Below are 72,089 nucleotides of genomic sequence, written 5' to 3'. Positions count from 1 at the left end.
TTCCTTTGTAGTAATTGTGAATGGGAGTTCACTCATAATTTGGATCTCTGTTTGTCTATTATTGGTGTATAGGAATGCTTGTGATGGTTGCACATTGATTTTGTATCCTGAGACTTTGCTGAAGTTGCTTATCAGCTTAAGGAGATTTTGGGCTGAGACCAAGGGGTTTTCTAAATATACAATCAAGTCATCTGCAAACAGAGACAATTTGACTTCCTTTCTTCCTATTGGAATACCGTTTATTTCTTTCACTTGCCTGATTGCCATGCCCAGAACTTCCAATACTACGTTGAATAGGAGTGGAGAGAGAGGGCAGCCTTATCTTGTGCCCGTTTTCAAAGGGAATGCTTCCAGTTTTTGCCCATTCAGTATGATATTGGCTCTGGGTTTGTCATAAATAGCTGACATGATTTTGAGAAACATTCCATCAATACCTAGTTTATTGAGAGTTTTTAGCATGAAAGGGTGTTGAATTTTATGGAAGGCCTTTTTCAGCATCTATTGAGATAATCGTGTGGTTTTTGTCATTGATTCTGTTTATGTGATGGATTACGTTTATTGATTTGCATATGTTGATCCAGACTTGCATCCCAGGGATGAAGCCAATTTGATCGTGGTAGATAAGCTTTCTTGATCTGCTGCTGCATTCGGTTTGCCAGAATTTTATTGGGGATTTTTGTATCGATGTTTATGAGGGATTTGGGCCTGAAATTTTTGTTTTGTTGTGTCTCTGCCAGATTTTTTTTAATCAGGATCATGCTGGCCTCATAAAATGAGTTAGGGAGGAGTCCTTCCTTTTCAATTGTTTGGAATTGTTTCAGAAGTCATGTTAGCAGCTCCTCTTTGTACCTCTGGTGGAATTCATCTGTGAATTCTTCTGGTCCTGGGCTTTTTGTGGTTTGTAGGCTATTAATTACTGCCTCAATTTCAGAACTTGTTATTGGTCTATTCAGGAATTTGACTTCTTCCTGGTTTAGTCTTAGGAGGGTGCATGTGTCCAGGAATTAATCCATTTTTTCTAAATTTTCTGGTTTATTTGCATAGAGGTGTTTATAGTATTCTCTGATGGTAGTTTGTATGTCTGTGGGATCAGTGATGATATCTCCTTTATCATTTTTTATTGTGTCTATTTGATTCTTCTCTCTTTTCTTCTTTATCAGTCTGGATAGTGGTATACCTATTTGTTAATCTTTTCAAAAAACCAGCTCCTGGATTAATTGAATTTTTGAAGTATTTTTCATGTCTCTATCTCCTTCAGTTCTGCTCTGATCTTAGTTATTTCTTGTCTTCTGCTAGCTTTTGAATTTGTTTGCTTTTGCTTCTCTAGTTTTTTTAATTATGATGTTAGTGTATCAATTTTAGATCTTTCCCACTTTCTCCTGTGGTCATTTAGTGATATAAATTTCCCTCAAAACACTGCTTTAGCTGTGTCCCAGAGATTCTGGTACATTGTGTCTTTGTTCTCATTAGTTTCAATGAACTTATTTTTTTCTGCGCTAATTTTGTAATTTACTCAATAATCATTCAGGAGCAGGTTGTTCAGTTTCCATGTAGTTGTGCAGTTTTGAGTTAGTTTCTTAATCCTGAGTTCTAATTTGATTGCACTGTGGTCAAAAAACTTATGATTTCTGTTCTTTTGCATTTGCTGAGAAGTGTTTTACTTCCAATTGTGTGGTCAGTTTTAGAAAAAGTGTGACGTGGTGCTGAGAAGAATGTATATTCTGTTTATTTGAGGTGAAGAGTTCTGTAGATGTCTATTTGTTGCACTTGGTCCAGAGCTGAGTTCAAGTCCCGAATATCCTTGTTAATTTTCTGTCTCGTTGATCTGTCTAATATTGACAGTGGGGTGTTATAGCCTCCCACTATTATAGTGTGGGGGTCTAAGGCTCCTTGTAGGTCTCTAAGAACTTGCTTTATGAATCTGGGTGCTCCTGTACTGAGTGCATATATATTTAGGATAGTTAGATTTTCTTGTTTCATTGATCCTGTTACCATTATGTAATGCCCTTCTTTGTTGTTTATATATGTATGTGTTGGTTTAAAGTCTGTTTTATCAGAGACTAGTTTTGAAACCATGCTTTTTTTATGCTTTCCATTTGCTTGGTAAATCTTCCTCCATCCCTTTATTTTGAGCCTATATGTGTCTTTGCACGTGAGATGGGTCTTCTGAATACAGCACACTGATGAGTCATTTAAGATTAATCTTGCTATGTGTGAATTTGATCCTGTCATTATGGTGCTAGCTGGTTATTTTGCCCATTAGTTGATGCAGTTTCTTCATAGTGTCGATGGTCTTTACAATTTGGTATGTTTTTGCATTGTCTGTTACTGGTTTTTCCTTTCCATATTTAGTGCTTCTTTCAGGAGCTCTTGTAAGGCAGGAATGGTTTTGACAAAATATTTCATCATTTGATTGTCTGTAAAGGATTTTATTTCTCCTTTGCCTATGAAGCTTAGTTTGGCTGGATCTAAAATTCTGGGTTGAAAATTATTTTCTTTAAGAATGTTGAATATTGGCTTTCACTCTCTTCTGGCTTTTAGGGGTTCTGCAGAGAGTTCCACTGCTAGTCTGATGGGCTTCCCTTTGTGGGTAACCCTACCTTTCTCTCTGGCTGCCCTTAACACTTTTTTCTACCTTTCAACCTTGGTGAATCTGACAATTACGTGTCTTGAGGTTGCTCTTCTTGATGCGTATCTTTATGGTTTCTCTGTGTTTCCTGAATTTGAATGTCGGCCTGTCTTGCTAGTTTGGGGAAATTCTCCTGGATAATATCCTGAAGGGTGTTTTCCATCTTGGTTCCATTCTTCCCATCAATTTCATGTACACCAGTCAAATGTAGGTTTTGTCTTTTCACATAGTCCCATATTTCTTGGAGGCTTTGTTTGTTCCTTTTTATTGTTTTATTCCTACTCTTGTCTTCACACTTTATTTCACTAAATTGATCTTCATCTCTGATATCCTTTTTCCGCTTGACATATTCTGCTGTTGATATTTTTGTATGCTTTACGAAATTCTCGTGCTGTGTTTTTCAGCTCCATCAGGTCACTTATGTTTTTCTCTGGGAATGTCTATTTCCTCTTCATGTTTGAAGGATATTATTGCTGGATATATTATTTTAGGGTAAAAGTGTTTTTTTAGTTTGATTTTTTTTCCTCCTCCAGCAGTTTAAATATATCATGCCACTCTCTTCTGGTCTGTAAGGTTGTCACTGAAAAGTCTGTTGTCAGGTGTATTAAAGCTTCCTTGTACAGTATTCGTTTCTTTTATCTTGCTACTTTTAGGATGCTTTCTTTACCCTTGGTCTTTGGGCATTTGATTATTAAACACCTTGAGGTAGTCTTCCTTGAGTTAAATTTGTTTGGTGTCTTATGACCTTCTTGTACTTGGATATTGATATCATTCTCTAAATTTATGAAGTTCTCTGTTATTATCTCTTTGAATAAACTTTCTACCCCTATGTCTTTCTCTATGTCCTCTTTAAGGCCAATTACTCTTAGTTTTGCTCCTTTGAGTCTGTTTTCTAGATCCTGTATGCATGCTTTATTGTTTCTTTTTTTGGTGTTTTCTGACTTTGTATGTTCAAATAGCCTGTCTTCAAGCTCATTAATTATTTCTTCTGATGATTGATTCTGTTATTGAAAGGCTGATGCATTCTTCAGTATGCTAATAGCATTTTTCAGCTCCAGAATTTGTTTGATTCTTTTAAATTATTTGAATAACTTTGTTAATTTTATCTGACAGAATTCTGAATTCTTTCTTTGATTTTATCTTGAATTCATTTGAATTTTCTTTTCTACAAGACAGTTATTTCCAATTCTCTCCTGGAAAGGTCACATATCTCTGTTTCTGCAGGATTAGTTCCTGCTGGTTTATTTAGTTCATTTGGTGACATCATCTACGTCTGGACATTGAAGAATTAGGTATTTATTGTAGACTTCAGTCTGGGCTTGTTTTTACTCATCCTTTTTGGGAAGGCTTCCCAGATACCCATAAGGACTCGGATATTGTGATCTGAGCTGTATCTGCTTTACAGGGCATGCCAAGCCCAGTAGCGCTGTGGTTCCTGCAGGCTCATAGAGTTACTACCTTGATAGTCTTGGACAATATCTGAGAGACTTCTCTGGATTAACAGGTGAAAACATTTGTTTTTGTCCCTTAATTTCTCCCAAACACTCTCTGCTATGAGCCACCTGAAGTTGGACTGGAGTGACACAAGGAGCCCTGTGGCCACTAGGGCTGTGCTCGGTCAGACCTGTAGCTAGCACAGTACTGTATTTTATTTATGGTCTGCTGTAATCACTCCCTGTCCAATGAGTATATTCAATCAAAGCCATGAGGCTCTACAATCAATAGGTGGCAATGCAAGCCAGGCCTGTTTTCCCTTCAGGGTGGTGAGATCCCCCAGTCCCTGAGCAGTCCAGAGGTGCTGCCTCAGAGTCAGTGACTAGATTCAATAATCTTAGAAGCCTACCTCGTATTCTGTTGTACTGCAGATGAGCTGGGACTCAAACCACTAGATACAGTCTTTCTTACTCTTTCCTCCCCATTTCAAAGGCAGAGGAACCTCACTCTACGGCCACTACCACCACAGGTACATGTAGAGTACTTCCAGGCTACAGTTAATGTCCCCTTAAGACCCAAGAGCTCTTAAGTCAGCTTTTGGTGAATGCTGCCTGACCTGGGACTTATATTCTTCAGTGCAGTGGGCTCTCCTTTGGCCCAGGGCAGGTCCACAAATGCCATCCAAGAGCCACGTCCTGAAATCAGGAACCCCAAGAGCCCACTTAGTGGTGCTTTATTTCTCTGTGGCTATGCTGGTACCTAAGGCTTGACAAAGTCCTCTTTACTTTTTCCTCTGATTTCTCAAGCAAAATGAGTCTCGTCCCACAGCCACTACAGGTGGGAATGTGCTGAATCTCACTTAAGGCCAGCAAGCCTCAGACTCTCACCCAAAGCCATCAATATATTACCTGAGTATTTCTGTTGGTTAGTCAGGGCCCAAGAACTCTTCACTTAGCAGATGATGAATACTGTTAGAACTGGGTATTTCCCTTCAAGTCTAAGGGAATGGGAGCAGTATAATATTACAGTTTTTGTACACATTTAGAGTTAAATTTGTGCAAATTAAAAAATAAATTGTTAAGACTCTACAATGTTAAGTACAATCTCCATGGTAACTTCTAAGGAAATATCAATAAAATATATACAAAAAAAAGAAGAGAATCAAAACATGGTACTTAATTTAGAAACTGCTAAAAACAAAGGAAGGCAATAATGGAATTAGTGAGAATCAGGAAAAAATAACAAAATGGCAAGTATAAGTTCTTCTTTATTAGCAATTTATTTAAATATAAATGGATTACCTTTTCTAATCAAAAGGCATATATTAGATAAATGTGAAAATAAACACCATCCAACTATATGCTGTTTATAAGAGACTCACTTTAGATCTAAGAATTTATTATAGGTTGATTAAAAAATGATGAATTTAAATTTCTCTAATGAACAGTGATGATGAACTTTTTTTATATGTTTTTTGGCCACATAAATGTCTTCTTTTGAGAAGTGTCTGTTCATATCCTTTGCCCACTTTTTGATGGGGTTGTTTGTTTATTTCTCGTGAGTTTTTTAAGTTCCTTGTAGACTCTGGATGCTGGACCTTTGTTGGATGGGTATATTGCAAAAATTTTCTCCCATTCTGTAGGCTGCCAGTTCACTCTGATGCTAGTTTTTTTGCTGTGCAGAAGCTCTTTAGTTTAATTAGTTCCCATTTGTCAATTTTAGCTTTTGTTGCAATCTCTTTTGGTGTTTTCATCATGAAGTCTTTGCCCATGCCTATGTCTTGAATGGTATTGCCTAGGTTTTCTTCTAGGGTTTTTATGGTTTCACATTTTACATTTAAGTCTTTAAACCATAGTGAGTTAATTTTTGTATAAGGTGTAAGGAAGGGGTCTAGTTTCAGTTTTCTGAGTATGGCTACCATCTCACACCACACTCAAAATTGCAATTATTAAAAAGTCAGGAAACAGGGCTGGGCACAGTGGCTCATGCCTGTAATTCACTTTGGTGGGGCGAGATGGGCAAATTACCTGAGGTCAGGAGTTTGAGACCAGCATGGTGAAACCCTGTCTCTACTAAAAATATAAAAAATTAGCCAGAAGTGGTGGTGCATGTCTGTAGTCCCAGCTACTTGGGAGGCAGAGGCAAGAGTATTGCTTGAACCTGGGAGGTGGAGGTTGCAGTGAACCAAGATTGCGCCACTGCACTTGAGCCTGGGCAGCAGAATGAGACTCCTTCTCAAAAAAAAAAAAAAATTTACCCAGCAATCCCATTACTGGGTATATACCCAAAGTATTATAAATCATTCTGCTATAAAGACATATGCACACATATGTTTATTGCAGCACTATTTACAACTGTGGTACGTATACACCATGGAATATTATGCAGCCATAAAAAAGAATGAGATCATGTCCTTTGCAGGGACATAGATGAAGCTGGAAGCCATCATCCTCAGCAAACTAACACGGAAACAGAAAACCAAACAATGCATGTTCTCACTCATAAGTGGGAGTTGAACAGTGAGACTACATGGACACAGGGAGGGGAACAACACACATGGGGGCCTGTTGTGGTCTGGGAGGCAAGGAGAGGGTGAGCTTTAGGACAAATACCTAATGCATCTGGAGCTTAAAACCTAGATGGTGGGTTGATAAGAGCAGCAAACCACCATGGCACATGTATACCTATGTAACAAACCTGCACATTCTGCACATGTATCCTAGAATTTAAGTAAAATTAAAAATAAATAAATAAATAAATATGTTAAAATAAATAAATAAAGATGAAAAAAGGTATTCCACAGAAAGTATAAAGTGAGCTGCTGTGGCTATACCAATATTAGTAAAAAATAGACTTTAAGTCACAGTTACAAGAGAGAAAGAAGAACATTGTATATTAATAAAAGGTCAATTTACCAACAGATATAATAATTATGAACAAATATGCACCAAACATCAGAATTCTGAAATATATAAAGCAAACTTTGACAAAATTGAGAGGAAAAATAACAAGCTATACAATAATAGCTGAAGGGTTGAATGTCACACTTTCAATAATGGATGTAACATCCAGTCAGAAGATCAATAAGGAAATAAACAATTTGAACAACCTTATAAACTAACCATAGCTAACAGATATATACAGAACACTTCACCCCACAACAGCAGAATACACATTTTTCTGAAGTGGACATAGAACATTCTCCAAGATTTAGAACTTATGTAAGGCCACAAAAGAAGGCTTAATGATTTTTAAAAAAATTATATTTAACCAAATATTTTTACTGATTACTATAGAGTAAATGTAGAAATCAATAACAGAATGACGGCTAGAAAATTCAAAATTATGTGATAATTACAAGATATACTCTTGAACAACCAATGAGTCAAAGAATAAATCAAATAGAAAATGAGAAAATATTTTGAGACAAATGAAAACAGAAACACAATATATCAAAACTTATGGGATTCAGAGAAAACAGTGTTAAGAGGGGATTTATAGCTTTAAATGCATATATTATAAAAGAAGAAAGTTATCAACCAACAACCGTACTGTAGACATTAAGGAAGTAGAAATAGAAGAATAAACCAAACTAAACCTAGCAGAGAGAATGAAATAAATATATCAGAGCAGAGATAAATAAAAGAGAATAGAAAAACATCAGAGAAACATTGTGAAATCAAAAGTTGGTTGTTCAAAAAGATTAGCAAAATGAATAAGCCTTTAGGTATTTTAACTAAGAAAAAAAGATAAAATACAAAAAGAAGTAAAATCAGAAATTAAAATGGTGACATTGCTACCAATTTTACAGAAATAAAATGGACTATAAGAGAGTAGTATGAACAATGATAAGTCAACAAGTTGGAAAACCTAGGTAAAAATTCCAAATTTCTGGAAGCACACAACTACCAAGAATAAACTATGAAGAAATAGATAATCTGAATAGGCCTACAACTATCACAGAGATTGAATCCATAATCAAACACCTTACAGCAAAAGAAAGCCCTGGATCATATAGCTTCACTGGCAAATTTTACCAAAAATTTAAAGAAAAATTAACACAAATTTTTATGAAACTCTTCCAAAAGTAGAAGAGGAGGGAATATTCCCTAACTAATTATATGAGGCCAGCATTAACTTGATACCAAAGTTAGACAAAGTGACTATAAGACTTAAAACTACTGAAAAATAATCTTTGTGAATATAGGTGTAAAATTCTGCAACAAAATACTAGCAAAACATACTCAGCAACATATTAAAAAGGTTATACACCATAAAGAAATAGGATTTATTCTGGGACTGCAAAAGCAGTTCGACATACAAAATTCAATTGTTTTAACCAAAATGATCTACAGGTTCAATTCAATCTCTAAAAAAGCCCCAATGGCATTTTCTGCAGAAATAGAAAAATCTATGCAAAATTTGTATGCAATCTGGAGAGATTCAAATAGCCACAACAGTCTTGATAAAGAAGAACAAATCTGGAAATCTCACACTTTCTGATTTAAAAAAAATATTACAAAATCACAGTACTCAAAACAGTGTGGTACTGGGATGAAGACAGACAAATAGACCAATAGGCTATATTAGAAACCTCAGGTATAAGCTCTCATGTATATGATCAAATAATTTTAGACAAGGGTGGCAAGAACACTCAGTGGGAAAAGGACAGCTCTTCAACAAATGGCTTTAGAAAAACTGGATATCTACACACAAGAGTGAAGTTGAATCCTGATTTTATATAATATTAACATGTAAAAATAACCCTAAATCGATTAAAGACCAAAGCATAAAACCCAAAATAATAAAACTTTTAGAAGAAAAGCTAGGAGAGAAGCTTTATGACATTAGATCTGGCAATGATTTCTTGCCATGACATGGAAATTACAGACCACAAAAACAAAGATGGTCAAATGAGACTACATCAAAGCCAAAAACTCCTCTGCATTGAAGGACACATTTAACAAAGTGAGAAGGCAAACTATACAATGATAAAATATTTTAAAATCATATGTCTGATAAGGGGTTAGTATACAGAATATATCAAGAATTTCTACAATTCAACACCACCACAAAACTTGATTTAAAAATAGGTATAAGACTTGAATAGGTGATTTACATATTGCCAAAAAGCATATGAAAAGATGCTCAACATCACTAATCACCAGATAAATGCAAATCAAAACCACAGCAAGATATCACCTCACATCCCTTAGAATTGCTACTGTCAATGAAACAGAAATAGCAAGGGTTGGTGAAGATGCAAACAAATTGGAACCCTTTTGCACTGTTGGTGAGATTGTAAAGTACTGGAACTGCTGTGAATAGGAACATGGAAATTTCTCAAAAAAATTTTTGTAAAAAATTACCCTAATATTCAATAATCCCCTTTTTCAGTATATATCCATTTTGAGTACATATTGAGTATATATGAAATAGGTTATTTTCACAGCCCTATTTATAGCAGCTTTATTTACAAAACTCAAGAGGTAGAAGCTGCCTGAATGTCCATTGATGGATGAATGGATAAACAAAATTTGGCATAACCATACAATTCAGCCTTTTAATGGAAGGAAATCCTGTTACATGCTATGATATAGATGAATCTTGAGGAATTATGCTAAGAAAATAAGCCAACTACAAAAAAAAAAAACAAATAAGGTATAAATCCACTTACATGAGGTATCCAAAGTAATCAAATTCATGGAAACGGAAAGTTGATGGTGGTTATCCGGGACTGGGGGAAGGGAGAAATAGAGAGCTGCTGTTCAATGGATATAGAGTTTTAGTTCTACAAAATGAAAATATTCTGGAGATTTGTTGCTCAGCAATGTGAATATACTTAAAACTCCTGAATTTTACACTTAAAAATGGTTAAAATTATAAATTTTATGTTTTTACCCATAATAGTATTGGTATAAATATAAATTATTGTTGTTACATACCACATTAACAGAATAAAGGAAAAAAATCACATGATAATCATAATTGATGCAAAAAAAATACATTTGGGAAAAGTAACCACCCTGTTATTATGAAAACACTCAACAAATTAGGTTTGGAGGGAGACTGTTTGAACATAGTAATAGCCCTACATAAAAATACCACAACTAACAACATGCTCAGTGTTGAAAAACTGAAAGTTTTTGTTCTAAAATCAGGAATAAGGATGCATTCTTTCAGTGGTTCTATTCAACATAGTACTGGAGAGTCTAACCAGAGCAATTAGGCAAATAAATAAAAAATAAATGGCATGAAACGTGTAATGAAAGAAGTAAAATATCTGTATTCAGAGATAGCATAATTTTATACATAGAAACCATAAGTATTCCACAAAAAAAACTCCAAAACTGTTTAAACTAATAAATTGAACCATAGTGGCAAAATCAACATGCAAAAATCAGTTTTGCTTCTCTACATTGCCAAAAAAAATCCAAAAAGTCAATTAAGAACAATTCTTTTTATAGTAGCATTGAAAAGAAACATTACTTAGTAATAAACTTAATCCAGGAGGCAAAAGGCTTGTACACTGAAAAAAACAAAACATTGGTGCAAGAAGTGGAAAAGACACAAATAAATGTGTAGACATTTGGCATTCATGGATTGAAAGACTTATATTGTTAAGTCATTAATACTAGCAAAGCAATCTACAGATTCAATTTGATCCCCATTAAAATGATGTATATTGTAGAATAGGAAAATCAAATAGAAAAATCAAAATGGATCAAAGACCTTAATGTAAGAGCTAAAACTATAAAACTATTAGAAGAAAACATGAGGTAAAGATTCACAACATTGAACTTGGCACTGATTTCTTGGATAAGACACCAAAAGTACAGGCAACAAAATAAAAATATGCATACATTTTATTTTATAAAAGCTAAAAAATTTTGTGCCTCTAAAGACACTATCAAAAAGTGAAAAGGCAACCCACAGAATGAGAGAAAAATATTTGTATTACATATGTCTGTTAAAGCTTTAATTGCCACAATATATTAAGAACTTCTACACCTCTATAGGAACAAAAAAAAAACAATTAAAAATGAGGAAAGTCCTTGAATAGACACTTCTCCAAATCGCCTATACACACATGAAAAGATGGTGTCAACATCAGTAATCATTAGGGAAATGCAAGTCAAAACCACAATGAGATGTCCCTTCACACCCATTAGGATGGGGAGTATGAAAAAAAATTGGAAAATAACAACAGTTGGAAAAGTTGTGGAGAATTTGGCATGCTAGTGCATTGCTGGTGAAAAATGTAAATGGTACAGTCATTAAAAAAAAACTGTACTGTGCTTCCTCAGAAAATTAAAAATGGAATTATTGTATAATCCTTCAAGTCCATTTCTGAGTATGTACCCAAAATAATTAAAACAGTGACTCAAACAAATATTTATTTCTCAATGTTCATAGCAGCATTACTCACAGTAGCCAAAATATGGAAATGCCCCAAATGTCCACTGAGAGATGAAGAAATAAACAAATTATGGTATATACATGCAATGGAATATTATTCAGCCTTAAAAAGGAATGAAATTCTGATACATGTTACCATACGGATGAATTTTGAAAATATTGTGCTAAGCCAAACACAAGAGGATAAATATTGTGTGATTCCACTTATATGAGGTACCTAAATGGAGAAATTCATTGACACAGAAAATAGAATTATGATTACCAGTGGCTGAAGTAAGGAGGGTATGGAGAAATATTGTTTAATGGATACAAAGTTTCAGTTTGGGATGATAAAAAGTTCTGAACCTGTATAGTGGTAAGGTTGCACAACAATATTAATGTACATCATGCCATTGAATTGTACACTTTAGTATAGTTAAAACAATAAGATGAAAGTTATACATATTTTATAAAAAAAATAGGTATAAGAATTTTGAAACATTCATTTGTCAAATATTTACCAAAATGCTATTTTATGCCAGTCACTATGCTAGGTAGGTACTTCATTGAGAATTAATGGTCAGTTGTTATGAGTATACAACTTGGGTTCCAAACCGGAGTCTACCACTAGCTAACTCTGTACTTTGGTAAATACTTTTTCCTCTGTGAGACTTAGGTTTTTAATTGTAAAATAAAGAAGTTTGATAAAACCAAACTTAAAATTTGCATAAGAATAATTCAGAGTACTTGCTAACATACCAATTCCTTGGCCCTACTCAAGGGATCATGATTTGGGGAAGGGCAATCTTTGAAATAAATTTTAAACAAGTAGCCCCAGAGCATTATGAACCTGGTAGGTTACAGGCCACACTTTGACAAATACTCTACCAGACAACCTTAGGATTCTTTTACCTCTAAAATCATATGAATCAATTTCACCCACTGTCATTCCACAGTTTCAGAAATTTCCCATCAACCACCTATTTTCTTTAGAGTACCATCCCTGTTTTGCTACCTGTTAGCATTGTTAACAAATTCATATCATTAGCATGGACTACTTCATCAAATTAAATAAACCTGAGAGATCTGGCACTGAGATAATGAGAAAGCACAACAGGGCATATAGCAGGGCCAGGGTTACAAAATGGCAATGGACATCTGGGAAAGCAGAAAAGGAAAGCACAGGTTACAATGAAAAATTATTTATTAGACCTTTCTCCCATCAACCCTATCCTGGATAAGTGAGATATAAAGACTTATTGAAAACCCAGTCCTTTTGATGTCTCTCTCCCGAAAAAAAAAAAAAAAGAAACTTTTAAAAAATATGCATGTGACAACTAAAGACAGAGTTTGAGTTAAGAGCAATGTTAAGTTTTAGGGAGCCAAAAGTTGGAGTATCTTGGAAGACAATACTTCCAATTAATTTCCCAGGACAACGAGACCCATTGGAAGGTTTTTGTGAGATATTTAGACAGGGAAAATATTTTTGATGATTTAGCTAGGCCAAAAAAGTCTATCTCATATTTAGATGAGTATTTATTAGTGTTTTATCTGAAAACAGAGTCAATAGTCTTAATAGTTTTGATAGGTCTTAAGTTATTCTCTCTATATATGCAAATTCTCTCTGTTCCTGCTCAGACAGTCACCTGACTGCAAATAATTCCTTCTCCTATCACTGGCTGGGATCAGGTGTGTGTGTGTGGTGAGGGGAGTGCAGAATAAAAGAAAAATACAAGAAGGAAGGAGGAAAGGACAGAAGGAAGGAAGGCAGGAAAGAAGGAACGAAGTCAGGAAAGAAGTAAAAGGAAGGAAGGAAGGAGGGAAGGAGGGAAGGAAGGAAGGAAGGGAAGAAGGAAAAGAGAATTTCCACTGGTAAAGGAGCTGAGAGTGTAATACTTTAAATTAGTGTGAAATTTTCTACTTCTCAAGGGAAAGAGGACTACTGTTTATATGCCAGGAATCTCACCGAATTGATGCCATCTACCCCACAATGGTCCTAAAGAGAAAGTGACTTACAAGAAGGTGAGGATTGAAGGGCAAGTCCTAGTATTCACAAAGGCACAGTAAGCTTAACCTAGAGAGTTGTAGTAACAATTTTCATTTAGTGGATGAAGGTTTTAAAGGCAGTGTTAGTAAATGCCTGAGATAGGATTAATTGCTCTTTTGTCTATACAGTATGTTATTTTCAATTTGTGGCCAAGTCTCCTTGGAGACAAATTTCTTTGGGGCACTCAGCCCAGGCTTGAGGGCTCATGATAACTTTCAAGAGCTAGTAGTCAATCATGAGTCCCATCACTACTCCCTTTTAGGTCTGAATTTGAATCATTTATTTAAGATCTGTGGAACAGTGGTTCCCAAATGCCAATCCACACACAAAAAGTTTCATATGAATGGGAAAAATATAAACAATGTAGTGAGTATTTCTGCAAGGCTAAATATATTCTATTTAAACAACTTTTTTTTTATTCTGAGTTTAGACTCTTTCTTCGGGAAAGTTTGAGAGATTAAAATGTTCTTTTTAAAATAAAATAATGGTGATAGTCAATGTACTTGGTCGGTAATTTGCTTTAGCATACTTGGCAAAACACAACCTTCTGTCAACCCCTCCTACTTTTTCTTTATGAAACGTTTTTTGTACTGTGAAATCGAAGTCTGGGGTTACTTTTGCAAGACTGATCTCTAATTTGCCTGAATATATTCTAAGGATTCGAGAATCCTTACTTCAGAAGGAAATCAGAGACAAACACAGTAGTTTTTTGCATTTCCTTTCCATAAACTGTAAGGGGGCAGGTATGCATTACATCTTCAGGTGGCAATGATGACACAAAACACTAAACTCTGAAATGCCTGCCTTGTGAGCTTTAACAGCACTGTTTAACTTTCTACTGGTATTTTGTCATCTGGAGTAACTCCTTGGTTTCCGCAAGCAGTGAAGACAGAGAACAGGAATATCTTTACTCCCACACGTCACAGCATATAGAAAACCTTCAGTAACATTTCTGATTATACAGGTGATCCGATAATTTCATAAGACCACAAACCTTGAATACTAGAATGGTCCTTAGAAATTATAATTCTGTAATTTGAGCTAACATATAAATAAACTGAGGCCCTGAAGACAGTCTGTGGGTTTTTCTAAGCATAAACAGTAAAGCTGTTAATTGTGATAATAGCAATTCAGAAAGATTAGTATATTGGGCCCAAGTCAAAAGTATCATATCAAATATATACAAATTATACATGATAGTTTAAAATTTTTTTAAATTTCAGTTTGAATTCCTGTGAATAAGAGTATTTTGTTTTTCTTTTAAAGTAGTATCACCTCATTTGCTCAGATAAGCCAGTTTTTTACTACAACGATCCAGATAACTGGTGCAAATCTCTGTTACACTAGACTCCAGCTTGAACGAAGAGATAGAAAGGGGTAAAACTCCTACGACAACTTACCCTCAGGATAATAGACTCAAGGCCTACTTTAATAACATCTTTCTTAACTTCATTTTAACCCTTATGTAACCTCTTTAATAAACAGATGAAAACTGTCTCACATCCCTCTTTAATGTTATTTATAGTTTAAAAATAGATTAGGCTGGGTGCAATGGAGCATGCCTGTAATCCCAGCACTTTGGAAGGCCGAGGTGGGTGGATCACCTGAGGTCAGGAGTTCGAGACCAGCCTGACCAAAACGGTGAAACCCCGTCTCTACTAAAAATACAAAAATTAGCCGGGCATGGTGGTGGGTGCCTCCAATCCCAGCTACTCAGGTGGCTGAGACAGGAGAATTGCTTGAACCTGGGAGGCCGAGGTTGCAGTAAGCCGAGATCACGCCACTGCACTCCAGCCTGGGCAACAGAGTGAGACTCTGTCTCAAAAAAAAAAAGAAAAAAGAACAAATATCATGACTAGAAATGAATAAATGTAATAGTAATTTTAGAATAAAATTTGTTTTTACCTTAAAATATAAATGCATATATAAATATAAATATAGTCTTCTCTTGGTATCCACGGACAATTAGTTCCAGGACCTCCCCCCAGTGCCAAAAACCAAGAATACTTAAGTGCCTTATATAAAATGGCATAGTATTTCCTATAACCACACACATTTTTCCATATATTTTAAATCATCTCTATATACTTGCAGTACCTATTATAAGGTAAGTACTATGTAAATAGTTGTACTGTATTATTATTTGCCTTAATTTTTTTGGTTATATTGTTATTTTTTATTGCTTTTTTCCTCAAATATGTTCAGCGCATGGTTGGTTGAAACCAAGGATGCAGAAACCACAGATACAGAAGGTTGACTGTATGGTTAAGTTTGACCCTGTGTAATCTACATGGTAAGCTCCCAGTACCTAACTAGTACTTGCCATTAACTGATGCTCAAAAATATTTGTTTATGGATGAATGAAAAATACATGAAACTGTGACAGAAAGGCCAGATTAACATGTGCTGAGAAGTAAATGCAATGTAAAGAAACAGAGACAGCCTTATTAAGCAAGCTCTGTAGTTATTATCTTCACATCCTGTTGCCTAACACAAAGCATGTTACCTGGTACATATTTAATATTTAACTATTTGAGTAATTAACTAGTAGGAAGAGTGGACATCAACAACTTTTTCTATCATAGTTAATGTTGAAGATAGAACATAGTGTAGTTTATCATAAAGATGAAGTCTATTGCTTTGTTTTATATTTAAGTGTCACTTAACAATAGTGATACATTCTGAGAAATGCATCCTTTGGAAATTTCATCTTTGTGAGAACATCATAGAGTATACTTACACAAACCTAGAGGGTATAGTCTACTACACATCTAGGTTATATGGTATCGCCTATTGATCCTAGGCTATAAATCTGTACAGCACATGACTGACAATACTGAATATTGTGGGCAATTGTAACACAATAGTAAGTATTTGTGTATCTAAACATATTTAAACTTAGAAAGATAAAGTAAGAATATTATAATCTTGTGGTACCACTATTGCATATGTGGTAAATCATTAATCAAAACTTTGTTATATCGCACATGACTGCATTTTCACAGCCAGAAAGAGAAAAAAATACAGCTCTGCAAATACATACATTAGGTACATTATATTACTAGGTATTCCTTTTCTAAATATTTGTATTTCTCTAGCAGTTTTAATGTTCCTCACTCTCTCACTAGTCTCCCAAACACACATTTCTGCCCCCATCTTTTTCACATACCCATTTTAGAGGAATCAGCTTAGTCATTCCCAGAGGTCTCTCTAACTGAAAATCTGAAACACAGCCAGTGACACAGGTTGTGATGAGGTTAACCAGCAGACAAGGAAACTGAAAAGGGCTTAATTAAGCCTCAGTCTCATCCTATTCTGACTATATTGCTTTTCCAAACCACTCTTTAAGTGTGAACTACCTGATCATACTGCTAAGTAAAATTCAAATTATCTTTTCAGAGCTATTACATACAAGCTACTGATTTGGGGTTAACTATCTCATTAGATGATTTGTTAGCACATGATCACCATGTTCAACTCAGAAGCTGACCTGGGCAGTGGCAGAGTCAGTGGTGAGAATTTCCCTGTCCATACCAGGTCAGGTTCAGTCCTCAAACCCTGTAATACGGTTGGTAATAGGAGAAAAACTGAAATATTTTGTACTCACTCAGAAATAAGGGGTTAGAATTATAGTTGGTAAAGAAAAAACTAGACTTATTTAATTTCTACCTTAAGTCCAGCATTGACTGGATTTTTTAATAATGATTTTTACATGCTTTTGGCTAGGTCCCATTGGAACAATAACCAGGCTGGATGGATTGGTAAGGAAGTAATAAATTTCTCTCCTGGGCAATACCTTTGAGAAAGCCAATTCTCTCTTTCTGTTTGGGTTTCTGTATAATTTTGGCAGGTAAATCATGACGATTTTCCTAAGCTGATTCCCCAGAATGCAATTTTGGCTCAGGCATGGGCTTTAATGAAACCATGCTTAGACAGTTTTAAAATACAAACACATGCAACAGCTTAAAACCAAGACAAATGACTCATTTTCATTGAGGGGATAATACGTTTTTAAGGTACACAAAAGTCAAGTATGATTCTCTTTTGAAAGACGAGCATTTTCATCCAGAGCTGTGCCTATTGCAAAGAAAATCAAATTTTGTTTCTTAGACAGCACTGAATCAACTGGTAGAATTTAGTTAGACTACTAGTTACTGGTTAAACTACCAGTTTCATCATATTTGTTTCATCCACAGACTTCAGTATTCTACTGGCAATGGCAATGATCAAATAAATTAACTCTCTTAATTTTTGCTCCCTGTGTTAGAAAGACTATTTACCTAAGAAAGAATACAGAAGTTTATTTATAACAACCTCTCTGCTGGCTTTAACAGACAGATAAATGGGAATGGTCTTGCTAGTCTTAAGTCCTATTTAATTGAGAGTCAAATATATAGTAATATTGAGATTCACCTGCTGCGACACCAGTTCTCTGACGCCAACTGTGTGCCCTGTAATTCAGTTGAATTCTGACACTAACTACCCAGAAGTAATGCAGAGCCCACAGGGGCAAGTCCTTCACAAGACCACTACCACCTCAGATGCCAGCTGCAAGTTTCAGATGTGCCTAAGCCAATTACACTTCTCCTTGGTGGCCTACAAATTTGGGGCTTTCTGTAACCTCCTTGGGTTAAATAATTCACTAAAATTACTCACAGAACTCTTGAAAGTGCTACTCTGTGATTACCATTTTATTATAAATGATGAAAGTGAACAGCTATATAGGGCAAGGTCTGGAAGGATCCTTAGTGCAGGAGCTTCTGTCTCAGTGGAGACATGGTGTGCCAACCTCCTGGTATATTAATATGTTCATCAACCAGGAAGCTCCTCTGAGCCTTGATGTCCAAGATTTCATCTGGGTTTTGTTATGTAGGCATGACTGATTAAATGACTGGACATGTGATTGAACTCAATCTCCAGCCTATCTCCTCTCCCAGGAGGTTGGACAAACTCGCTAATCACATGGTTGGACTTTCTGGTGACTAGCCCCCATCCGGAAGCTATCTAGCTGCCCTCTTTCCCTTCAGTTACTTCTTTAGCATAACAAATACACTGTTACCACTCAGGAAATTCAAATGATTTTTTTAATTCTATGCAGAGAACTCTGAGAAAAGACCAGACATATTCTATATTATACCACACAAACACAAGGAGGTACATATGACACAAAAAAGTTGAACATATTTCCTCTTAGATATGGATTGGATGGTACCTGAAAATTTTGTAAGACCTTGGGTTAACACCATGAATCTGAACTGTTATTGTATGCTATGAACCATAAACTATCAATTGATATAGCATTCCATATGAAGAGTGCTGGATAACAGATTTCTACTTATTTAGATTTATTATATATGTATGCATTCAACATACATTTTTTGCGTATTTACTGTGTTGCAGGTAGTGAGCTAGGCATTGCAGACACAAAATGAACAAATCAAATATTCAAGTGGGGCAGACATACAAGAAACAAATTTTAAAAATAATTACAAATTAGGAGTCATGAGGGAAAAATTCAAGGTAACATATTAGAAATAAACTTGTGTCTCTGGGGTGGGGAACTCTTTAGCTAGGGTGCCACTTTGAGAACTGAAGGACTTTTAAAACTGAAGGAAGATACAAGACAGCTATTGGAAGAACATTCTAGGCAGAGGGAACAGTTACTGCAAAACACTTTTGAAGTGATTTTAATTCCTTTGAGTAATTAAGTTTGGGGGCAATGCTATGCTATATATCTGAGTTGATTCATACATGGGAGGTTAGAAAGGGAGTGTTGCTTCCTCTCTAGGAACAGAGCAAAGAAAACATTGGTGAGACACTGATAAATAGTCATTCCACATATCCTCCTCTTTGATTTCCCAGCTTGCTGATATTAAACCTTGTTCATACACTGCCAGGGCACCACTATTATCACATTTTCTAGAGGCTACTGCTTTTTTTGCTGTAGGTATAGGTGATATTGGAGGGTTTGGATAACCCCAACGGGGAAGAAAAGATGTGGTTTTATTAGGGAAAGTGGTGGTTTTAAAAAATGGAATGAACATACAAAGGTCTACTGGGTTTTGAAGTTTAGATGGCATCTTTAGGGCAGATGACATTGCTGGTGCCTTTGATATCCCTAGAATGATAGGGACACACTGTGTCCCCATATTTATTTTTCATTTCGTCCATAATAAAGTAATATCAAATAGCATATGGCCACCTGAATAATGACTATAATTTCTAACCTCCCTTGCAGCTTGGCAGGGCTACATAGCTGATTTTTAGCCAGTGGTTTGCAAACAGAAAGAATATTCACAATTTCTAGTCATCCACTTAAAGGGAAGAGGCATGCCTCCTTTTCCCCATTTCTCAGTCATACTAGCTACAATATAAGTGTGATAAGATATGATTAAAAGAAAACTTTACACAAATTAAATTTATCAGAGTTTGAGCAAAGAGCAATTTGTGAATTGGGCAGCACTCAGAAACAGAAGAGGTTTAGTGAGCTTTGCTTTAGTAGTGTGAGTAGCAGGCTTTTATAGTTTGAATGTGGAAGCAAAGTAAAGAAATCACTTGATTGGCTACAGATAGGAATTTGCTTTATTTGGGTTGAAAGTCCCTAGTTAAAGGGTTTTGGCAGTTTCTGATTGGTTAAGTTTAAGCTTCATTTTGCTGTTACATTGGGCTTCACTTTGCTTATGTAGAAGCCCAAGACACTAGAGCCATTTCTGCATAAGGACCTCCCATTTATTTATTTATTTTAATTTCAAAAATATTTGTAGGTGGCCAGACGTAGTGGCTCATGCCTGTAATCCCAGCACTTTGGGAGGTTGAGGTGGGTGGATCACGGGTCAAGAGGTCGAGACCATCCTGGCCAACATGGTGAAATCCCATCTCTACTAGAAATGCAAAAATTAGCTGGGCGTGGTGGCCCACACCTGTAGTTCCAGCTACTCAGGAGGCTGAGGCAGGAGAATCGCTTGAACCCAGGAGACACAGGTTGCAGTGAGCTGAGATCGTGCCACTGCACTCCAGCCTGGTGACAGAGCAAGACTCCATCTCAAAATATATATATATATGTTTGTAAGTACACAGTAGGTGTGTATTTTTATGTGGTACATGAGATATTTTGATACAGGCATGGTATGTGAAATAAGCACATCATGGAGAATGCGGTTTCCATCCCCCTGAGCATTTATCCTTTGAGTTACAAACAATCCAATTACACTATTTAAGTAATTTTAAAATGTACAATTAAGTTATTTTTGACTATAGTCATCCTGTTGTGCAATCAAATGGTAGGTCTTATTCATTCTACTTTTTTTTTGTACCCATTAACCATCCCCACCTCCCCAACACCACCCCCATCACACTTCCCTGCCTCTGATAATCATTCTTCTACTCTCAATGTCTATGTACTCAATTGTTTTGATTTTTAGATCCCACAAATAAGTGAGAATATATGATGTTTGTCTTTCTGTGCCTGGCTTATTTCACTAACTATAATTATCTCCAGTTCCATCTATGTTGTTGCAAATGACAGAATCACATTCTTTTTATGCTGAATATTACTCCATTGTGTTTATGTACCACATTTTCATTATCCATCCATCTGTAGATGGACACTTAGGTTGTTTCCAAATCTTAGCTATTTGTAAACAGTGATGCAACAAACATAGGAGTGCAGATATCTATTTGATAAATTGATGTCCTTTCTTTCGGGTATATACCCAGCAGTGGGATTGCTGGATTTTATGGTAGCTCAATTTTTGCTTTTTTGAGGAACCTCCAAACTCTTCTCCATAGTGGTTGTGCTAACACCACTATGTACATTCCCACCAACAGTGTATGAGGTTCCCTTTTCTCCACATCCTTGCTAGCATTTGTTATTGCTAGTCTTTAAGAAAAAAACTCATTTTAACTGGGGTGAGATAATATCTCATCATAGTTTTGATTTACATTTCTCTGACGATCAATGATGTTGAGGACCTTTTCATATGACTGTTTGTCACTTATATGTCTTCTTTTGAGAAATGTCTATTCAAAATTTTTGCCCATTTTTGAATCAGATTATTAGATTTTTTCCTATAAAGTTGTTTGAGCTCCTTATATATTATGGTTATTAATCCCTTGTCAAATGGGTAGTTTGCAAATATTTTCTCTCATTCTGCATGTTGTCTCTTCACTTTGATGATTATATTCTTTGCTGTGCAGAAGTATTTTAACTTGATGTGATCCCCCAATTAATTTTTTAAACGATACCTTGCACCATTCAGATTAAAGGAATACCCAAGAAATATTGGTGTTACAATACAGAAATCTAGGTCTAAAACATCTCGCAAACAAAAGCTACCATGCTAGAACTTTTCCATAAAAGAGAAATACATTTGTTTGTAGTTTAAGCTACATTTCTGTTAACCACAGTTGAACCCATAGCCTAACTAATCTATTCTTGTCAGAAGAAATTGAAAGGCAGAAAATGTGTAATGCTTGAGGGAAACTTTACAGAAGTCTACCCACCTATGTATGAGCAGTGTTCACAGAGTACAGATAACTATGGCATAAGCTTCAGAAATATTGCAGAGTGTACATTTACATAGATGCATTCTAATACTACTTTATGAGTATTGTTTAGTGGACCATTTTGACTACAATATGGAAATGTAATCTGTTAACATTGGTATTTTTATATTCAGTGGAGCTGAGTGTACTGGACTCCTTCTCATGGGAGCCATAATTTGGACCAAGGAGACCCTGAACTGAATTCAACATTAGTCTTCATTACATTTCTGCAGCAGAAGAAACACTTACCTAAAGAAAAACAGACTCAGGTTAGTAAATGTTGTTTTCTGAGTTTAAACTTGTTCAGATTAATCAAAGAGAAATTCTTCTACTTTTTGGGATTTAGCGTTTGATGTCTTTACTGAATACATCTAAAATCAGTTTTTATTCCTCGGCACCTTTTGATCATACATTAAACAGTTCATTTAAATGGTACTGTGATTTACTACAGTATTCATAGATTAAATTATGTAAGGGAAATGCACTTTAATATAATCTGGAGCAGGAGATTGGATGCAGACATAGAAGAAAAAAGACTGGGCCATGTGTTGATATTGTTTGAATTTCAATAATGGGTGTTCATTTTATTTATTGCTCTTCTTTTGAATATGTTTGATGTTTTTCATAGTAAAAAGTTTACCGAATTACTTTTTTCATAGTATTATCTCCTTATATATATTTTAGTAAAAAAGTTAAACTCGTTTAATGACAGAGGGCAGTAATGTGATTTCAGAACATTTTTAAGCTGTTATTATGGGTTTTACTTTATGCAAAGACAATGTGGGTAATTTATAGTATGACTACTTCCTCTATGCTTCTACGCCAATACCATAACTTGAACCATCATTTCTTCAAACTCTTTTTGTTTATTTTTGTCCTCTTATTAGGAATGCTACAAGTCTTCTTACAAGTTGTAGATACTCAACATTGTTTAGAAAAGTCCGAAAAATCTCACTATTATGGGCCAGAATCAAACTTCAAGAGCTCCTGCAATAAAAGTAAATGCTGGAGTCAGAAGGGCAGGCCTAATGACAGCCTTCCCTGTGGAGCAGTTGTTCTATTATTCTTTGAAGAGATACAAGAAGGCAAATGGAAGGCTTTGAATAGGGCTATGCCTGTAGCTGAATCTGAAGATATGCATTGCAGTAAGAAGTAGGATGAAGATAATTATTCCCCAAACAATAGAAAAAATAGAGTATTGGCATATTTCTATTACTTGAGTTATTTGGCAAAATCAAGTAGTGGTTAAGGCTGAATAAGTTCTGAAGAAGAGGAAATGGTCTGTGAAGTTCAGTAAAATTACAATTTGCTCTCCCCCTCCCCATACCACATCCTTTAATAACCAAGAAATAAGCAAGTGAAAATAGCCACATTTGCTTGAGAGTTTATCTCTCACTCCCTCCTCCCTTACCTCCACCACTCCATCAAAATATGGTGGTAAAGACAGTGAAGTTGTTTCTGGACGGACTTTAGGAGGGCACAGAACAGGTCTCTATAAAACGCGAGGGCATTTGAAGCATAGGGCATGTCTGGTATCTATATCCCATTATTTTATTTAGGTTTACCAAAGCATCAAAAATTCTTCCTTGGGAAACCCTTCACCACTTCCTAGGAAAATATTTTTGCAACAGCCAAAATGTATAATTCCTAAAAATTTGGTTATTATAGAAGATATTTGGGGTCCTGAAAGTGCTAGGGATATAGGTAAGATGATGAGGGAGTTACTGAAATAGAAGAAAGAGAGCCAGGCTGAGGAAAGGGTCAGAGACAATTTTCCTGACTTCACCCTTTTTTTTTTTATTTAAGTGGATCTGTTTTGAGAAGAGCAGAGGGGGACAGTAGAAGATGAGTTTTTATTTTCCCCTGACAATCCAGAGAAAAAATCAGACTGCCACATCTTAACAACCCTTAAGACTAAGAAGAAAAGATTCTCTCTGTTCCATCATTACAAATATAGAGCTTTAAGTAGTTCTAATAAACTTGGTCCACAGTGAAGATGGGGAATAATTTTTAGCAGAATATGAATAGTAAAACGTCTATCTATGGACAGAGTGAGTGGCAAGAGTGGGGTAAATTTGGGGGTGTGGTTTGTCTTTCCTTTCGAGAATAGACTGCACCTCTCAAAGAGAGAAAAAGTGAGAATAGAGTCTTAGGGGACTTTTATCCATGCATGTGAGAACACTAAAAAAGATCATCAAGTCTATCGGTGTGTTGAAAGAAGTGACTAAGTACACATTGACTTCTGGAGGCAGAAAATTTCTATGTAATTACAAAGACAATCTTTATTATTAAAATGAATATTATAAGTTATAGCCATAAATAAATTCCAAGTGCAACATTTTCACAGTATCTTGGGAGTAAAATCAAAAGGTGACATAAAATGTAAGTTGCGCAAGAGTTCCACAGATGCACCCTCTCAGACCAAGGCAGCTTGGTCTGTTGCTCCTGGGGCAGATGGCTTCTCTTTGTGGAATTACCAGCTAACAGAATTGGCTGCTTAACTGAGTGACAATGAAAACATATAAACCATTTGAATATAATAATAATAACAATATTTTTACATAGAAATCACTACATACAAAGTTTTTCTTATTGGAATACTTACGCATTTTTGAATCAAAATTCAACAACTTTATATAGGAAATGTGGAATTATTTATCTTGAAGTATACATTACTATGGTTGAGGGTGTTTACTCTTTGCACCACAATTTCATAGAACCCAGAGAGTGATAAATGAGAAGTCTGGATAAGCCATGGAATGGAGAAGCTCAGAGAACAGGCTGCTGTCTGGATCGTAGCTGCACCAGTACTCCTAAATTAGTAAGCTACTAGTTTAGACTTTCCCCTGAAAATCAGGCCCAACGTAGGAAAGGAGAGAGGCAAAATGAAAAGAAGGTGAGCAGACATCTGAGAAACTGATAGCCATGTTCATGGATACATTTCTTAATTTCTTAAAAGTCAGCATTCCCATTATGGTAACCAAAGTAGGTGTTTGCTTACTGTATGCAATATGAAAGGCAGTGCTGTGGGACCCACTTTATCCAAAATTTCTTTCCCTCCAGTCTGTCTGCTTCAGTATGTATTAGCCCTCCATTGAAAGTCACCACTTTGGTTTAATGCCTAGTCCTAAAGCCTGGAATTCAGATATTCCTGGGTAAATTAATATGAACCTAACATTAGCTATTAGCACCATGGTGTGAATGAATTGATCAGGTTGCTGCCTGGGAGAGCAAGGGAATCAAGCAGAAGACAAAACATATTGATGGGATAAGGGGTGAATAAAGTAAATCAGAGCACTGAATACAAACGTAGATGGGCAGGCCTGGGGAAAAAGGGTGTCCTCAGCTAAGCAGCATAACACTGAATACTGGTCCTTTTTTGGAATGATGTAAATGGGCTGCCTAACAAATGGGCCCTACCCTCAACCATTCATCTAAGAAGGTCAAACATCTCCTGAAAATATTTCCCTTCCTCTTTAAGAAAAATATAGTCAAAGTGAAATCAATATGTTAATTAAATCAAATCAATCATCTTCCAAAGTGACCTTAGGAAGTGTAATTCATGCTAATCTAGAAAATACTAAGCACAAATACTATAGATAAGACTCTCACATTAAAAGTACCCACAGTTATTTCACAATTCCACAAAATTATTACTTGCAATCCTATTGCAACACTAAATTATAGTCAAACAAAAGACACTTTAAAGCAAAGAGACAAGACACAGTTATAGATGCCCTATTTAAAATACAGTTTAACACTTATTGAAAACTTATTTAACACATCAAAACATATACCTTACAATGATTAGTTAGGAGACACATAGATACACTTGCTAGCAGCACAAAGTCAGTTTTCTAATAGGGTATTATCTTAATAACAACATATGTGTAAAATCAACACTTGTCCAAAGAAAACTTTAGAAAACTTTCCATCAGTCTAGATATTAGAATTCATTTTGATGTCACCAGTTTTCCCCTAATGTATTAGTATCATAACTGTATGCCTAAAACAACCCCTTTCCTCTAAATATGATAAAGCCTTTGATTGGGTTCTACATTCCTTCTGTGAGACGTAGAAGGTATCTTCATTATATAGCACACAGATTTTAAGTAGAACTTTCTTAAAGTTAGAGCTTTTTGCTAAAACATGTTTCAAAATATTCTAATACTTACAACCTAAGGTTTAATTACGACTAATATCCTGGGTCTGTTTCCCACACAATAGTACCAAACAGGTAGTAGGCAAGTCATTGGCCATTGGTTGCCAAAGGCTGACCAAATTAATCTTCTATGCATTTTTCAAGAGGTGAAATAATTGCCTTCCCCAGCTGCTAAGAGCTAGGCTTTGTAGGCTTTAGAATGGTATGTCTGGGGCAAAGCTAGACCAAAAAAAATCAATGTGGATTCTAGGGTCCATGTGACTGACTGTAATATGTATGCAATGATGGGGCAGAGAGACTTACTCTGGCTTGTGTAAGTAACTTGGCAGTCTAAGCTAAGTAAGTGTCCTTGTATTAGAGTAAGAAATACAATGTGATGAGAATTTTAAAAAGATTACCCAACTTTGCTTCATCTTTTCACTCTGGCCCAGGTTTAATGATTCATTAGTGCACTACTTCTTCCACAGGCTCAGAAAGTGCAGGAACCTGTCAACATTACCTCAATGTATCTCTAGAAACATGATAAAAACTTCCTCTACTAGGCGGGTCCATACATCTCCAGAAGTGTTCTTTAGAAAAAGTGTAAGAGAGCAGAATTGTGATTGTCACCTTTCTGCTTTCTCCTAGGCCTAGAGCCCAATTGAGTCACCTTGTATGGACTTTGACAAACTACCTGTCCTAGGTAGATGCAACACGGCATCTTTTCCAGTCACAGAGGGTTGTCGTATGTAAATATGTATATTGTTCTTAGTTTAAATATGCCAGAGGCCTGAGTTCAGATTTTCATTCTGTGAACAGGTGTGACAAATGATGTTTCATGTTGACACAAAAATGAAGAAAATAGCTATTTTAATCTTCAAACTCTGAAGAGTAATCACACTTGAGAGATAAAAATGATCTTATGTTTACATTTTCTTTACACAGGGTAATATATCATCTATCCCACTAAAATATAACCAAACATATGAAAATGGCATGTAAACTGTGATTACTAATATAAAAAGACACTTACATTTCCTCTGAACATAAAGACTCAGTATCTGTTGCAACAAAACTAAATGTTTATGGTGACTCCAAGCTAATAATCTTTTTGTGCCTGAGGTTCACAGGTAAAAGTACTGACTACAGTTGAGTGCATATGTTTATAGGATGTCACAGAAATTTGATATTTTAAGATTTACAGACTTGAAGAAAAATTACTACATGGACATGTCAACATCAATAATCGTGGATCGTAATGCTCCAAATAGGTCCTGCTTTGAAGAAGTGAATTCCCCATAGCAGTAAGATAGAGCAGAACTGAAAAGCTGTGTTGTTTTGCAAGTTCTTCCCTGTGGCTTGGGTATTGCAGATATGTTCTGATGTACTTGCATTTCAGGTCACATTCAGTTTGGTTTTTTGTTTTAGCATAATTCAGGTGTCATGGTGGAAGCTGTATGGTTACTCACAAAGGATTTTGCATGGAGTTGGATGCTGTCATGCAAATCTTGTCTTGAAAGCCGTCTTCGGAACTCATTAGTGGAAAAGTAGTATATGACTGGGTCAAGACATGAATTCAGACTAGCAAGACACAATGCCACAGAATGAAATATTAGAATCACCCTTCTGGCTAGGCAGCTTTTAATTTCATTGGACTTCACCAGGAAATCTAAAGGAAAACTGAAATGATAAGGTGCAAAGCAAATTAGGAATACCCCTGCACAGGTTAGAATCATCTTCAAGGCTTTCTGTTTCTCTCCAAGATCTTGGGCCATGGGATATTTATCTTGCAGTGATAAAACCGTCTTCCAGGTACAATATAGGACAATCAGAAGCGGAGTTACAAACCCAATCAACTCGCCAATGGTCATCATAACAACGGACTGGGCCAGGTTGACATTCCTGGTAGGAAGATCCACAAAGCATTTGGTCCTATTGCCAGAGGTATCATCACTGGTTCTGAGGAGTGGAAAGAGTACACAGGCAAGGCAGATGATCAGCCAGCCAGCAATGCTGATGTACAGGTCATATTTCTGTTTGCAGTCATGGAAGCGAAAGGGGTACATGAGAAACCAAAATCGTCGCACACTGATGCAGACCAAGAAGTAGATGCTTGCATACATGTTGACATACTTCAGGTAGAAACAGAACATGCAGAGACCAGGCCCAAATGGCCAGTCATGATTCAAGTAGTAGAAGATCCTCAGTGGCAAGGAAAGAACTTGTAGTAAGTCAGCAATGGCTAAGTTTATCATAAATATCACAGCTCGTTTTGTTTCTTTCATATAACCATAGAATACCCACAGGGCTAATATATTCCCTATGAGACCTGGCACAAGAATGACAGTGTATGTCACTGCATAAATAAAGTATCGAAAATCTGTATTGTCTCCATCTGGCCTGGTACACGTGTAATTAGCAGGCATGATTCTCTCTAGAGAAACTATCTTTGCCTAATGGTGGTTCAAAACTAAATTCACAATCAACTGCTGTTCCTTCCAAAAGATTGATTGCCAGTGGGTTGGAGATACGAAGTATAAAATAACCTTCCTCTTTTTACCACATCTGTCTGAGTCTCTACGTATGATTTGGGGATTTTTCAAAGAATGATCTGCATTTTTGATTTAGATTTCTCTAGAGTAACTACATGGAAGTCTAGTGTACAAGCACAGATGACAAGCTGTTACAATTTCCCCTCTTGTTTATTTTAAGGCCCTCTGGGACATCATGAGAGCTTATTCTCTCCCATTTGGAAAAGGAATGTACCATATAGCAGTTCCTCAAATTCCTATATGACGATAGCCTTCTCTTTACAGGTGTCTGGCAGGCCGTTTTTCTTTTTTTGGCTCACATAGAAGAAAGGATTGCTTTAGTGCACAATGAGTCCGCCACTCTTCAGGGATGATTAACTTGGAAAGATCAGCTTTCTGGGACTTTTTCAGCTATAGGTCAAAAGCTAAAAAGTAGGAAACAAAGGCAGAGCTGCAAGCAAAAGAAAATAAGTCAATTATTTCCTGGCCCAGCTTTGAAAAAAAAAAAAAAGCCTGTGTTCAGAAAAATATTCTAGTTTGAATGAAAAAATTCTTAAGTAAGGGAAGGGTATATGCTGCAGTTTCTACAAGGCACTTTATAATCACAGAAAAACATAGCTTGAAAGAACATGAGAAGTAATCTAGCCCCTTGTTACTCAAAATTCATGAACGAATGACGCTTGGGAGCTTGTTACAAATTCAAAATCTCAGGCGTCACCCTGGACCTGATGCATCAAGATCTGCGTTTTAACAATGAACTCAGGTGATTCTTCTGCGTATTAACATTTGAGAAGCTATGATTTGGACTACTGCTTCACTAACATTACTGATTGTCTGAATCATCTGGGGAAGGTTAAAAATTAAAATACAAGCTTCTGGGTGTTTCCTCCAGAGATTCTGATTGAGTATTCATGGGGTACAGTATGCAATTTGTATCTTTTCAAAGCTCTCCATTTGGTTTTGAAATAGCCAGCCCAGCATTTGTCCTTGAACCATCATTTGATCCAAATCATTCCTATATGTCTAAAAATAAATGGACAACCAGCTTCTCTTTAAATAATCCCATTTACAGGAGTCATTTAGTCACCTCTTAGTTACCTGAGACAACAGATGTAGCACCAGAGCAGAGAATCAAAATCCATAGAAAGTTGACTCAGCTGGGTCTATGACCTTTATTCTGAGGTAAGTAAATTTTAGCTTAGGGGCCTGGATAGTTGCCTCAAGGCTGCTGAAATCTAGGAGGACTTAACTAACTTTAAAGATATGTGTGGGAAGAACAAAAATGAAATGGGAATTATGAAACATCCTGCTTTGAATGATCAAATCCATGTGGTTTGAAGTGTGCGTCATTGAGCCCCTGAACAAATTATTATTATTTTACTTCAATTTCATGGTAAGTGAAACAGCACGTTTTATTCAAAGATATGATACTCACTTTACTTAAAAGGCTTGATGAGTGATTCATAATATGCCTTTGGATTGAAGAGATTAAATACCCGAGATTTCTCAGGTAAGGAAGACATAGAAAGATAGTGTTATAAAAAACAGTGAAGCACAACTGTAAATAATACCACTTTTCTTTGAGATTGTCCTTTCACAAGAAAAAATCCATATTTTAACTGGGACTGAAACAGACTCCAATTTTAAATGAGACACTTATTGGAAGGAAATGCCAAGCTCCTTGGGCAGATTTTTTTTTTCCTCAGCATACTGTATTTCCTCAATTGTACTTACTTTCTTGGTACGAGGAAAAAAGTAGAGAGAAAGGGAATTGATTGCCTGAATTCAGCATGCTAATTTTTCAGCCATATGTAAGTGAGAAACTATTTCATATGGAGTTCTTATGGGAAGTTATTGTTTTTTATTTATGAATATGAATATGTTCATCCAAATCTGAAGCTTTACTTAGTTGTACTTATGTTTCAAAAGTATTTTCCAGCAATATTAGGTCTCTGGTTGCTTGTCCAGGTGAAGTCTCATTCAAAGGAATATTAGAAATGGCTTTCTGTATCATTTTGCTGAGACCTACTATATGCAAGCTTCATTATCTATGAAGATGGTAGTTGATAGCACCTTAAAACTTTCTCCCTTCAAAATGTGCACCTGGGTTTTAACTAAATAAAATGAAAGATTAAAAATACTAGATTATCAAATTACTTAATTCCTTTTTTTGGTGTTGTTCTTAAGAGACAGTCTTAAGAGACAAGACAGCTCTGTCTTATCTCCTGGGTTGGAGTGCAGATACACGATCCTAACTCACTGCAGCCTGGAACTCTTGGGCTCAAGCGATCCTCTCACCTCAGCCTCCCAAGTAGCTGGGACAACAGGTGCATACTACTGTGACAGCTAATCAAAAAAAAAAATTTGTAGAGATTGGGGTCTTGCTTTGTTGCCCAAATTGCTCTCCACCTCCTGGCTTTAAAAGATGCTCCTGTCTCAGCATCCCAAAGTGTTGGGATTGTGCCCAGCTTAAATTGCCTAATTTCTAATGGTGGTCTTTGAGACACTAATTGCAAGTAGAGATGCCATCTGGGGTGTGAAGCCCTGTCCAGAAACCATCCCATCACAGGTAATAAGCAACCACTTGCTCAAAATTCAACTTTATATTACAGTTCTGGTTAGGTGCACACTTTATTAAGCCCAGAAAAAGCAGACCTAGTGTGCTGCAAGTGACTGCAAATGTTGTTAAACTGAACAGCTGTGTGCACGTATATCAAAGGCAATTGTACCATTATGACACATGAGCAATCCCAAGTTCTGGACAGAAGAGAAAAGAACAATTTCTTCCTAATTCTGATCAGCACACAGGCAAATCTCAGGGCTTCATTTTTACTTTTGAAAATCTTCAAAGTAATAAAATGCTTTGAAAAGTATTTGCCTGGTTAGTTCCCCTAGGAAATTCACCAGTTTTGCCCTACTGAGTATTCTATCACTTTTTTTAAATAAATAAATTTTAAAGAGAGGCGCTCCTGGATGTCACTTTGAACCAGGCTCCCAATTTATCTTAGCTTCAACATCTTCTATGAGTTCCCTCAAAGGTCAATTTCATGAAGAGAGGAAACACATATGTGTAGACAGACAATGCAGTTATTGTGAACATTGCCTTTTTGCCAGGAAGTTATTTTACTTAGCTAAGTCTAAATTTCTCTACTGAGATCTGAAAGCAATTTCCTCTTAATCAGACTGCATTCTGTGTCTCTGCTCTGAGAAGTGCTCTTTTAATTACTTGGAGACAGCAGGAAGGTTGTCACTCAGTCTCACATCACCAGTCATATTGCCTTTTCTCAGATTTCTTAATTTGTGATCATTCCATATTGTGGAGAATAGGGCAAACCAATTGGTATTGAGGACCTCACGGGCTATTCAACCTGTACTGAAATTAACAAGACCTTTAGCTACTATTCGCTTCCCTGCCCCTACCACCCACTGGAAAAAAAAAAAAAGTTAGGCTGCATATTCTTACACTGCTTTTACCTCTCAGGGTCTATTTTTATTCTTCTCCTTTTACTTAGGCAGGGTTTCTCAAAATTTGGCGCCAGGGCTAATTGGAGTGCTTATTAAAAATGTGTATTCCCAGATGGACAACTGAATCTTATTTGTCAAAGAGTGGAGCCAAAGGATCTACATTTTAACAAGCATCACAGATAACCAAATTGGAGAGCCTTAAAATCTGAGAATCTTCACTGAGTGATAAAGGGCAATATCAAAACCAATTCAGTTATTTTGTTAAGCTACATAACCAAACTGAAGTTTTTGCAGGAATTCACTGTGTTTTCCTATCTTCATTGCCTGTGTTTTTGACTTTCTCTCTGCTTAAATTGTTCTATCCCATCTTTACCTGTTGAAATCCTGCCTGTCCTCCAAGGCCACTATCTTAAAATGCTGCCTTCTTCATGAGGTTTTTGTGATCTCTTGCCTAGTTGTGATTATACCTACCTGTGAACTCCCAAAGCAGTTTATTTGTGTCAGAAATATGTCCCTTTCTTATTCATTCCAGAAAATTGTGAGCAGCTTGCCAGCAAAGACAGTGTTTTCATGACCATTATAATCTTCCACCTCCAAAGTGCACAGTTACTTTGCATGTAGACGAAACTCAGTTAGATTCAACTAAGCTTAGGTGTAAGTTTAGATCTAAACCAGAGTCTAGTGTAGTAAGAAGAACCCTTTAGGCCGGGCGCAGTGGCTCACACCTGTAATCCCAGCACTTTAGGAGGCCAAGTCTGGCGGATCACGGGGTCAGGATTGAGACCATCCTGGCCAACATAGTGAAACCCCATCTCTACTAAAAATACAAAAGTTAGCTGGGTGTGGTGGCACACGCCTGTAATCCCAGCTACTTGGGACACTGAGGCAGGAGAATCGCTTGAACCCGGGAGGCAGAGATTTCAATGAGCCGAGATCGAGCCACTGCACTCCAGCCTGGCGACAGAGTGAGACGCGTCTCAAAAAAAAAAAAAAAAAAAAAAAAAAGAAAAAAGAAAAGAAAAAAAAGATCCCTTTAAGTTTATATATACTATGGTCTTTTGCAAACAATTTTATACAGCTCCATTTTGTTGACTACTGTTTAACTTGTGATTCATAGTGGTTTGCACACCTTGTTTATCTATACATGGTTAAAAGACTAGTGAAAATATTAAATCACTTTTGATGGATACTATAAAACACTGAGCAGACAGTTTAGGATTACATGTAGCCAAATATCTGGCTGGCTATCAGTGTCTTCTGTTTTTAGCACTCTAGGTGTGTGTACTCCAACTCTTAAGAGACAAGTCACAATTTTACAAAGTTCCATTTTACACATTAAATTTCAAATATTTCCACTTAGTAGAAGTGATGAGAAGATCACAAGTTAGTATGTTACAGTGGGAAAGCTGTATGTTTCCTGTTCTCGGTGCTGACAGGGCTGTGGGGATTTTCCTCCAGCTTTTCTGAATGTTCACCTTGTGTCTCAGAGAAAACATGAACATTTGGACAAGAAATAGGATTTTTTAAAGGAAAGTTATGGGCTTCCAAGCTTACATAAAATAAACTAAGGTCCAAGATAATCAGACCCTTCTGGCCCCTTTCACTTTTTTGCAGTCTTCTTGCAGTTTTCTCCTAGAGAGTGTGCCCTATCCACTACTCCACACGATTAATAGCCTGTGAAAAGGGAGGAGTAAACCAACCTTATGGGGTCTGGTAGAAAGACCAAGCATGGAATGGAAAATAAAACCAGTTATCAAGGCCTCACTCCAGGTTCTGGCCGGAATTGTTGGTATAGGTGGCTACTCTATATGGTGTGATTTTAAGGGACCGAAAATCCTTATTTTAAGAAGAAGGAAGGTAAATATTCTTTCCCACTTGGTTTGGGCCTAATTTCCTTTTTTCTTGAGGATAAGCCTTTTGTCCTATAGAGTTTAGGCTGCAAATGCCAGACTCACACCTTTAAAGATGGGGCCCAGGAACTTAAACTTGGCAAGCTTTCCCTGGAAATGTCAGTACTTCACACAAACTGAGAATTTCTGGAGCATATACAATACATCCCAGTAGATCCCAAAGCTTTTGCATCCTTGGCCTTTAAGCTCAGTTACTATATCAGCTTTTTTTTTTTTTTTTTGTCTTAGTGCTTCGTTGTATTCCTCCACGTTTACCCGTGCTTTACTTATATTTGGGAGCCATTTTCTTCACAATACATTGTCCAAAATCTATAGCATTTCATTTTAAATAGCAACAACAACAAAAATACGGAAGCCTCTAAGCAGACATTAGGGTTTTCAGAAACTTTGAGAAAGAATCCTAATGAAAATGATTTAAAATTTAAAAATTTAAATATTAAAATACAAGTAACAAAAACGAATTGTTGGCCTCTCAGTAATTACTCTAAAAAGCGCACATGGAGCTTTCAGTAATTACACAAAAAAATGCCCATGAAACATTTTATGTCTCAATAACTACACAATTAATTTAAAATACAGGTGTCTCATTCTTGCATTTTAAATGACAGACACTAGACTCTGTCCTTAGATTAAGTTTTGAGGGAGGTATGGGTGGGAGGTGCAAAACATTGATCACTATTATTCCAGATAATTGAAAATAAGCCTCCCCTAGTGGCACAGTTTTATCTTTTGCTAGACTTGTATTAATTTTCTGGATCTTCGTAGCATGTTGCCTCTGCTACTCCTACTAAACAGGATTCTGGTTCTTTATTTCTCAATTTTCTACCATTTTTCCTATGCCTTTACAGTGGATATCATCAATTAGGCAAGACTTTGGAAGAATTTATTTTATCCCTCAATTCAGAAAATAAGCCTCCATGGTCATTGAGCAGTAACGACATGCAAAGAACCAGTATTGTGGGCCTATATTTCTCCTTCCAGTAGCATAACCCTCCTGATTAGTAGAAACAAACCAAGCATTTTGGCAACTTGTGGCTCTCAGAAATATCCTTCCGGTTAGTGACACTGGAGTGTCATTAAAAATAAAGATGGCTGGACTCTTTAAGTAATCTTCCACCAGTGATGACAACTCTGTGTCTGGCACAAGCCACCTGGTTTTGGTGGAAGCAGAAAGTGACACATAATTTCTAATGCATCTCCTACATGGTCTTTTTCTTTTGTAAGCTACTACATTTGAGAACAGAGCTATAATTGTAAAATGTTAGAGTAGTAGGTGGTGCCTTGGAACTATCTCCAAAGGAAGGCATAGGGGTGTGGTGGGGGCGGGGAGAGATTCCTAGATTAACCTTAAAGGCTTGTGGCACATCTATTGTACCCATGATCCAGGTACCCAGGTAATGACATATTCATTTGGAGCTCAGTCTACTCTAAGTCTATAATAAGGATGCCCCAAGTATGAAATATCGAACATCAAATAATAATGTAGGTCCTCATCAGTACTGTTGTCACATTTTTCTCAGATGGCATCATATATATTGATTGGAAGAAAGTGGTGAAAACCATTCATATAGGGCCATTTCATATGGCTCCCTCTGTTCTTCCCACAATAATCTTTTAGGTACTAGATTCACAAAGAGCCACACATTTTGCTCTCCTGTACAAGATGTATAAAGTGCCCTAAAGGACAGCGGAGTTCATTCCAAGTCTTGCCTGAGATCATGTGAGGCCCTAGAGCTTAATGCATGGACAATATTTGAATGGAATGTTACATATTTGTGTTCACTGCATAATATTTTGTTACTAAATACATTTTCAGTAATTTACATTATTTGCAATATTTGGCTCATTTTTGGTGACTCCTTATTTCATAGGATAAAAAGTAACACAATTTGATATTGGGATCTAATGAAGGAGGACTAGCAGGTCAATGTCTGCTTTTGTTTTTTGGCCTTAAAAACAGAAATATATTATCCCTTCTTTTCTTGTAGTCTACAGTTTGAGTTACAAATCATCTAGGAAACTGAGAAAAATCCCTTCTTCCCGATCTTTCCAGATGTTCTTGCAGAAAGACTATGGACTTCCATTCTGGGTTAACTCAAAGGACATAGTGCTGTCTCCTACCTAAAATTAATAGACTAGTAAATATCCTGCTGGCAAAAGTAAACTTTCTGGACCTTTTCAGCATAATATCAGTAACACTCAGCAGTATTTCAGAAGGCAAAAACAAATTCATATTTTCTCTTTTTATAAAATTTTGACAATCGCCCTATTTCCTTTTTAATACGTTAAATAGAAAGACTTTCTTATTTTAGACTGACATATTTCTGCAGTTGCCTTTATCAGATAAAGGTTGAATTATCTTATTAAGTTGTGTAAAATCTTTCAAGTGTCCACACTGCAATGGCCTAAAAAACCTAATATTCTAAGCCTTGTTCTGCCTTCTAGCCTGATTTATTATTGCACCCTTTCAAGTGCCCTAGGCTTCCACCATGCCAGACTGTTCTAGCACACAGCATGTACCTCGATGTCTCTGTCTGACTTTAACTTGAACATCCTTATTTTCCAGCTTCCCAGCAACTCTTTCTCACCTTGATGGGTGGGAAAATTCCTAATAGGAGAATTTTGATTATCTAATTTCTTCCCATAAATCTTCCTTGAATCATTTACATTGGAATTGGCCCTTCTTCCTTTAAATTCCCATAGCATGTTGCATGTACCTGTGCCATAGCCTGATATGGTTCAATCTCTTTGATGGTATAGATAGTTGTCTACACAACCACTAGATTCTAATCTCTTTGAGAGTAGGGACACTGTCCTATTAATTTATGCATTCCTCGCAACAATTAGAATAGACTTTTACTAAATGTCCATTAGTAAATCTATAAGAAACACCTGCTAAACAGATACTACATCTGTCCTTGTATGTTTACAGAATCATTATTTTAAATTGTCCATTTCTGTATCATCTTTGCAGTAGAGCATTTAAAGGCCATTCAAGTTATAAAATCTAAAGGCATATTTAATAATTTTTAGCTATTGTTTTACTTATTTGATATTGGCCACTGAAAAACATTTACATTTGAAACTTTCAAAGACACTTTTTTTAAAACCTTTTTTTTAAACTGATAAATGCATTCAGATTTTTTTTCTTTACACCCTTGTCTCTCCTCTCCCCTCAAGCCTATCTGCCGGGAAATTTGCTCTTCCTTACTGGTCACCTGCCAATGGATAAAAATAGGTGCTTTGAACACTGCCCATTGAACTGATTAGGATTTCCTGCATGGTTTCCCCCAAATAATCACAATGTGTTCACTTAAGTGTTTGTGAAGCAAACTGAAATAACTTTAATAACAAGCAAAATAAACCACCCCCTTTGCAGCAACAATGACCCCTCTAGCTTCATGTCCATTTAACCTTTAAAAAAATCATCCAACTAGAAAATTACCATCTTTACCTGCAATCCATGAGCTAAGGCAGAGTACACAACTCAAAACACAGTCATTGCCTCATTTAAAAATCTCAACTCTTGTGGAAATACATTTATGCAGCCACATTGGATTACAATCAAAGAAAGTAAAAACGAAAGCAAGTCAGTTGAAGAAAAAGCATCACCTCCTCTCCACACACACGCACCAGAATGGAGTAGACCACACTTCTTTGTGGCAATGTAGTGCTATTTTTATTTTCCCTATCATAGCCTGCTGCCTTCATATGGCAGGAAATGACAAGTCCCTGCCCACCATAGCTAAAGGACTTGGCAAGTACCCAAAAATATGTTGAACAGACACTGGCCTCCAAAACTGCAGTTGAGAAAAAGTAATATTTTTAAATTAAATTTACCTGCTGGTTTGTTCCCTTTTATTTGTGCCATGGGCTAATTGTTTACCCCCTACATCATTATTTACTCAGAGAGTAAGGCTAGACTCCTGAACACCAGTGGCCCTATGGAATTAATTTGGGCTAGGGTGACTTTATATGTAAGTTAAGCATTGGCTTGCTATTTATTTATTTCTAACTTCCTTCCCTTAAATGTATGGTGTGAAAATCTAAACAGAGAAAGTATTTCTAAACCATAACTTATGACCATAAATAAAAGAATTGTTAATAAATGTTATTTGCAATTTTTTTTACGATTTTATTTCATTAGAGTGAAAACTAAGCAACTAGCCAATTCTTGAGATTGATTTAAATCAAGTTCAATGTATTTTTTGCCTGTTTTCTTTGTAAAATTTAAACAAGTGTTAGGGTAATGATGTTTACCTCTACGTCATGGCAAATAGCTTGAGTTCAGATGCCCCTTCGGTGTACCTACCAACCTAAGTATTTGTCAGGTGCAAAGAGATTAGAAACATAACTCTGACAGTTTGGAAAGCCAATTGTTTGTTTCAGCAATTATATCAGTAACAGTTTAATTACAAATATGCAATTTCTGGTTATTTTTATTTTAAAATGACCATCAAGTGGTTATGTACTTTCATCATTTGTTCTGTGATAGGCCTCTAGTCTACTTACCTACTTAACTATCTATTTATCTGTAATTTAGACAAGCTTTTCCAGATGGGATCAAGGAAGGTTAAAACAAATAGCTAGCAATCTTAAATGGAAATTTATCTAAAACTGAGACACTCCTATTGCCCTGCCCTTCCTAACATTAGGAACATCACTGATACCACCAATAGCTCAATGTTTCAACTCTGAAGTATTCTTTAATTCTTCCCTTCTCTCTTCACTGCCTTCTATTTAGACTTCTACTGAGTTTGTCTGACCTTCTCCGTAATATTATTCTGATTTAACTTGTGTTTTGCCTATTTTCTTGCTCTATTTACCTGAATTATTTAACTCTGAAAACCTCTGTAGGTATGCTATCATCACATTCCATATACCACACCAAGGTATACATCTTCATGAAATCTCTTTAGCCTGAGACAATGAGTAGTAATCTTCATTTGGAACCTCTAAATCTGAGAAAAGTTACCCAAGAAACACATCCTACACACCACACACACTTAGTACTTTCTATATTTCATAAGTGAGTTGAAACTTTTAGGACATGGGATTCCCCACAGTGATATTTTATTTAAATAATAAATTTATTAAAAAGCAAGAATCCAAATGAGTTTGTCTGTCCTAACTTGTCACTTTGAAGGTCTATATGTGTATTTCAATTTTTGGAATTCTCTTTTAGAATTACACTCAGAACATGCATCATGTTCTTTAGAATAATTTTACGGGTGACAAATCTTTGATTTTTAAGGGTAGATAAATTATTGGGAAACAATCAAAAGCCATTCATAGCCAGTCTGAACAGTGAAGTTAGAGATCAAGTAGAAAAAAAAGGCCTTTTTTTGTTCAAAAGCATGATATGATGACATTGTTTAAAGACTCATTTTTCTTGATCAGCTCAAACCCATTCCAAAGACAATTTCAAAGAGTATGAGAATATTTGGTGAAATACAGCATCATTAAGATAAGCATACAGCCTTGTGAGGTCACTTTCAAAATGATGACATTTATTTGAAAATATAAGTTGTGCTCTTTACTTAAATTAGTCATAGACTGAGAGTGAAAAGTCTTGAATTCTTGTTCTACCTCTGCAATTGAATGCCTGTGTGATCCTGAGAGAGTCACTTAATTTCTCTGGGTGCCCATTTCTTCTCTAAAATAAGCATGTTAAACCAGATAACTTTTAGAGGGAATTTTAGCTCTAATAATTTGTCACTTTACTTCTGAGTTTTAAATAGCCTTGGTTCTCCATGCCATATGCATTTATTCATATGTATGGGTATATAATATTAGATAATATCCAAATTTTTGATAAATAATAAGGCATGATTTATAGTAGGCAAAAAGAACATGGACTCTAGAGCCAGTCTTACTGGATTCAAATCTTGTCTCTGCCACTTCTTAGCTGTGAGGCTTTGGGCAGGTTATTTAAACATTTCTGTGCCTCAGTTGCCTCCTCTGTTAAGTGAGATGATAATAGTACCTACCTCTATGAATATTTAATGAGTTAATATTTATAAAGCTCTATAGTAAGTACTATATAAATATATAAAATAAACTAATTCTTAGCATTTTATGCAGTGGAAGATAACTGTGTGCATACACAAACGTTGTGGCCAAGGGCTGAATGCTATCTAATGTATCCAGGAAAAAATAATTTAATAAATTTTCATGAATATCTTTATACATCTATGAATAAATGTTTTGCTGTTTTGGTTTGTTTTGTTTTTTGTTTGGTAGTAGTAATGGTTGGGTCTCTCTCTTTTACTCTCTCTCTCTAACTAGACATCATACCTTGATTAGGAATTTTCATGTCTATTTATAAATGAAAATGCACTTGAATTTCCCCCAGTTAATTTGAATTTTGTATCATAACAGGATTGCAAAGATGAACCAGCAATCTCATCTGTTAATACCTCCAACAGAGGTATAGTACTTCATTTTAGCCAATAGATTGTTACTTTTTTCTATGTTTAATCTTTTAAAATTTTTCTGGGTACATAGTAAGCATACATATTTGTGGGATACATGAGATATTTTGATACAGGCATGCAGTATGAAATAAGCACATCATGGAGAATGGAGTTTCCATTCCCTTGAGCATTTATCCTTCAAGTTACAAACAATCTAGTTGCAGTCTTTACATTACTTTATAATGTACAATTAAGTTATTGACCATAGTCACCCTGCTGTGCTATCAAATAGTAGGTCTTATTCATTCTTTTTAACTGTTTTTTTTTTTTTTTACTCATTAACTTTTGACAATAGAAATATGCCACTGTCGGCTGGGTGCGGTGGCTCACACCTGTAATCCCAGCACTTGGGCAGGCTGAGGCAGGTGGATCACGAGGTCAAGAGATCGAGACCATCCTGGCCAACATGGTGAAACCCCATCTTTACTAAAAATACAAAAATTAGTCGGGTGTGGTGGCACATGCCTGTAGTCCCAGCTACTCAGGAGGCTGAGGCAGGAGAATCGTTTGAACCCGGGAGGTGGAGGTTGCAGTGAGCCGAGATTGCGTCACTGCACTCCAGCCTGGCGACAGAGCAAGACTCCATCTCAAAAAAAAAAAAAAGAAAAAGAAAGAAAGAAAAAGAAATATGCCACTGTCTGTGTAGGCTACCCTACCTAACATGAATCACTAACATATGAATGTTACAAAAAATATGGTTCAGACAGGTGCCTAATTTTTTATCCCTGTCTCATTGAGCTTTCAACTGTACTCATCCTGATTACGTCAGGGGAAAGGGCTCAAGTGGTCTTGAACAGAGGTTCATTTCCCTTTTATGAGAAAGTCTCACTAGAAAGAAAGACTGGGGTGGCCTAAAAGGTATAACAAAAAAAAAAAGAAAAGAAAACAAATGGGGTGGCTTTAATTTGGCTTCCAGATACCCAATAAACCCATATATTAGTTTGGTGCAAAAGTAATTGTGGTTTTTGCCATTCCCTATATTAACTGCAAAAACCACAATTACTTTTGCATCAAACTAATATTAAATACTTGGGTTACACATGAAGGGGATATGTGCGCTACAGGAGTTTTATTAGCTGGTAGAACTCTGACCTCCTGGTCCGAAGTATAACATAATGCTACAATGGTTGAGGTGTTTTTTTCCCCCATGTTTAGGTGAACTGTACAGTCATTTTGTTCATGATTTTTCAAACTAGGCTCAAGCACTAGACATGTTCCTTTACAATGAGTAGATATCAAGGCTTGTGCTTGGGCAACACACTTCTTCTAAAAACAGGCATCCAGACAAAGAACTAAAAAGTAAACAGAATAAACACTTGCTGCTCTGAATCTGCATCTTCCAAATCTGCCCCTAACCTGATACTTACCAATCAATAAATAGAAATTTGCCAAGCATTCAAGTGATTCACCTACGGCTACTGTAATTTTTCTTTTCCACAAACAGCATCACCTTTCTCAACATACACACATATTACAATATTGTATGCATGTAGAGTGGCCGGTGGGTGCTGGATGAGATTATATTACATAAAAGTTTAACATTGAAAGCATTTATTTAATCTGTGCATAGACTTGCTTTCAAAATGGGAATAAAGGCTGTGTACCCTAGTTTCCCAAATCCCCTTTTGAAGCTAAAAAGTAGGTCAAACAGCCCATAAAATTCAGCACCAGGACTAGTGTTAGATGAGTGAGGCACTTTCCTTGGACACAAAATTTAAGGGGTTGAAAAACAACTCAGTAATGAAGAGAAATAGTATTTCAATGCAGTATTTTTGAAATTGAAATGAATGGAAATATTCACAGTAAACAAAATGTCAAGATAGTAAATAAAGACAGGATCAGTATGACTGATTTTTTTTCTCTGTCTCAGGCAAAAAAGACTCAGCAGAGCACTATTGAAAAGAATGCCACATTTTATCAAATACTCCAGAAACTACAGCTTTTCGTGTTCTGTAAGATTGTATATCTTGATTGCTAAAACCAGGCTATTGCTTGGTAATCTATCAAGTAGACCAGCAAATGTGCAACAGGTGGGTAGCAAACGCTCTAATTGTCTGTACAGGGCCCACAGGGTAAAACAGTATTATTTTTAGGAAAGATGCAGAAATAGAAGTCAAGACTGTATTTGACTACCTGCTGTTTTCTTCGGTGCTGATGGAACTTCTTGATCAGAGCAATAGGGTCTCCTGAGGAAGTGTTGGAGAATCTGGCACGATTAATTCATTCATGCCTTGAAAAACATAGAAAAGCAGTGGTCAGGTGCAGCATGGAGAAGATGCTCAGAGATGGCTGGGAAATTTCAGCAAGTGGATGCTGAGATCCCAAAAATCAATTACCACAGGAAAAGGAGAGTATAGAGAGTTACACTTAGTCATTAGTGGTAGCGAAGTAGAGTGAGTGAGAATCTCTTTAGCATCTGACATCTCTTTTTGACATGGCAGCTTTCGGAAAGAGTGAGAGAAGGTAGGAATGTCGGTGGAAAAGTTCATGTGTCACTCCCTGGTCACAAGGAGCCCTTAACTATGGTGAACTATGTTAGAAAAATCCCACAGCCTCTTGTTAAACTCACAATACAGTTGAAGGGTAAAAGTTGTCTTTTTCTCAATTAGTGATCTTTTCTAAATAGTTGGCATGACCATAACTGTTTCATTGATTATTAAATACATATGGAGGGAGATCCAGCTGGCCAGTGGTTGTCAGCACAGCTCATGCTAGGAGACAAATTAATTTCTACACAAAGCTGCCTTACATGTACCCTTAAAATGCTTGTAGATAGTTTCTTATGTATGGTGATTTAGGGACACTAAAAACCATACCCCAGCTTCCTCTGCTCTGCTTTACCTAATGATCACTTGCCCAAGCTTGTCACCTTGCCAGAAATGTCCCATTATGGATTCAATCCTTTAAGAAACTATGTGTCCAGGAATCTACTGATAAAGTGAAAATACTACAAGAAGGGGTTACATATTAGCCTATTAACTGTAATCAATCAGCTAAGCTAGATTTTCCTTTAGAAAGTGGAAGAAATGAAATACAAAGAATACATTTTACTTGGTAGAATGAATTAAAGGAACATAGAGGGGGACAGCCTTAGGTGGGTAACATGGTAGGATTACCTGAGATGCCAGATCATAAGGGTTAGCAAAGGATTCTGCAAAGGGAAGGATAAGGCAGGAAAGACAGAGGGAAGGCATCCAATGAAATATTTTCCACCTACGCAAATTTGCTTCAAGCTAATCCTTTTAACACGATGATTTTTATTTAGAATGATAACTTTTGAAGGAATCCTTTGAAAGAGACTTGCGTTCTAATGCCAGCTTCAGTTGAGTAATCTTGAACCAGTTGTTTTGTTTCTCTCTCTCTCTCTCTTTCTGTTTCTTCCTCATGTAAAATGAATAAAATAATAATGCCTACTCCTGGGGAACATTGTTAAGATTACATGAGATATCATAAGTAAAAACCAGTAAGCCAGGGCTTGGCACATAACAAGTGCTCAATAAATACTACATATCCTTTTCTTCTTTCCTCTAGCACCTAGTAAATAGAGTACTAGACACATTAAAACTCCTTAATAAATCCTTTTAAAAAGACCTGATGAGGAAAAAATAGTGATCAGGATTAAACACACAGTAAAGTTATTTTTAAATTATTTTTTGTCCTTGAGAGAGGGTAACAAAGTGGGAGAAACAGACCAAGTAGAAGATGAGTAACCAAAAGGCAGGTCTAGAGGCCCAAGAATCCAAAGCAGCTTATCATGGGGACTAGGAAAGAAAACCTAGGCAGTAAGTTACAAAGTGACAAAGTTATATTCCTTGCTGGTAGTTTGTTGTTTGTGAAAACAGAATCAGAACAGTACCACTTTAGTGTGTCAGATATGTGAGATCAAACTAGAGTAACAGTCTGCAGGGACAGAGTTTAGTGACTGAGCAGGGTCACAGATTAATCATAAACACTAGACAAATGTGGCTGGCTAGAAGCAGATTTTATTGAAATCGTGAATATTCTTAGGCACTGTTTAATTTTTAATCATTTAATTTGTTATACTTTATGGACAGGAGTCAGGTGAGATATCAAAGAATGGATTTTGTTTTAGAGAGTCACTTCATTATTTTTTTTCCAGGATAGCCATATACTTCAAAACTCTTCTGCTTTACTTGAAAGCTTTTTCAACTCCCAAGACAAGTCATTTAAGCTGAGAGAAACAGGGTGTATGGAAAATAGCACTAATCAGAGACATATGACACCTACCTTTTAGTCTTGGCCTTATCACTAATTAGTGGTGTGACCTTGGGAATGTCCCTTCTATCTCTTGACCTCGGTATTTCATCTGCGGAATGAGGGAGCTACTAGATTATCCCTGAGGTTACTTTGTGCTCTTACAGTCTAAGTTTAGTAGAAAGTTTGAGTAGACAGATAGGCCCAATTCTTGATAAATATTGGGGAATATACAAAGAATCCCTGTGTTCTTCCTTCCCAGTGCATTATCCTTCAGGCCTGACTGAATCCTCACACCACAAGTTTAACTGCTTGGGCTCCATATCCAATCCAAGACCCATAGTCCTAAGCAGACTTTTCTAGTTGGCACAGATTTGTTCCTCTCACAGACTACTCCCCATCAAAATATCCCTTATAGCGAGTGTTTCTACTTTTATGCTTAAAACTATTGCGATGTGATAAGTGGATTTAAGCTAATGCATTAATGAGAGAGAACTAGAAGATAGTATCCAGGACATTCACAGGGAGTGTGCAGGGATTTTCCTAGCAGCCTTTCTTAAGTAAAAACATGGGTACCATTGCAGATCTAGACGTAAAGGATCACAGTAGCATGAAAGGAGAATAGGGGAGAGGTTATAGTCAGCTTGAATTCCTCATATCATACACTGGAGCCTTTTCAACAGCCTATGTATGGAGTAATTCAACAAGCTCAGTCAGCGCATATTTAATGAGCACCTTGGGTAGCATGTCGTATCCATTGATAAGTTCAATGGTGATGTAGATAATGATTAATGAGGCTTATAATATTTTCTCATTTTCTGGAAGAACTGATTCAGCATTTTAAATAAAAATTAGACTTTATTAATCTTGATTAAACCTTCACTAATTTTGTATTAATCTCTATGAATGCTCTGCTGTTTTACAAGCAAGGTAACTGAGGCCCAAAGAAAGTAAGTAAGACTCATCCTGAGTTATATAACAAGTTAATGGCACAATCAGAACTAGAACCTAAGTTTTAATTCAAAAGGCCTTTGTTCATTTCCTCACATCACACTTCCTCCTTACTACACATTCTATACTATGTGTGTAGCTATTTCTCTTTCCTTCATATGGTCAGACTATCTAAATGTAAGCTTTATGTTGTTAAAGACTGTCAATTTTTTACATCAAATACCAGTGTACAAATCACCAGAAACAAGCGTCCCTTTGTTTTTTTCTACAATGGTATAGAAACCAATATTCTTAACTGTATGCAGAAGAAACCACAACCTATTCCTGTCCGTTCCCCATCTCTCTCTCTAACTCTACTCTACCCCATATAGAAACACAGATATTCTCTTTACATTGAGTTCATTCATTTCTGCTGGCATTCAAGACTGGAAGAAAGTGACTAAAATAAGACGAATGTTATTTTTACTCTTTGGCCCATTTCCTGCTGCTCCAGTTTGCTAAACTATCAAGCTAGGACAAAAGAATGGAGTGATGAGATGAACAATACCTTGCTGTAAATCAAATCATCACGCTAGATATCACAGAAGATAAGAAGAAATGAGACATAGCCCCTGCCCTGGAAAATCTAGCAGAAGTGACACAACAGAAAAAAAGAGAGATGTGTAAAATCAGTTGCTAAATTGGGCAGGTCAAATGCTAAGCTTTGTAGAAAGCTGCCATATATTTAGAGTAGAAACATACAACAGACCTTAAAGTGGTTGGACTATTCCATACAGCATTTCTGAAAACAGCGATTCACTGATCCATAAAAGTTATGCCTCTCTTTCTCATTTATTCAGCTGCAAGCCTTAGAACTATTTTGCTCCTCATAAGCACTTCAATCTGCAAGCTTAACCAGGCATAATGCTGACATGTGCAAAGGGAAATTTGTCAGGTGAAAGGCAAGTACAACTCAATGTTCCCAGTGTGATTTCAATCCAGTAGCACAAGGTATTTTGCAAATTGTACAGAGGAGCTCTGGTAAAAGAAATACAAAGTACCTGTTCAGTATCTGCATGGTGATCCATACCCTTAAGAGAGAAGTGTCCTCAATTATACCATTTTCACAGATAGAGAAACTGAAAAATGAGGGAGCTTAGTACCTTCTTCAGGTTTATACTTCTAGTCAGCCCCAAAGGAACATGAGTTCAAACTTGTGATTGGTGCCTGTTGAAAGCATAATTTAGAAGAGAGTTTAGAAACTGATGTCCCAAGGTTCTTCCTCTATTTCCTCTTGGAGAGGGAGCACAGACAGAGGAGGTGAGTGTGTAGAGAGCAAAAGAATGTGGTGGGAAATAATTAGGATTATCAGGAGACAGACAAGCCTAAAACTTTGTTATTGTGTTTTTGTTCTTTTAACTCAAGATTCGATAACTCACTGGATCAGATGGTTACCACACTGAGCTCCTGAACTTAAGTATGCGATTAGATTCCAGTTAATTCTCTCTGTAATGTAGCTGCAGAGTATGCTCTGAAACAAGAACTCCAAGTCCTTGATCCTAAGGAAAAAGCTTACTCACAAATATAAAAATAGCTCTATCGTGTTTTCTGATGGTTGATGTGTAAACTTGATTTGCATATGAAGGATCCCATGTATTCTCCCAAATTCGAATTCCTTATAGCCAGTATAGAATGCACTAGGAAGCCAGCAAACAAGTAAACACATAAATTAATCTATTGTTGCAGACCTGTTTAGGAGAGCCTCTGTGTACAATTTTTTGAGCCCTTTCCTTTTGTTGATATTAACTTGCATCTAAAACCACACATTGTGCTCTAATCTCTAACAGAGGCTCATATCTGGAGTTCAGAACCTTTGTTCTTAAACCTTAGCATGCCATAAATTAGATTATGTAGAATAAAGCAAAAATTTTAATATGATTTTCTTTTTACATTATGTCAGCTTAAGTATAGATGCATGGTGATTCTGTTTAAGGCAAAAAGTTCCATGAAGTCACACACCTTCTTCCTAAATCTCTTTTGTATAATCAGAATTAATATGCGCTAGCTTATCCTCCTCAAGTAAATAAGCTCTAAGAGGGCAGGGGTTATATCTTGTAGAAACAGTAAACACATCATAAAGAATGGTTGAAGATAAATAAAACATTTAATTTTTGCTTTTTACAATTCTCAATTTTATTCATTTTATTCCCTATTCCCCGCCTCCTTTTCCTTTTCACCTAGCCTAAATCCAATAAAAGGACAGCCTGTTTTGAAATGGGTACATCTTGACTTCTTCTATTACCAACTCTCTTGATTCTCAAGTGGAAAGGGACAAGATAGTGAGTTATAGCTTCATCGTATAGAGACAGCATAACATAAAGAAAGAGCTTTGACAATCAACAGAACTGGGTTTGAAACTCAACCAAGATAGACATGTTTATTGCATAGATTGTGGTGGTGGTTTCCCAGGTATATATTTATCTCCAAACTCACCAAGTTATATATATTAAATATACACATCTTTTTGTATGCTAATCCTTCCTCAATAAAGTGGTGTTGAAAAAAACAGTTGTATATCACTGGGCAAGTTATGTAATTTCTTGAACATTAGTTTCTTAATCTGTAAAATGGAGAAAGCAAATGTAGTTGTTGTCAAAATGATGTAAGGCATCTTGCCCAATCCTTAGTATATCGTTAAGTGTACAATTTTAAAAATATATATTACTTTTGATGATAGAACACTAAAAATAAAAGAGCCAGTAGTAGATAAGCTCAAAAAACCTGCTGAATCTTAGATTCTGAGTAGCTGCTTATATATTTTACTGCTTTTTCTAGAGTTATTACTAAAAATATACTTGATTTAGAATAGAGTATAAGCTCTACAGGGAAAAAAAATCCATATCAAGGATGGTCTGAATCTGATGCTGACCCTTAGTTCATGGTGAGACTTTGGACCTGCTTTGAAACTCATGTACAGAACTGTGAGAAAGCTCTGGAAACTCCTAAATGTACGTCCAAAATCCGAAATCATATTAGAAAACTATTATTTTCCCTTTGCTAAAGAAACTAGACTGAACTCCCGGAGATGTGGGAATAGGAAAAGGCCAAAGGCTCAGAATTCCCCATGAAGAAAATAAAGTCATTATGCTTACGAGTGAGACTGAGCAAACCAAACCTAATTTTCATTCTAAAATAAATTGTTACAATCTAAATATAATTCCTCACTCAGGAAAGGGTTATATGAAGTTAAATTTTTTATTTTGAAAACAAATTTTTAGATATGAAACCAAATCAATTCTATCTTTTTAATTAATGTGCTGAAATTTTGCAGAAAAATATAAAGAACTGATCACCACTTCTTAGAAGTATTTCATATTATTTGACCCAATATGACAAGTGGGTTAATGCATGCAAATGTTAAATAGATTAAATTTAAAATTTTCAAAGCAACATCATACAGTCTTTAGAGGGTCTATATTTGGGTGATTTACTATTGATTTTCATTTCTATTGTGTGTCCAAAATTTTTCCAATGAGTGTCCAGGAGTGTCACTAAATGAAAATTATGAAGAGAAGATTGCATCTCTATGTATTGTATTCAAGAAGCCCACACAACAGAGGTTCCACAGCATTTGAGCAGGGGCCAGCCTGATTAACCACCATGCCCATATTCTTCAGATATTGATTTAGCCTATAGTTTTACTCTGGCCATTCATGTTTGGCCCAAGTCCCAGTCAAGGAATAACTTATAACCTGGGGTGATCAACTTTAATAATTTTTCTCTATTGGACTATGTCACAGATATTTTCAAATTTAATGATTCCCAGAGATCAGTTAGTTTTAAAATTTCTGAGTAAATGTTCCCCTGGGAAAGACCTAAACAGACACAAAGATAATATTTCTTAATGTAAAATTCTTAAAACTGTAACTTAGAACTAAATCAGTCATTAACAAGTAATTATACATCAAATATAATCCAGGTTATAGTCTCTATTCTGAAAAACAGCCCTTTTCTCTCTGCAGGTTACAGAATGTCCTCATAGTGTTTGCTTAACCAAATTTCATGGCAAAAAAAAAAAAAAAAAACTGAGGGAGGTTTAATCTAGTCTCCATGATCGAAAGAGCCTTTCAGCAAGATGTCAGAGCAAAACTGGGTATCCCCAAACCCAATATATGATCACTCACTCAGGATAACTTGGGTCACAAATCTTCCTTCCCTAAGTAATCTGGATGGATTATCTAGACCAGCCACTTTACAGTCTAGTCTGTTATATTCATACTCTGCTTCAGCTAGGTAGAATTCTCTTTTTAACCCTAATAAACTTTTAGAAGTCATAGCATTTCAGAGAGAAAGGTATTACTGTACCAGATGTCTTGATATGCACTGTGACTTTTGATACAAAACTCTATTTCTAGGGTCAGTAGTTCTTCCTCAGAGAGACTAATGCTAGGTCAAGTCACTGAACTTTCCTTTGTTAAATTGAGTTAGTTTTATGAAGTATTACAAAATCAGTACTACCTAGCTTTAACCCTAACTTTCTTAGAAGAGAGAGAAGTCAACGGATACATTTATAAGGTATAAAAATAAAGGGGAAAAAAAGGTAAAAATAAAAACAGATCCCAATAAAAACTGGACCAAAGAATACAGAAGCAGAATGCTATTGTCATAAGGATGTGGAGAAAAAAGTCAAAGAAATATGTCTTTAGAAAATTAAATGAGTAAGTCCTTCAGTATGAAAATTAATAGGGGCCATGAAACTATAGATTAAAATAAAATGTAAATTTAAAAAAATAGACTCTGTGGGCTCTTTCATCTCATAATATATTTTGCTCATAATATTTAATTGTAAAAACATATGTGAGAAATAATAAATCAGTCTATCTTCTACATGTTATTCATTTTTCAGCACACCATTTGGCCTGACACTTCAAATAGAGTAGACACCTAAAATAACACACTTTTAGTTTTAAAGAAGTAACTTATAGGTCATCAGTATTACCTAAAATAGATTAAATACTTTGAACAGTAAAGGATTTCATCACTGTCATCCTATACTTAAGTTGTAAGAATTATTTTATCATACAGAAATATGTCATTGGGGCCAAGTGCAGGGGCTCACACCAGTAATCCCAGCACTTTGGGAGGCCAAGGTTGGGAGATTGCTCAAGGCCAGGAGTTCCAGACGAGTCAAAACCCTGTCTCCACAAAAAAAGTACAAAAATTAGCCTTGCATAGTGGTGCATGGCTATGGTCCCAGCTCCTTGGGAGGCTGAGGTAGGAGAGTCATCTGAGTCCGAGGGGATAAAGTCTGCAGTGAGCTGTGATCATGCCACTGCATTTCAGCCAAGGTAACAGGGTGAGACCCTGTCTCAAAAAAGAGTCATTGATTTATAAGAAATATCTGGTAACATGTGATTAGCTTATAAGAAATACTGAATCTCATCTGCCAAGTAAAGCTGAAAAAAATTTTAGCTAAATAATAATAACAATATTAAAGCCTTTCATCGTTGCTGAGAATGTACAGAAAACCTTATTTTCTGCCCTAAGTAGTGTGACATTTTGTAAAAGCTTTTTGAAGAAACAAATATTATGTCAGGAAGTAGGAAAGGAGTTGATGGGCACTTTTGACTTGGTGAGATATTTGCATATATTTTAGGTTTCCAGTGAGATAGTATTTATGCTATCCAAGACACAACTGAGTCTGAATTGGCAACCCTGGCTCCCACGGTGGGCACAAGTCATGCTTCCGCATGACCCACATAACTGAACCTGATAATGGTTAAATTTTAGTTTTCTCACTAGATAACTAAATGTAGTGAACTTCTTGACCCATAACCAAGTTGCAGAGTCTATACAGACTTGATTTTGGCTAATATCTTGCATATCTGATTATTTGTCAGGAGCTCTGTCTGCATCTTGATCTCTGGCTGCTGCTAATGCAGCTGTTGCTGCAAAGGAAAATGATGCCTCTGGAGCACACTCTTTACCTTTCAAAGACTATACCAGAAGAACCCACTTTAATTTTCAGATCTCAGATAGCACTCGGTTATATGACAAACATTAGTAATATTCAAGCCACTAATTACTGTATTCCTTTTCAGGATTCACATACTATCACTTACTGTATATATTTATCTTCCTCACACTCTCACCTTAGTTGATCAACCGCATATGTCTGTTTCTGTCAGACAAGATACCCTAAAATCTTCACTGCTTTCTCAAATCTGGAATCTCCTAGACCTCAGGACCTCCTGCATACTCTCTCTTGTCTAATGAATTGGCTGTATTGTTGCTCTGACACTCAATACAGCACATACACTTCCAGTACATGGCCAGGTCTTTGTTAATCTTGTATTACAGCATCTAGTATCAGTTTGCACTTTGGGTTTTTTTTTTTTTCTATGAGCACAGTAGGAAAAACTCTTTCCTATTCTTGGAAGGAAACAGTGGTAAAGCCCAACAACTCAAGGTCTGTTACAATATTAGGGCCTTTGGGAGAAACCTGAAGTGTGCCTGTTATTGAGAGATTCTTGAATGCTCTCAAAATGAAATCTTTTAATGTTTCCCAATGAATAATGCATGTCTCTTAATCCACAAACCCTGATAGTCAGCAAGGAGAAATGAACACAGCACTGGACAAGGTATGAAGAGACCTGGATTCTACCTTTGTCTCTGTCACAGACAGACAGAGATACTTGACCCAGTCACTTCACCTCTACGAGTCTCATTTTTTCCAACTGCACAATGTGCACTATGAACCTACTTTACTTCCCAAAGCATAAAGGTCTCAGATGTTTGCCATTGCTCTGAAAGTGACAAGGGCTGAATCTGTTTCTGACAATTTCTTATTCTCTGACTAGGGATCTAGAGACTGATTCTTGAGACCTATAGCATAAAAAGAAGGTTTTGGGTGGGGAGTCACTTTAATGGGCAAGGGAAGAGGCACCGTCTGTGCCCTGCTTGTATCAGGATTGGGTGGAGATCAGGAAAAGGAGTTTACTTCCCTTTTTGGTTCTGGGTAGCTGATTGGTGCCTAAAGTATCTATGAGCGGAATGCAGAAGGTGTGTTTCTTTGTCCTCTTCCTTTCAGTTACCTAGTACAAAGGGGCATAATGAAGTGCATTCATTCCTAGGGGTCTTCAGGTGAAATTCAGTGACATATTGGGAGCAGTCTATGACTCATTTTATGTTTATTCATCTTTACATTATTCAGCATCGTATTAATCTGGCCCCAACAAAATAAGTACACTAGGTGGTTCCTGTCTCACACAAATATTATTACAAACATATAACAAAGCAAAGCAGTACATGTGTTCACAAGTGCAAAGCACATTATCTGTAATTAAAAGTATATCCTTCTTGGACACAAACTTCTTGGCATATCCAAATGTTTGCCAGTGTGACTGGTATAATCTTGCCGTGGGTGGAAGAACTTTAATCCTCTCTATAAGTTTAATGTTTTTGTGTTTATATCTGATATCTACAGAAGCTAAAGGAAAAACAAAATACTCTTTGCTGAATGATCCAAAGCTCTCTAAAGCATATAGTTCTGCTTATTGAATAAAACTATAACATTTTCTTTTATGAAAAGTTTTGAGCAGTATAAAATAAAGTCCATGTACATTACTGTTGACAGGAGACAAAGGAGCAGCAAAGTTATTTGAGATTTAATCCTGGGTCATATTGTACCACATCCCTCCTCATTTCTATCTCTCTCTCACATAGGAATTCATGACTTTTTTCTCTTAGTCTCTGAATGCAGCTCCTAGCAGTTACACACCATTTATAGTATCATCATATGGTTTAAAGTCAAAAGGCACTGTCCTAAACATTTTCTCTTGGAGCACAAAACAGAGACAACACGCAAACAAGGAAATAATTTCACTTACATTTTGTCAAAATAAGTCAATTTTGAGTATCTAGAAATGTAAATTAAATTCAAAATCATTTTAACCATTGTTGATTTTTTTAATGTGCTGATTACTTACTATCGTAAATAGAGCTTATCTATGAAAAACAGAGCAACTGTGCCTGTTATCTTTCTTATTTCCTCTTTCTCTCATTATAAACAAGTTTTCTTAAACGTGTTTGAAAACAGAATCTTTATATCTATCATTAATTACAATAATTAACTTTTACAGTGAAAATAAGTAACTTACACAAGCTGATAGGAACATGCATTTATATTAGCTAAGGTCCTGAAATATTGTATCTCTCATTTTTCAAATAACCATTCATTTTGAAAAGGACACAAAGTTAACCAGTTTAATTATGCAGCAGATAAAAATAGCACCCCCAAAGAGTTATAGCAAAGAGTAGATAAAAATTATCCTGCACCTTTATGTAAGCAACTCTACTTAATACAAAACAGGTTAAATTGCAAATGTTCACAGGACTATTTTACTCAATATCAAATGAGCTAAACACATTATTAAAAATCTCTCCATGTCAAACTTATATTTTCCCAAGTTTAAAGTTGCCTCCCTCCTCCGGCAGCCCGTCATACAATTATTTTTGTTTGTTCAAATACCAACGAAATGACATTTAAGGATGGTCCAAGTTCATTATATCCATAACCATGCTTAGACTTGACAAGTTGTACAGTTCCTTGTGTGAAGAGTCCAGTTCTAGATACTAAGGGAAAAACGCACAGACGAGAGCTAATTATGCATAAATAATTAGAACCTACCATTTCAGTTTCTTTCTGTTTTCTTCAGAGATCTCCAAAGAATTCATGTGATGGCCACTCCAAAAAGGATGCTACTGATTTGTGCATCAATTTAGGCTGCCTGTTCTGAAAATAACCAATCCAATTCTCCTTCACTAGCAAAAGGAGAAAAAAAAGAAAGAAAGAAAGAAAGAAAGAAAGAAAGAAAGAAAGAAAGAAAGAAAGAAAGAAAGAGAGAGAGAGAGAAAGAAAGAAAGAAAAAGAAAGAAAGAGAAAGAAAGAAAGAAAAAGAAAGAAAGAAAAGGAAAGGAGAGGAAGGAGGGAAGGAAGGAAGAAGGAAGGAAGGAAGGAATGAATACAGGAGAGAAGGAGGGAGGGAAGAAAATAAATAAAAGTAAAAATAATACAAAATAAAAGAAAGCCAAAAGAAAAATTATGAAAGCAAAAGGAAAAAAAATTAAAATTATCAGGAATATCTAACCACTATCATGTTGAAAAGCATAGTAGTAAGATGTCAGAGTGAAATATGCAAGCCACTCTCTGTGTACACTGAACATTTCCGTTTTCCAGGGGGCAGCCAGCATGCTCTTTTGCTTTCATTCTCTCCGCCCCCGCCCACCCCCGTTAATGATGCAGGGCTACACTACAGGCTGCATGTAGAGCCTGCAAAGCTTCACACTTAGGAAAAGAAATTCTCCTTTCTATTTCGAGGGCCACAGTGCATTGTCTTCTGTGGTTGCACTCAGCTTTGAGCTCATGATAACACACAGCCTATTTGCCTATGGAGTCCTTTGCTGCAGCTAGGAGCCCTCGAGTTGCTTGCATAGATAGTGGGCCACCGCAATCTTAGGGTGATCCTTTCTCACAGCCTCTCACTTGCATTCAGTTATCAAAGTGAACATTCTCAAGAATGTTCCCTAGAAAGCTGCCAATAGAAGAGGTGAAGGTGAGCATGATCTCTGCCTAGGGCATTCTTGAATACACAAACTTCTGAAATTCTGACATTGAATTAAATACCCCACTCCTTAAGAAGAATCTGGAGCTATAATCCACCTTCCACTTCCTGTCCACCCACTTCCCATTACCCTCAGGGTCCCTGTTACCAAGAAGTGCAGGTAAACCCCCATTTCTTCTCAGTAGTTAGGTAGGATCCAATGAAAAGAGGTTGGTTTTCTGCAGCCCAGACCCATTGCCACAGGCTCTTGAAGATGGTGTTCAAAGGAGTCCCAGAGTTCCAGACCCCTGAGACCAGTGCCACACTGTATTAGGCACCTAACACCCCCCTCCCCACTCCTAAAGGTAGATGAACAGGAAGCAACTGGAGGTAATACCTATGATTTGGGTAATATCTCTAGATAAGAGTAAAGGGACTTTTCACATAGGCCATGGAAGAAAAAACATGTTATTGCAGGTACAGTCTCATGCCAGGACATACCTCTGTGGTATATTATAGGGAATACCTGGAGGGCTCTCCACCTCAAAATATCACCTCCACTTTGCCTGAAACACCAGTCCTCTAGAGGCAAGAATTTCTTTCTTCCTGAAGTCTTGATTTTAAAATTCTCATTCTCCTAGAAATATACTTATTTGAAAACCTTGATGTGAATGAGTTTAGAACTGTAAAGGTAAGAGTACATGTTGAGAACAGGATATAAAGGAAAACTGAAGAGATCCAACTATGGGAAAACTGAACTGCCAAAAGCAAAATAACAATTTTGTCATAGGCTAGCTTTAGTGAGAATTGTCTTGAGCAACTGGAGAAAAATATAAGGGGAAAAAGGTTTTTTTGTTTTGTTTTGTTTTGTTTTGTTTTGTTTTGTTTTGTTTTGTTTTGTTTTGTTTTTGACAGATTCTTGCTCTTTCACCCAGGCTGAGGTGCAGTGGTCCGATCTTGGCTCACTGCAACCTCTGCCTCCTGGGTTCAAGCAATTCTTATCCCTCAGCCATCTGAGTAGCTTGGGATTACAGGCATGTGCCACTACTCCCGGCTAATTTTTGTATTTTTAGTAGAGATGGGTTTTCACCATGTTGGCCAGGCTGGTGTTGAACTCCTGGCCTCAAGTGATCCACCTGCCTCAGCTTCCCAAAGTGCTGGGATTACAAGCATGAGCCACTGAGCCCAGTCAAAGAGTAAATTAATCTAAATGTGTATTGGGCCAGACATGTTTACAACAGGCAGAAATATATTGCCCTGGCATTGTCTTCTGATTCTGTGTGTCGGGGTCTGGCAGATGATGTGGGTAATATTATGTTTGTTTGTTTACAGAAATATTTTTTCAACTTGCCTTAGTGTGTCTAGAGTTTATTGTGATGTGCTCTTTCCTCACACAGCCTTAGCTCCATTCAGCAAACATATATTGAATAACTCTTAAGTGTAGAGCAGTGGAACAAATTCAACTGGGGAGGTGAGAATAAAGGACAGAGTGGCAGAGGGCTGATGGCAAAGGAAAGGATGCCATGTCCCAGAAACTCTTTAGAATCCAATTAAGCAGGTTATATATATATATGTATGTATGTATGTATATATATATATATATATATATATATATATGTGTATAATGCAATTGCCCCAAATATAAGACAACATGAATATAATAAGGGCCTAAGAAAGTCATATCTAGTGCTGTAAGATTTCAGAGAAGTCAAGGATCTCAGAGAGCTAGAGTAATGAGTACAGTTTTATTATAGAAGTCAGGCAAGTCTTCCAGGAGAAGAAGGGTTTGGGCTGGGCCTGTTAAGAACTACAAGATTTTAGTAAGCAAAGAACAGAAATATTATTTGTATTTATTTAAACCCATAGCTCTTGCCACGCTTTACTGGCTCACCTCTTGGTATCTTCATTTTCCTCCTGATTGCTTCCACCAAATAAGCTTTGGATGCAGGCATGTCTTTCTCCTTTTGTGGAACACACATCTTTTGAATTTTCAGCCTCAGATAGAGCTCACAGGAGCCAAATTGCATGTGTTTTGAAATAAAACACCCAGTGGTGAAATTCCCTGAGTGATACTGCTCTTATCTTTTCTATTTAAGTCAAGAAGCTTGAGCCTGACTAGAACCAAAGGAAATAATCCTATAGGAACTTCTGAACTTTCACTCCAAGTTGGTTCAATTATAGCATATCAGAGCTGAAGGGGATATGAGTGATGTTATAGTCTAAGCTCTCATTTTAAAGATGAAGAAAGTAAGAAAGAAGGAACCCAGTTCAAGTCTCACAGTTAATTAATGATGAAGTTGGGATCTGAAACAGGGTTTTTTGACTCTTAAGAGAATGTTTTTACCAAAATACTTTCCATCTGGCCAATGTCTCATGGCATCTATGAAATGGTGATTTATTTGTAGTTACATTATCTGTGGCGAGGGTTTTCCTTTAGTTGCAGAGGCAAGGTCAAATATTAAATGGACTCAAAAACTATACTTCATGGCTCTGCATATGAAGTATATGCATGGCTCTGCATATGAAGAGCCATGGCTCTGCATATGAAGAGCCATGGCTCTGCATAGGAAGAGTCCATTTAATATATATATATATATATATATATATATATGCAGCTTATTTGGTGGAAGCAATCAGGAGGAAAATGAGGATACCAAGGGGTATATATATATATGAAGGAGACATTTTGACTCATTTAGATCTTCTTAAAAGATCTAGAAAAAGAAAAAGAAAAAAGAAAAAGGTTAAGCCTTCTTAAATTAAGAATAGAGACCCAAATAATTCTTTTATTCTTTCCCCATAGAGCAACTCCAAAATATAAAATATATTAAAGTGGAAGCAAAGTAAAAGTTTCAGCTCTTAATATTGGTTTGAGGAGATAATTTCCTTTATAATGAATGTTTCATTATTATTTAATGTTTACCTTGTGATTCTAAAATTACTAGGTCTCAAGTTGGCTTCTTTGTTATACTGTAAATAAAAGATTACATGGTACAGTATAGATTATGATTAATGTAGTTTTTCTAAACATTCATACCATCAGGCCTACAATTTTAAATACAAGGGATCCTCCCATTCCAAGAATTTTTAATATTTTTAATAGTTATGATTTAATCATGACTAAAATTTATTTAGCATTCTATAATATGCAATGTGCTTTATGTCTGGCCTTGCAATTGCATAGAATTAACTAATCAACATCAATAAAATATAAGAGTGCTACAATTAAAGGATTAAAAAACATTTTAAAAATCAGTTATTCAAATTATTTTGGGGTGGGAGTTATGAGTTAAAGTACTAATTATATTCATTCCTTGTTTAAGTAAAATACTTTTTTATGAATGACAAAGGTATTTTATGACCTGAGAGTTGGCAATGTGCCAGGCATTGTGTTTGATATGAATGTGTTTTACAATCATTATTTTATTTATTCATCAAAACAACTCCATATTTTAGGTTTAATTCTGACTCAATTTTATAGTTGAAAAAACAGGCTCAGAGATGTTAAGTAACTTTCCCCAAATTACACAACTTTGATAGTCAAAAAAAAAATGCTCAGTATGGATTTGGAGTTGTGAAATTAAGGAGATTTCAAGCCGAAGAACTTCACTGCCGATTCTCAGGTTATAGTGATACCTTTGGCAAAGTACAATACTGCAACTGAATTTTATTAATCTTTATTATTTTAAAAATCAGAAAATAAAGGAAGAACTTATTAATATAGATTCAGCAAATTCACAGGGCTAAGAGAAAAATCCCGTCTTGGGATGATGGGGTTATGGCAGCATTAGAGAGATCGTATATTTCTCAGTACCCCAATTTCAAGCAGTTACAGGGTCGACCACCTGGTTAACTCCCTCCTACCTTGCCAGAGTTTTCCGTTCTATCTGCTACCAGTATGTTTTGTTTTCCCTTAGGGGATAGTCTCTGAATTGATTACAGAATATGGTGGGAAACAGAATTTATTTTGCAGAAATATACTGAGTCTAGGAACAAAGTGAAGGGGAATGAGTGGAAAGTGGTTTCTTTACCAGATAAAAGCTCCAGCGTCCAAATGCAAAATGCTACTTTACTCAAGATCATGACTGTTTGCAAAACAAATGTAGTAAATTTTAACTTGTTAATTTAATTTCTATTTTTATGCATAAGATAAAGGAAGGAATAAATGGTTCAAAATACAGTGCCCAAAATAAAAATTAATGATGTGATTGTATGTTAGGGCAAGTATGCAGCCTGAAAGGAACCTAATTTATTATTGGAAAAATGTCCAGAATACATTATACTAAAAATTATAGTTTAGGTGCAAATGAACACTGGATTTTCCAATCAAAAGTAACACTCGGGAATAGAGCAAAGGAGTGTTGTTTGGATCTACATAGTAAGACAAGAATCCAAGCCAGGAGTGGTTTTATTTTTATTGATTTTAAGTCCTTACAATTAGCAATAAGCAGAACTTGGTGACAGGAGATTCAGCTGGGGCCCACAAAAGTCACTTTATACAGCCTGCATTCCTGTATGCACATGTGGACAAGGCCCTATAGAGAAAGAAACACTGTTATGAATAGATAGAGTGGAAGGTCATCTATCACACACAATAAAATACTCAATGCAAGTGTTATAACCCACAAAAACCCACTCACATACCTGCCACTGGTTTGAAAAGCTAATATTTCAAGTGTGTTCTTTTTGGCTATTCCCCTTCTGTGCCCTTTTTGCAGAAGTAAACTCTGTGGGGAAGGGTAAATGTGTAGCCTCAAATTCCTCATTAAGGTTTTATTTTATTAGGAGTTAGTGTAACTTTATCAGGTAAATCCACTCTCAGTAGAGACCCTGGCAATTTCAGTACAATTAACAAGAAAGGAATACTAAAGAGAAATGAGAAGAGTATGGAAAAGTATTTACCACACAATTTTGTCTTAAGTCAAACATGCTGACCACATTAGAGACTTGTGGAATATTGGAAGTAAAAGGATTCTTAGACATCTTACTGGGCATAGATTTTTACTGGTGAGCCATGCATAGACTTCAGACGGTCCTTGAATCCCTGAAAGCATTTATGAAATCTTGTTTGCACTCTTACACACATTTTTCTTAAGAGAAAGTTCATAGTTTTAATCAGATTCTTAAAGGAGTCTGGGACCAAAAACATGTTAAGAATCACTGGACTAATGAACATTGCCACCTCAGACTCTCTGCTATCAGGAAGTGCAACCTGGCAGGAAGGGCCCAGCATAAGGGTTTATCAGATAGTAACCCCCCGAATGGTTACAAACCGCTGATCTGTCCAACTTCCTCATTTTACAGGTGATGAAATTGAAGCCCAGTGAGTTACAAACCTTGTCCAAATATGGCATAATCAGAGTTAGTTCAGTGTTAATTATTTTGAGAGATGAACTCTGATATGTACATCTTTCTAATTGCCTTGATATTTCTTCTGAGAGTCACCGTAGGTGCTAAAGTGAGTACTTCTTGTTTTAGATACAGGCTTATGCTGGTACTTTCAGATCTGAGTAAAGGCAGGAGAGGAAGGGTGATAAAAAAAGGAAAGAAAATATTGACTACATTGGCTGTATCCATGATATTTAATGTAATTTTAAGCTTAAAAAATCTCAAATTGTACAAAAATGTTTGAGTGTGTGTGTGCATATGTGTGTGAAAGAGAAACTCTGTGTATGTATTTTACTAAAAAAAGTTCTATTGCTACCATAACCTTCTTTATAGTACATGACCCAAAAAAAGTTAGAAATTACTGACCTTATTTTAAGATAACTAAGGCCCAGAGAGAAGACACCTGCTCATTTTCTATAGCTTGGAAGTGGAAAAGCCAAGACTAGAACCCAATCTCTCAAATTTGCTTTGGTGGTATTTATGTTGTCCCAGACAGTCTCTTTCTTCACTACCGTATCTCTCTAAATAGTATACATTTTGGTCTTTCCCCTATTTAATATTTGGGAAAGGATCTGATCAGATGTCCTTAAGACTAGAGACACCATTGACAAAATACAGAAAGGAGTTTTTAAATAATAAAGGATTTTCAAATAAGGAATATTTTAAAGGGGCTTATTTTAAAAGCCCTTTCTGTATTTAGTCTATGGTGTCTCTAGTCCTTTCTGTTCAAGGAAGCCTTTTGAGCTCTAAATCATTCCGCTGATATATTTTCAAATGACTCTAGCCACTATTGCTGGGGTAAAATGTTTAAGCTACATAGGTTAGGTTTTTAATTATAGACACTCTAAAATGAACTCTATTTAATTTAGACAGAAAATGATTAATTAAAGATTATTAGATAAATCAGCAAATCTCTAGGAGAGACAAAGAACCAAGCTTAAATGCCACACAGACAGGAACAACTTAGCCAAGGTCAATGCCCAGTCATACCATGAGAGTATTCTAGCAACAACACTGGTATGGTCAATATCCACCACTCAATACTTATGACATTTGGGAATGCATGTGACAGTTTTCCCAGATTCTCTAAAGGAATGAAATGCCTCAGTCATAATTCTTTCCAGAATATTCAATCTTCCCATAATGGCTCCAGCCTCATATTGCTTTCTTCCATCTCCAGGTATCATAAATATTTCTTCACTTGACCAAACCTGAGTCACTTGTTGTATGTCAGATGCATATATATATATATATATATATGCGTATATATACATATACGTTTATATATATATACATATATATGTATATATATGTATATATATATAGTTTATGTCCATGTAATGTAGATTTTAGTTTTTCTGACTTAATAGTACAAGAAGCCAACTTAGGTGTTGAAATGAGTGTTGGGGACCCAATATAGAATGTTTTCCATGAGAGCTAAGATTGGTCAACTCTGTTTTACATTGCAGCATGTAACAGGAGCTGGGATTAGTGGGAGAATAAGAAAATCATTCAAGAAAGAATTTAAAATCAAAATTGACTTGTTGAGAACCCTAGGGAACTCCCAAACCATCTACCTTCATAGTGAATTAGTCTGATAGAAAACTTTTTGGAATTTTAGCTTAAACTTAATAGGATTAATAAAATAAATATCCAAAAAGGTAAAATAACTTAAAGCCATGTCTGCAGTCCTTAAATTGGAATATCTGTTTTTTTAATAATTGTCTGTACTTCTGCATGTGCCCATAAAGAATTGATTGTGTCAGTGGGGCATGGTGGCTCACGCCTGTAATCCCAGCACTTTGGGATGCCGAGGTGGGCGGATCACGAGGTCAAGAGATGGAGACCATCCTGGCCAACATGGTGAAACCCTGTCTCTACTAAAATTACAAAAATTAGCTCAGCGTGGTGGGGCATGCCTGTAGTCCCAGCTACTCAGGAGGCTGAGGCAGGAGAATCACTTGAACCTAGGAGGCAGAGGCAGAGGTTGCAGTGAGCTGAGATAGTGGCACTACACTCCAGCCTGGTGACAGAGCGAGACTACATCTCAAAACAAACAAACAAACAATTAAAAACAAAACAACAACAACAACAAAACAGAATTGGCTATGTCAGGAATGTAAAAGATGAAAGAGGCAGAACCCCACCAACTCACGAATGCCTGCCTGGTCCTGTTTCAAAAGCACAGTGAGGTAAAAATAAATTAACAGAGGAAATAGAATGGGGATAGATAATTAGGGGCTATGTATGAAGGGAATACAAAAAGACTGAGAATTGCGGAAAAAGGAAGAAGAAAAGATGAATTAATGGTGGAGATGGTGAACAGACCCATTTTAGCCAGAGTGAAGAATAAGAGAGGTTCATAGGCAACATTCTCTGTATATGTGCAGAACTCTAAAAAGGGACAGATATTCTTGGATGACCAAGGAGGTAGAGCTGACTGTAGGCTACAGTGTATTGATTTTTCTGCCTTGTACCCTAGCTCTGACTTAAAGGGGCAGAGGTCAGTAGATTTCAAAGATGCTTTTTTTGGGACATACGGAGGTGAAGTATTTCATAGGTATAGTCTCCATATATTACTTAAATACAGTAGAAAATCAAGATTGATCAGGAATAAGCAATTCTTCCTTGGGTTAGAGAACTGGACTAAGTTGCTTCTATTGCTCCCTTCTAATCTCAAGGGTTTGCTGAAGCTCCTTTTTTTGGGGAAAAGGAAATTAATTTGAAACTCTCTATTAGAGTAAAATAATCACTCCCAAAATAGCTATTTATATTTCAAGTTTTATGTGCACATCACCAGTCTCCAACTTTAAAATCTGGAATGCACCTACATGTTTTGAGCACATTTTCCCAGTGTTTTTGCTTTGGAAATTATACTCAGCAAGAGATGATATCTTTGATGTTGACCTGCTTTCTAATTTTTATTAGATCAAAGCTACTTGAAACCATTTATCAACATTTATTAGCATTTACCATTTTATTTTTGCTTCCCATCACGTATTAAACAAAGGTCATGTCTAGAGACCTAGACAGAGCACAAACTCAGTTCTTTTCTGTTAGCCCAACAAGATGCTAGTCCCACAGTAGTAACTAAGATGCTTCCCTTACCCCATGTAGGAAATAGCTGAGTCCATGGTTTCCCATCCCAAAAGGCCATGCTTTCTGTCAAGTTATTAATCAGCTATTCAATAGGGGAACCCCAAACCATCTGCCACTTTCTGGAGCCTCCCCATGTATCCATCTCATCACTGTTCTTTTTGTTCTGTTTTCTATATGTCTTCTGTGAGAGAAAAAAATAGTAGGCACTCTAATTCACAGGGATTATTATTACATTGACCCAGTCATCCTTTGCCCAACCCCAGATTTCAGTCAGGACTCTTTCATATGCAAGTGATTGAAATCCAATTCAAATTGAGTTTACCAAACAAAAATGTGTAGGCTCATCTACCTAAGAATTTCAGGACTTCAAGCATTGCTGGATTCATGTGCTCAAACAATGAAAACTGAAGTATGTTTCTTGTCATATCTTGTCTCTTATTTCCTCTGTCCAATAACCCTACAAGATAGAGCAGATTACTGTACTCTCTGTATACATGAGGAAAATTAAGCACAAAGCATTTAAATACTTAGAGGATTGTTCAAGGTTATAGCTAAGTAAGGTATGTATTAGATACCTTCCATGTTTTCAGACCTACATTGTATTCCAGTTGTTGCTGGAGCAACCAGCTGCACACAGATATAAGCTGACAACACTATGTCTCAATTATACCATGGGTCTCACTTTTTGCCTCAGTATTTCTCTGTGCTACAAGAAAGGCCTACCAACAAACTTGGAACTGTGATGGAGCTTTGGTAAGTTGTATCATTGCAGATCCAGCAGGATCTTAACAAGGGCTGGCTACGGTAAAATGGACTTTAAATGGGAAAAGTGTCTTGCTTGACTCTCATATCAAAAAAAAAAAAGTGAACGATCACTTAAAGAACAGGAGAGATGTGGGTAAGCAGTATCGCATGTAGAAAAGATTAAGTAATTACAGCTGACTCTTAGCTCAAGCTCAGTGAAAAATGATCAATAGCCACCAAAACCCACAAAAAACTAAATATTACCTTAGTGTGTATTAATGAAAATAAACTGTCTAGAACAGTGGAGGTAACAGTTCTATTCTACTCTGAGATAGTCAGACCACTCCTAAAATAGCTTTATGAAGTTCAGGCAGCTATACTTCAGGAGAGAATACAATAAGAAAGCATCAAAAATGGTTTAAAAAAAGTCTTTACAAGATAAAATAGAGAAAAAACTGAGGATGTTTAGTGTGTAGAAGAGAAGAATATGGGAGTTTTGAATGGAGCATGTCATAATTACCTATAAATAATTAAGTGTCTGTTAGACTGTTAGACAAAATAATAATAACATCTTATTGAGTAAGTACTATGCACCAGCTACAGAGCCAAGTCCCTTAATGTGAGCAGATTTATCAACACAATCCTAAAGGGAAGAATTAGAAGCTGTGTATACAAACTCCCAAAAGACATATACTTGCTGAATGTAAGAAAGATCACTCAAATTATTATTTTTGTCAAAAGCTATTAATAACAAGGACAGCATAGGTGAGCAAATACTTTTCCTTCTCATGAACATATGAAAACAGAAGCTAGAGTATTTATGATTGGGATTGCTATGGACTGAATTGTGTGTCCCTCCCCCTAATTCATTATGTCGAAGCACTAACCCTCAATGTGACTGTATTTGGAGGTGGGGCCTTAGAGGATGTGAAAAAAGTTAAATGAGATCATAAGGGTGGGGTCCTAATGTGAAACAGCTGGTCGCCTCATAATAAAAGGAAGAGGCACCAGAGTTTGCTTGCCTGCTCTCTCTCGTTCGCTTTCTCTCTCTCTCTCTCTTCCGTGTGATGACATGGTAAGAAGGTAACAACCTGCAAGCCAGGAAGAAAGCCCTCATCAGAAAATGAACCCTGCTGGGACATTGATATTGGACTTGCCAGCCTCCAGAACTTTGAGAGAATCCACTTCTGTTGTTTAAGCCACCCAGCCTATGGTATTTTGCTGTGGCAGCCTGAGCAGACTAAAATAGCAATATCATAGAGAGATTTAAGTAAAGGAAGAAAATTTAGGCTACATCAAATTCTCAAAATGTTTGAAAAATCTCTGGGGGATCCACAAAGGCAGGACTCCAGGCCATCAACTCAATGGGTTCCATGTTAAAATGTTTTACACAGACAATTTTTATGTAATATTTTATTTGAATAAATAATTTGAATAATTTTAAACTATTTGAAAAAATAGTTGAATTTATTAATCTTTTTTATCCTTTCCAAACTTGAAATCATATGGTCATATAGCACAGTGGCTAAAATTAAAGTGTCTAGAGTTCTACTTGTATTCCAAACTTGGTTCTGCTACTCATTAGCTCTTTGATCTTGGACAGACAATTTAACACCTCATTGCCTTATTGTCCTCATTCGTAAAATGTAGATAACATAGAATCTACTTTAAGGAGATGTCATAAGGTATAAGCAAGTTAATATAAACAAAGCACTTAGGAAACTTTTAATACATGTTACTTATTATTAACATTATTGTGTGAAAAGCTACCATATTAGTGTGTAGGAATTTACAAATTCACTCTGATTGTGATTACATAGTTTCTCATTCTTCAGTTATCCATCACTAATATAATCTCTTTGCTACCATATACAGAGATCTCATCACCTTCCTTCTGAAAAGGACAAGACATGCATTTCAGTAGCATATGACTGTGAAGGAACTAAAATAGCTAGTAATTCTAATGCTGGATGTATCTTTATTGGGGAAAAGTAAGAAAATCTACTTTGCTTCACTTTCTTTCTATATTTGTATATATTCACCAGTGTGATGTGTCTTAGAAAGGACTAAAGAATTCCCTTCAAACCATTGTCCTATCCCTGCCTATTATTCTTTCCTGTCCCACTAATTGGAATTCTACTACTTCGGTCAGGAACTGTTAAAGTATGACATGCAGGCCAAATCTTGCCTTTATATACCATAAATAATCTGTTTAGAGTATACAGTTCAATTATGTTTACAATATTTACAGAGTGATGCAACTATCATGATAATGAAATTTTGGAACATGCACAGAAGGCTAAAAATAAACCATAAGTAGTCACTCCCTATTCCCCTCACCTTCCCACTCCTGGACAACAACTAATATACTCTGTCTTTATAGACTTGTTTTTCCATTCTGAACATTCCATGTAAATAGAATCATACCATATGTTGCCTTTCTGTGACTGAATTATTTCACTTTTGTAATGTTTTCAAGGTTCATCCACATTGTGTCATGTATCAGTACTTCGATATTTTTGTTGCTTAATAATATTCCATTGTATGGATAAACCATATTTCATTAAATCATTTGTCAGTGTATGGACATTTGAATTGTTTTCACTTCTGAATTATTATGAATAAAGCTGCTGTGTTAGGCCATTTTTGCATTCCTATAAATGAATACCTGAGGCTGGGTTATTTATAAAGAAAAGAGATTTCTTTGGATCATGGTTCCTCAGACAGGACAAGAAGCATGGTGCCAGCATCTGCTTCTGGTGAGGGCCTTGGGAAGTTTATAATCATGGCAGAAGGTGAAGGGGGAACAGGTTTCTCATATGGAAAGAATAAGAGCAAGGGTCGGGGGAGGTGCCACACACTTTTAAACAAGCAAATCCCAAGTGAACTCATTTATCACCCAGGGGACGGTGCTAAGCTACTCATGAGGGATACACCCCCATTATCCAAACACCTCACACCAGGCCCTACCTCCAACACTTGGGATTATATTTCAACATGAGATTTGGAGGGGACAAATATCCGAACCATATAATTCCACCCCTGGCCTCCCAAATCTCATGTCCTTCTCACATTGCAAACTACAACAATCCTTTACCAACAGTGCCCCCAAAGTCCTAACTTGTTCCAATGTCAAGTATAAAGCCTAAGTCTCATCTGAGAATGATCCGCTTCCACCTATGAGCCTGTAAAATCAATACAAGATTTTTACTTCCAAGATACAATGGTGATATTGGCATTGGATAAACATTTCCATATCAAAAGGGAGAAATCAGTCTAAAGAAAGGGGCAATAGACCCCATGCAAGTCCTAAATCCAGCAAGGCAGTCATTAAATCCTAAAGCTCCAACATAATCCTTGACTCCAGACTGCATCCCTTGTTAGATTTGAGTGTCTGTGGCTTTTAGAGGCAGAGGGTGCAAGGTTCTGGTGAATCTACCATTCTGGGGTCTGCAGGACAGTGACCCCCTTCCCACAACTCCACTAGGCAGTGCCCTGGTGGGTAGTCTCTGTGGGGGCTCCAGCCTCAAATTTATCTCCAACCTATGAGAGCACAACAAGGGCTTCAGCCTGCAAAGCTACAGAGGCGAAGCTGCCCAAGGCCTTGGGATCCCACCCATTGCACTAGTGTGTCCTAGATGTGGGACATGGAGTCAAGGATTATGCTGGAGCTTTAAGATTTAATGGGTGTCATGCCGGGTTTAGTATTTCTGTCATTGCTTCACCTCTGTGGCAGGCTTCTGCCTGAGCACCCAGGCTTTCTGATACATTTTCTGAAATATAGGTGGAAGCTACCACGGTTCCTTCATACTTGCATTCTGAGCATCTGCACACTTAACACTACGTGGAAGCCACTAAGGCTTATGGCTTGTGCCCTCTAAAGCAGTGTCCTGAGCTGTACCTTGGGCATTTTGAGCTATGGCTGAAGCTGGAGCAGCAGGGATACAGGGTGCAGCCTCCTGAGGTGATGCCCCAGGCCTGTTCAACAAAACTATTCTTTTCTCCTAAGCCTCTGGGTCTATGATGGGAGGAGTTGCCTCACAGATCTCTGAAATGCATTTGAGGCCCTTATCCCATTGTCTTGGCTATCAGCACTTGGATGTTTTTGTTATGCTGATCTCTCTAGCAAGTGGTTGCTTCACAATATACTTAGACTCTTCTCCTGAAAACAGCCTTTTTTTTTTCCTACCACATGGCTAGACTGCAAATTTTCCAAACTTTTGTGCTCTGCTTCCCTGTTAAATAGAAGCTCCAAATTTAAGTTATTTTTTGCTCCCACATCTGAGCTGAGACTGTTACAAGCAGTTAGACCACATCTTGAAAGTTTTACTGCTTAGAAATTTATTCTACCAGACACCCTAACTCATCACTCTTTTTTTTTTTTTTGGAGATGGAGTCTCGCTCTGTCGCCCAGGCTGGAGTGCAGTGGGGCTATCTCGGCTCACTGCAAGCTCCGCCTCCTGGGTTCACGCCATTCTCCTGCCTCAGCCTCCCTCCCGAGTAGCTGGGACTACAGGCGCCCGCCACCGCGCCCGGCTAATTTTTTGTATTTTTAGTAGAGACGGGGTTTCACCGTGTTAGCCAGGATGGTCTCGATCTCCTGACCTCGTGATCCGCCCGCCTCGGCCTCCCGAAGTGCTGGGATTACAGGCGTGAGCCACTGCGCCCGGCTTCTCATCACTCTTAAGTTCAATTTTCCACAGATCCCTAGGGCATGGACAACAGTGCAGCCAAAATCTTTGCTAAGGCATAATAAAGGTGATCTTTGCTCCAATTCCTAGTAAGTTTCTCATTTCCATCTGAGACCTCATCAGCTTGGACTTCACTGTCGATCGACTGTCACCATTTTGATCACAACCATTTGACCAGTCTCTAAGATGTCCCAAACTTTCCCTCAGCTTCCTGTATCCTTCTCAGCCCTCCAAACTTTTCGAACTGCAGCCCTTTACCCAGTTCCAAAGCCACTTCCACATTTTCAGTTATCCTCATAGCAACATTCCACTCCTGGTACAAATGTTCTGTGTTAGGACATTTTTGAGTTGTAATAAAGAGATACTACAGACTGGATAATTTATAAAGAAAAGAGGTTTCATTGGCTCACGGTTCTACAGATAATAAAAGAAGTGTGGTGCCAGCATCTGCTTCTGGTGAGGGCTTCAGGAAGCTTACAAGCTTGGGGGAAGGCAAAGGCGGAGCAGGCATCTCATATGATGAGAGCAGGACCAAGAGAGAGAGTGGGATGGTACACCACACACTTTTAAACAACCAGACCTTGAGTGAACTCACTCATCACCAAGGGGATGACACTAAACCATTTGTAAGGGATACACCCCCATGATTCAAGCACCTTCCACCAGGCCCCACCTCCAACACTAGAAATTACATTTTAACATGAGATTTTTAAGGGACAAATATTCAAACCATATCAGCTGCTATAAACATTTATTTGTGTATGAGTTTTTACATGACTACGTTTTCAATCACTTAATGATGGGAAAATGTTCTCAGAAATATGTCCTTAGGCGATTTCATCGTTGTGCAAAACTCATGAAGTGTACTTACACAAACCTAGATGGTATATCCTACTACACAACTAGGCTATATGGCATAATCTATTGCTCTTAGGCTACAAACCTGTACAGCATGTTACTGTGCTCAATACTGTAGGCAATTGTAATGCAATGGAGAGTATCTGTGTATCTAAACATAGAAAAGGTACAGTAAAAATATGGTATAAAAGATGGCACGCCTCTATAGGGCACTTACCATTCATAGAACTTGAAGGAGTAGAAGTTGCTCTGGGTGAGTCAGTTGGTGATAAGTGAATGTGAAGGCCTAGGACTTTATCATACACTACTGTAGTTTATATAAACTGTATATTTAGGCTACACTAAATGTATTCAAAATATTTTTTTCTTCAATAAGTTAACCTTAACTTACTGTAACCTTTTTACTTTACAGACTTTTTAATTTTTAAACATTTCGACTGTTTTGTAATAACACTTGGTTTAAAATACGAACACTTTGTACAGCTATACAAAAGTATTTTCTTTCTTTATGTACTTTGTCTATAGGCTTTTTTTCTATTTTTTTTTTTTTTTTACTTTTCAAACTTTTGTTAAAAACTAAAGTCACAAAACATGCACATTAGCCTAGACCTCCAAAAGGTCGAGATCATTAATATCATTGTCTTCCACCTCCACCTCTTGTCCCACTGGAAGATCTTTAGGGACAATAACATGCAGGGAGCTGTCATCTCCTATGATAACAATGTCTTCTTCTGGAATACCTCCTGAAGTACCTGCGTGAAGCTGTCTTACAGTTAATCATTTTTATAAGTAGAAATATATGCTAAAATAAAGACAGTATATACATCCTAAAATGAGTAGAATATATACATAAATCATAAAATAGTCATGTGTTATAATTATTAAATATTATGTAATTTACATAATTGTATGTGCTATACTTTTATATGACTGGCAGAGCAGTAGGTTTGTTTACACTAGATCACTCAAAACATATGAGTAATGCATTGCACTATGATGTTTTGATGCCTATAATGTCACCAGGTGATAGGAATTTTTAGCTCTGTTATAACTTTATGAGAATACATTCATATATCTTGTCTATTGTTGACTGAAATATTATTATGTGGTTCATGACTGTATATACAAAGGTGGAATTGCTGGATCCTATGTGTTAAACCTTTGACCTCTTGAAGAATTGGCAGACTGTTTGCCAAAGTAGCTGCACTAATAAACAATCCCACCAGTAATATATAAGGGATCCAGTTACTCCATATCCTTGTTAACACTTGTTGTCTCTCTTTTGCATTATAATCATCCTAGTGAGGGAGAACAGGTACCTTCTTATGTCTAGATTTGCATTTTCCCCAGTGGCTAGTGATGATACTGAGCATCTTCATATGGGTATTGGCTATTTGTTTATCTGCATTACAGAAATGTCTATTAATGTTCTTTACCAACTTTTTATTCATTTACTTGTCTTTTTCTATTAAATTATAAGAGTTCTTTATATATTCTGGATAAAAGACATGTAGGAGATATATAATTTGTAAATGTGTCCCCCCAGTGTATGAATTATCTTTTCATTTTCTTGATTGTGCCCCTTGAAATATAAAGATTTTTCATTCTGATAAAGTCCAACTTGTCAGTGTTCTCTTCTATCATTTATACCTTCCTCTGTTGTAACCAAGAAGATATTGTCTAAACCAAAAACATAATATATTGCTATGCTTTCTGCTAAGATTTTTATATGTTACCTATTACATTTAGGTCTATGATCCATTTTTATTTCATTTGTTTATATCTCATACTTTTACATGTAGACATCCAGTTCTCCCAGCACCATTTGTTTAAAAGGGCTATTTTTCTGCAGTAAATTGTCTTTGCCATAGATGTATGGGTTATGTCCAAACTCTCAAACCTATTCCATTGACTAATATATCTATCCCTATGCGAGTGACACATTGTCTTGATGGCTATTGCTTTCTATTAAGTTTTGCAATCTGGA

At 36.5% G+C, this 72,089-nt stretch overlaps 1 protein-coding gene and 1 pseudogene across 3 annotated transcripts, besides 3 other annotated features; one reads left to right on the top strand and one right to left on the bottom strand.

Annotated features, from left to right (window-relative positions):
* CTHRC1P1 (collagen triple helix repeat containing 1 pseudogene 1) lies at positions 21,959–22,427 on the top strand (annotated as a pseudogene).
* On the bottom strand, positions 24,309–54,939 carry GPR174 (G protein-coupled receptor 174). Of its 3 annotated transcripts, none has more exons than NM_032553.3 (3): positions 54,410–54,939; positions 42,709–42,805; positions 24,309–29,175 (listed from the first exon to the last, which is right to left on the bottom strand). In NM_032553.3, exon 3 carries the CDS (start codon positions 28,617–28,619, stop codon positions 27,618–27,620), a length of 1,002 nt encoding a protein of 333 aa, NP_115942.1. In that variant the 5' UTR covers positions 28,620–29,175; positions 42,709–42,805; positions 54,410–54,939; the 3' UTR covers positions 24,309–27,617. The 3 variants fall into 3 exon arrangements, with proteins under 3 accessions (NP_115942.1, XP_047298535.1, XP_047298536.1); XM_047442579.1 differs by lacking the exon at positions 54,410–54,939 and adding an exon at positions 46,782–49,786; XM_047442580.1 differs by lacking the exon at positions 42,709–42,805.
* Positions 37,661–37,710: an enhancer, noted in NCBI's record as "active region_29789". NCBI's record gives its function as "activates an Ori minimal core promoter by ATAC-STARR-seq in GM12878 lymphoblastoid cells {active_cell/tissue: GM12878}" and the evidence as "EXISTENCE:reporter gene assay evidence [ECO:0000049][PMID:35858748]".
* Positions 60,566–60,615: a silencer, noted in NCBI's record as "silent region_20910". NCBI's record gives its function as "represses an Ori minimal core promoter by ATAC-STARR-seq in GM12878 lymphoblastoid cells {active_cell/tissue: GM12878}" and the evidence as "EXISTENCE:reporter gene assay evidence [ECO:0000049][PMID:35858748]".
* Positions 68,964–69,625: an enhancer, noted in NCBI's record as "H3K4me1 hESC enhancer chrX:78385499-78386160 (GRCh37/hg19 assembly coordinates)". NCBI's record gives its function as "activates a minimal SCP1, AML or CMV promoter by ChIP-STARR-seq in primed H9 embryonic stem cells {active_cell/tissue: H9 hESC(primed)}" and the evidence as "EXISTENCE:reporter gene assay evidence [ECO:0000049][PMID:30033119]".

The sequence above is a fragment of the Homo sapiens genome, chromosome X (genome assembly GCF_000001405.40).
Source record: "Homo sapiens chromosome X, GRCh38.p14 Primary Assembly".
NCBI lineage: Eukaryota > Metazoa > Chordata > Mammalia > Primates > Hominidae > Homo > Homo sapiens.
This window is presented reverse-complemented; position numbering and strand designations above follow the sequence as displayed.

Bases quoted from the DNA above. Each gene is read 5' to 3' on its own strand.
- GPR174 (NM_032553.3), bottom strand. From the start codon at position 28,619: ATGCCTGCTAATTACACGTGTACCAGGCCAGATGGAGACAATACAGAT.